General features: G+C 37.0%; 1 pseudogene; it reads right to left on the reverse strand.

The window, feature by feature from the left end:
• Positions 1-31,813: 31,813 nt before the first annotated feature.
• LOC149158365 (arginine decarboxylase-like) lies at positions 31,814-33,681 on the reverse strand (annotated as a pseudogene).
• Positions 33,682-72,089: the final 38,408 nt, after the last annotated feature.

The following is a 72,089-nucleotide window of genomic DNA, read 5'->3' on the forward strand; positions in this document are numbered from 1 at the left end:
GAGAACGAGAAAATAAAGGCAGAATCATGTAATTGTATTATCATTGGCATGTAAAGGCGCATGGAATAAAAAAAGAAGAAAAAAAGTTAGTGGACTATGTGGGCCTTCGCATGAGAGCCACATGCCTTGCCACTCTATCCTCTATCACGATTACATAGCATGCAATCTGTAACAGCGCCACTTAAATGTTGCGTCAAGCTAACATATGTAACTCAGTTCAGAAAGCCAGCGTTTAATTCTACAATGAATGTTCATTGAGCTTTACCTTGAGTGGCTTGAAAATGAAAAAACTGTGTCTGTTTTCCTCACTGCCACCGTTTTCTGAACAGGCAAAAACGTTGGACATACCAAAGAAAAGGAGAGACAGATTCTGGCCTATATCTGGTGCGAAAGTGGTCAAAAATAGACAATGGGAATAACGAAAAGGCTTCTCTTATGGAGAAAGGCGGTGAAAAAGGGTGAAGGGAAGGAATGAGAATGGTAACGCCTTTCAGGCTTAAATATTTTAAACATAAGCCATGTGAGAACGAGAAAATAAAGGCAGAATCATGTAATTGTATTATCATTGGCATGTAAAGGCGCATGGAATAAAAAAAAAGAAAAAAAGTTAGTGGACTATGTGGGCCTTCGCATGAGAGCCACATGCCTTGCCACTCTATCCTCTATCACCATTACATAGCATGCAATCCGTAACAGCGCCACTTAAATGTTGCATCAAGCTAACATATGTAACTCAGTTCAGAGAGCCAGCGTTTAATTCTGCAATGAATGTTCATTGAGCTTTACCTTGAGTGGCTTGAAAATGAAAAAACTGTGTCTGTTTTCCTCACTGCCACCGTTTTCTGAATTTGTCAGCGCGATTCCATTGTTTATCTCATTTTCTGAAACTGTTTGTGCGATGCAGAGTCTAGAAAGTTCATAAAAAACATGGGGGCACGAGATATAAGAAGCCTGCAATACCTGAAACGTAATGTTTCAGGCGATGAAGTAAGGCGAATTGACTGCAACAGTAGCGCTGTTATATGTACCCAACGGTTTGCCGTCGGGTCCGGGAGTCTCAGCCGTGTCGGACCATTGTATAATGGTGGAGTCTGCGCCGTCTCCTTGCAGCGTTAAGGTACGTTCACTTTTTCGCTGAACGTTTTCACGATTCACACAGCGATATATACCTATGAGCTCAAGAAATCCCGCTAATCCCCATAAGACCATAAAAACATATGCCAGACCTTGCTAGGGTGGAATTAACCCAACAAGAAAAATTGAAAAGACACCCTGTTCTGGGTTATGACACGCTTAAGTTAAATTTGTAAGTAACGTACTTTGGGGTCACCATGTGAAGTATGAGAGAAGGGTAGGGAACCTCACCTATAAACCAAGATGCTAGAATCAGGTGTGAAAACCATCGTTGTGTAATTACAAAAACTATCGATGTAGTCTATCCTTGAAGACATACCTGTAAACGTGAGGAATAACAAAAAATATCCGTGTAGGGTTGCATAGTAAACTGAATTAATTGATAAAAGAAAAATTTTAAGGAAGCGTTTTAAAAGACAGAAAATTATCTAGAAAATAACGTGGCCATTTCATTACTCGATTGCAACAAAGAAAAGGACATGGGATTGTTAGTCTCGGTATGAATAGAAAGCAAAAAAGAGTAAATCTAAATGCTAAAGGAAATTATGAGCCTATCGAAAGGATACCCTTCAGGGAAAATAAAATTTTAGAATAACTTACCCAGTTGGGTTCCCAATTCACAATGCCAGAAGAGGGAAATGCGTTCCTATTCTTGCACAACCATAGTGGAAAGGTAAAATAATTACTATGAGTATTAACAAATTCTAATTCATGGAAAAAGGATGAAATTAAAAATCTTAAAATTCCTAATCACCTGGTAGGATGGGGTTTCAAAAACAAAAAGAAAAGAAAAACGCCGAGAAAAATCCTGTTCATAGACCCTGTTAAGGAAAAACAATAGCCAGTGAGAGTATAAAACAAAAGTAGGCCCAATATGTTAAAAAATAAAACTAATTAGTGCATAACTCTATTACAAAGGACTTGTCTGTTTTCCTCACTGCCACCGTTTTCTGAATTTGTCAGCGCGATTCCATTGTTTATCTCATTTTCTAAAACTGTTTGTGCGGTGCAAAGTCTAGAAAGTTCATAAAAAGCATGGGGGCACGAGATATAAGAAGCCTGCAATACCTGAAACGTAATCTTTCAGGCGATTAAGTAAGGCGAATTGACTGCAACAGTAACGATGTTATATGTTCACCATGAGTTCACTGCTCCAATGGGTTTTGCTGCTCCATATGCACATTGGTCAGAGGCGTTGATATAGATTGAGATCGAGCAGTTCCACCGCCTTACCCCGAACCACCTTATACTAACAGTTGTTGAACCACCGCATGCACCAGCTGCCAATGCACAACCTTGTTATAACCTTACGAAACCTTCGCATACCCGGGCAGATAATAGGAATCGAAGTAATGTTAACATTAAAACCAGACCGGTGACGGTTAGCGGCGAAAATGCACCGGGCTTATTGCTTTTAAGCTATGGTCGAGCCTCTTCCGCCTCGGGAAGAGGCCAAATAAGATGGCCAAGCTGAGGTGCGAATGAAACTTAGGCATATCCCCGCACAGAGCATTTCGAAACTTTAGGATAACAACCGAATAACACATAGAACTAATGCTATCTCCGTCCGGAACGATTACTATAGTCCCTGCCGGATGCCAGATGGCAGGGACTAAAAAGAACAACTAACTGCGTTACACATTGTTTCCCAACAATGTGTAAATATCTATAGGCTCGGACTCGAAGTCTACAGAATCTTTGTACGACTTCCCTGCATATTCATTGTGGTTTTCATTGTCAGATTATTTTAATCTGAGACTAACATATTTTAAACTTAATCAAAATATATTCTAAATAAATAAGAAATAGCTTTTTAATATTGAATATTTAGAATATAGCTTTTTTGCATTTCAATCTATTCAAATTAAGACAAATAATTGTAGAACTTATAGAAGTCTAATTTCATTATAAAACTTAAAAAAATAAAAATAAAAATTAATAATATTGATTTTTATTTCCTTTGGAAATAGTACTTTTTATTAATATAAAAAGTTACTTTTGCAAATGCATTAAGATGATTCTAGATCAAAAAATAAAAATAGTGATAAAATATTTGTCATCATTTTCATATTAACTTGTAATGTTGTTCATCACATAATTAAATATCTAGTAGATCCTATTAATTTATTTTATCTTTTATTATTATTCATGTTTAACATATCGATAATAATAAAAAAAATATGCATGACATTAAAGAAAGACCATATCTTCTTCCTCTTCCTCTTGATGATTGTTGGAAATGTGGATGAGCTTAAACACACATTCACACACAAAACGCACCAGCTGTGGCTATTCTATTGATCACACAAAACTTGATTATTACAATAAACCTGGTGAACAGTGAAGGGTATTTAAACTTTTTTGGACTAACTACTCACCCAAAATAATTCAACATGAACACAAATTTAACTCAGTTAACTCACACTCTAAATATGGATTGCACTTAGCTCTTCATCCATCACTCACTTGACTCAACACTCAATTAACTAACTCTCTAATTTTAGCCAACTCTGGCATGCGGGAGTAATTACAATTTCTAACACTCCCCCTTAATTACTACCGTATGACTCAACATAATTCAAACATGACTTAACTTAACTCAATCATCATTCAAACATGTCTATTGGTCTATATCTCAGCTAGGCTCACAATGACTCAAGACTTTCACAATTTTGCATTTTTTTTCTCTTCTTCCAAATCTTAAATCTTCGAAATTGCTTCATTCTCTACTGAGCTTTCTTATTGTGGGCTCCATATTTCGTTACTTGTTGTTGCTACAATTTTTCTTTCACTTTTCTTGAATTTGTGCTAAAAAATAATCTGATCTTATCTTCTACACCTTCCTCTTCAAATATTCGTTCAACCATGGATTGTTGCCACATCATTGCATCTTCAAATTGTCTTCTTTGCTCTTCATCTTGCGCTTAATATTCCTGACTTTCTTTCTCCCATATTTCTTGATAGCAGAATCATATCTCTTCTTGACTCCATTGCTGAAAAATGGTTTTAATGCATTCATATTTGTATTCAAAAACATCCATATCATTATTTTCACTTTCATCATCAGGTATTTCTATTTTTTTCCTGTAATGTGCACACTGAAGATGATAATTCACCATTTCATTCAATTTTTTGAAACCAACTATTGTTCTATTGGTTTCTGAATCCATTTTTCAATGAGCTTCAAATCTGCAGCAAACTTTTTAACAACCTTGTTTTCAACTTTTAAAACCATGTTATTATGAACACCTGCATGTTCAAAAACAATTTTAGCAACATCTTTATTATGCTCTTCAGTGAGAGCTTCCTGCTCTACGTCTTCCTTCTTTGTCGTCTTTTTCAACTTTGCTCAAACTATCTGCCATTATTTTGTGTTCAGTCGATATTCTCATCAAAAACTCTTCAATCACTTTATCCCATTCTTGATCATCAACTTCTGCTAGATGACATACTACTTCATGACTAGTTCCAGCTGCTTCATATCTTGTTGCTACAATGGCAACTTCAACCTTCAGTTCTTCATCAAACATTGCGATTACCATATTTCCACAATCAACCTTTGTTTCAAAAAAGAAACCACACATATCATCAACATAATGTTCATCTACACTATGGTAGGATATCTGAGCATGCATGTGCTCATTGTCAATTTCATTGACAATTTCAACTTCACCAAATCAATTAGTTGCGGTTGGTTGCACCAATTCACATCTCACTTTGCAGTCATCATCCACATGCGTCTCATCACAGTGGGATTCACCATCATCTACATCATCAATGTTACAGTGGAGTCCTTGAGCATTTATATGCTCTTGCTTTGCTTCACACATAGAGGCTTCAACTTCTCTATTTGCAATATTTGTTGCATATTATTCATCCATATGCATGCTTGCATAATGGGTTTCAATTTTATGGTCTTGACAACCATCATCCACTTTAGAGTTAAATTCTCAAAACTCTATTTTCCTCCTGGAGTCTTACTCATCTACTCTCATATTTGTGGCTAACTTCTTTGTTTGTGACATAACCTATTGATACATGTCACTCCCCCTTACACCAAATTATTCTTTCAAGATTTTCCACGCTTTCTTGCAAGTTGTAGCTTCTTATATCTTGCACATAAAATTCTCATCCAATTCTTGTTTTACAAAATTCAATGCTAAAACATAACATACTGCGTCATATGGGTTATTAGATTTGTACTCAATTAACTCTCTAGCTCTAAGAAAAGTTATCATCTTAACCCAATGATCAAAATATTCTCCTGTAAACATTGGAGGTGGTAGAAGATCAAAGCCATACCAATCACCCTCAATTTCTTCTTTCTCTTCTACTAGACTCCTCAGTTCCACGGCTACGGCATGAAATTCTCTAACCATGACAATGATATTTTTCTCTTCTTTACGATTTCTTTTATTAATATGCTCCAGACAAGCTTTGTGACCCATGACTGCAATCTTTCCTCTATTTAACAATTTTTTTCTTGATTACAAGAAGCTATCTTCCCTATCAACCCGAAAGAAAATATAATTTTCAATATACGTTTCGTAAGGCACAATATTCACCAAAAAACTTGTCATGTTTAACAAAATGGCATATAATTTTACTGACCAACAAACCTCTTCAAAACCTTAAACTTATCATACACATAAAACCCTTTTCATACCATGCATTTTTGTATTTTCTTTTTAATAAAAAAATACCTTTAAAAAAACTTATGTGGGAGCCTTCAAGCAAAAACCTATTTATAATATTCAAAGATAAAACGAGCCTTAAATAAAAGCTCTTTTCAAAACTCCTTCATAAAAATACGTACTTCCACAAGCTCATAAAAAAACATTATGTCGTGACCTTTTAATATTTGCTCCTTTGAAAAACTTAGGAGACTCCTTTGAAACGTTAACACATTGTTCACACTAACCCGCTGGAATGTTTAATACGTATGCGTGCTAACGCCGGTCACGAAGGTGAAGTCCCTCGTTAGTCCTCTAACGCTACCGAAACCAAAGTGAATACAATGAACCCGAAAGATGTTAAGGTGCAGACCCATAATGTAGCCCTATGCTAAGCCCACGAGCGATATAACGCACTTAATACCACTGTACGGTGTGTTATAGTTCAAACAAGAAGAAAAGTTTTTCTCACGGATGACTATGGATATCTTCTCTTTGGTTTTTTTGTAATTTGGAAGAGCATAGGAGGTTAAACACAAATTCAAAACAAAACATAGGCATTGTGACTCTTTCGATGATCACACAAAACTTGATTATTACAAGGAACCCACTAGAAGGTATTTAAATCTTTTTGGACTAACTATTTACCTAAAATAACTCAACATGCAGAGATACTTAACTCAATTAACTCACACTCTAAATATGGACTACACTTAACTTTTAATCCATCTCTCGATTTGACTCAACACTCAATTAACTGACTCTCTAATTTTAGCTTTAACTCACACTCTAAACATGGAATACACTTAACTCTTCATCCATCGCTGGATTTGATTCAACCTTCCAACTCTAACTACAGTAATTACAATTTCTAACAACAATAGCTTTTCCAAGTTGTAAGTTATAACAATATAAGAAAATATGATATCTCATGTCACACTATATGTACTGCACATTAAATATATAGTTAGCTTATTTGTTTATTATTAATTTGATATAATTATTTAAGAAAAATTAGTTAATAAACATAAAAATATTAAACACTTTACTAGTGTAATTATATAAAGTAAATATTTTATAAATGTTAATATGCACCAATCCATAATAAATATCTAAATTTATGGAAAAATTATGTGTCGAGAATGCAATGTTTGATGTTCAACCATCTTCAGGTATCATAAGGTTGCAAAATTTTCAAGATTATGGTCCCTAAAGATGGGTGAAGTGTTCACCCAAATCATTGAACTTTGTCAGAGAATTTTCTAAATTTTTTGCCTACAACATGAATTCGACCTATGAAAATCTACATTCTAAGAAGCATCAAAACACTTAATACTTGATACATTTCACATTGCTAAAATTAAAAAAGTCATAAAACTAACTAATAACTTTATTTTAAATTATTATTATTAATCATAAATAATTAATAAATAATATACAATGAAAAATCTAGTCTAATTAATAAACAAAATGGAATATTTTCCTAGCAATTTTTTTTGGGCAATTTTGTCAAAATCCCCTCAAGATCTTTAAGAATCATAAGTTTAAATTGTTTAATTTGCAAAATTAAAATATCCTCCTTTTTTAAGTTGTTGAATTAATTTATGCATTCAAAAAATTATTCTGATAAATATATGTAAATTTAAAAAGACATACGTACATTTAAAGAAACATAAGTTAAATTTCTCCTTTGAGAAACATATGTACATTTAAAAAAATATGGAACGAAATTCTTAATCATGGAGATTTAGTCTCACTTTACCATAGAGATTTAGCTCGAGTTTACCACGGAGATTCTTAATTTGTAAATATATTTGTTACAATGCCATGGGCCAATAACATGGCTTACCATACACATATCCTAAAAATCATAATTCCATATCACACTTACTCATATCACATTTTTTAATTAATTGATTTAATTAGAAATACAAACATGACATAGCAGGATTTACGTGGGCATCTCTGAAAGTCGGTGATTTATTTTTATCTGGAGCAGGATTTGATTCTCGATACTAAAAGGAGGACTTTTCCTACTATGGTTTCTTGCAGATTAAAAACTTACTGAGACTCTGCTGCTGGGTTCTAGATCTAATCTTCTGTGGCTAGATCTAGATCTACATCTATTCTTTCCGGCTCGGTTCTAGATCTAATCTTCTACGGCTAGATCTAGATCTAATCTTCTGCCTTATTTCTCTGTGGCTGGGTCTCGGCTTTCTATTGGAAAATATGGCTCCCAGCTTCGCGAAAATAGTTGTTGGCTCAGTTCCATCCGCTTCTGGAGGGCAAGATCCTGCCCATATCGTAAGTGAAGCCCCAGCTCCCACTGTCTAGGTGGTCCAGGACTCACTCGATGAGGCTTTGAAGTTTTCTGAAAGTGCCCTAATCTGCGGGTTCAATTGTTTTTGGGTACGGTTGACAGCTCTCCACAATTGGATCTTGGAGGTATGGAAGACTGTCATTTCTGATGAAATTAATATTTACCCCTGTGTTAGGGGTTTCATTATAGTAGATTTTGAAAATCCTGAAAGCATACAATGTATTCTAGATTCCGGCCCTTAGTTTTGAGAAAGCCCAGGCCTATTCATGAAGCCATGGAACCCATCATTCGATCCCTCAACAACAGTCATAACCTCAGCACCAGTTTGGGTGAGATTGCCAAGCCTATCCTTGCATCTCTGGAATCTCTCCTCGCTAAAAGCCATTGGAAATGCAATTGGGAAATTTTACTACAGGTGCCCAGAAACGGAGGAATATGCCAGAACCACCTATGCACGCATCTTTGTGGAAATGGAATTCAGCATCGGATTCCCAGCTGAAATAAACCTAACAAGTAAAGACTATGTGTGGAACCAGAAACTTGATTATGAAGGTGTCATCTTCAGATGTTGATCATGCTTTGAGACGGGCCATCTAGCCAAAAATTTCCCAAAAGCCTCTTAGAAAAATTATGCTAGAAAAAACCACCACAAATCTACATGGTCGGCAGGAGCACAAAAAGAACACCACATTGTCATCAAAGAAGAATACTTTAGAGAAAACTCTAAATCACAAGAAAGAAACAACTATCAAGACAAGCAAGGAGAAAGTTTCGCCCAGCAACAAAAAAGTGAACTCGACAACCCCTCAAGCATCAACAATTATGAGGATTCGAATATCGCACAAAATAAATCTTCATTTAACAATAAATCAGATCTCCTAGACCAAACTTCTTCTCCATCTATCTTCAAGAGGACAAACACAATAGATCGTGAAGCTAAGACACCAATGTCCCAAGAACTAGAAGAGATGAAGGAGATGCAAGATACAGGAAGTTGAAAGACCATAGAGAAAAAAAAGAAAGCTACAGCATCAATCTCGCCAAGAAAGACAAGGAGCTAGACAATTAAAAACTAAGAAAATTATAGGTCCGATAGGCCACTTTGGTCTTAGTGGACATTAACCACTATCATCATAATCATCAGCTTTTTTGGAAATGAATATGAAACTTTGATTTATGTATGCTTCTATGAATATTCTACATAATCAACTTAAATTCTTTATAAATACTATATTAATATAATTGAAATAACTATTGATAAAAAATTCACAAATATTTTTAATTATAAATTTAGTATTAAAAATTGATTACAATTTATATTAAAATAAATTTATTACTTTTCACACTAAAATAGTAAATTTCAAAAAATTAAAAAATGAAATTTTAATTTGGTTTTTCAAACATCTTAATCAATTATATATATAACTATATAACATTAAAAACAATATTTAATTTTTCAAATATTTTAATTAATTTAAAAGTAGTTAACTATTTTAACAATAAATTGTAAACAATATCACTGTACATTTAGATCTCGTGTGGTTATTGTTGATATCAACTTTCTTTTGTATTTTTCTTAACATAATTAAAATAATAATATTGCGGAAATAATGGTTATTTTTTTTTATTATTAAATATATATGCAATTGTTTAGTATCTTCCTCTTACACAAAAAATAATTGATAGCATAGTTTATTGTATTTAATATAAAAAAATTCTTTCATGTCTTTGCATAAAGATTATAACAAATTTTGTCGTAACGATGAACCATACAGGTTTGAAACCACAAATGACTTTGATGTGATTATCCTCGAAAGCTTTTGTGATTTTTAAGGTTCTATTTGAGGTGAAGTTCTAACACTTGAGATATTCTTCAACTTTTGAATTTAGGTTTCTACTTCAAAATATTAAAACAATTTTTTAGAATATTAAAACAAATATTGTTAAAGTTTTTAAGGTGGGACATTTTTATAGTTAAATTCACAAAGTTAAGGTTCAATAAGTGTTTAGTTAAAACATTGAAATTTTTGTTTTGAATTAAAAACGTTTATAAGAAAAACAACAAATCATATCAATTGGTTTTTTTTTGTTGTCTATATTCTTAAATAACTAATGCATCTACAAATGCTTATAATTCTTTACCTTGCATTGTTTGACTACTTATAAGCCTTTACCATGCATTATTTGACAACTTCATATTTCAAGGTCATATATGACTCATACAGAAGTTGCCTATAAAATCAAACTAGCTATTAAATGTAGGTAAAAATGCTTGAAAGAAAAATATTATATAATATTAAAGGAACCAATAATTATTTTTGAAAATATATCTTGATTTAGGGGCATACCAAAGAGGTATAAAAATTTATAATGGAGAGGACATTGTTTTTTCTTATCAATATGTTGTAAGTAAATGATCAATTAAGTTTTAGGCATTTTATATTTTTATGAAAAAAAGAAATAAAAAAATATGTATAAGTACTAGGAGACTTTAAGTTATTAATAGATTAGATACTCATTAAATGTAAAATTGAGACTATAATATCAATTCCAATTATAATTTAATTTATGAAAGTAAAAAGCACTTTCTATATATATATATATATATATATATATATATATCAACTCAAATATTGATTATTTATAAGTTGTATTAAAGTTAGAAGGAACTCAAATGCAACAAGAGTTTAGAGGAAGACCTTAGATTGCATTTTAAAAAATATCTCTATATTGATATAGGAAGTGATAGAATATGGCAAATGTGTTTGTCGAATCATTTCTGTAATTGTTGCAATAGTATTGGAGTCCTAGGCTTAAAAGAGAATTTGTTAAAATAAATTCATTATAACTTAGTAATAATTTTAATATTTTTTTTTTATTTTTTATATTAAGTAGATTGTATATGTTAATATTATATATAAAATTGCATCTATATATAGAGTATTTTCATAGTTATAATCACATCATTTTTATTGTAAGATGTTTTATTGGTGGTTATATATATATGTATATATTAATTAAACCACCAATAAAACATCGTACAATAAAAAAGATGTGGTTGTAAAAATTTTCAAAAATTTGAGCAAACTTTGTAAATTATTTTCAAAAATTAAGTATTAATTATCAAATATGAGTTGGACGCACTTATTTAGAAATGATTTTTATTTTTATTTTTTATTATATATATATATATATAATGAAATTTCTATAAATATTGAGATTTGATGTGTACCATTATGACACTGGGTGGCAAATAAATATATATATATATATATATATATATATATATATATATATATATTTAATTTTTATAAATAATGAAATTTTTATAAATATTGAGAATGACTTGTGTACTCTTTTACATAGATATTGAGATTTCTAGTGTGTATAACACTTAGTAACACATTGAATTTTTTTTTTTTGATTTTTAAACTAATTTAATTTTTTATTTTTAACTAATTTTTATTTCTAATGAATGAAATTCAAATTTCAATAATTATTTTTAATTTCCAAAATAAAATCAATTTAGTAGTTACTTTTTCAAAACTTTAATAAACTTTATAAAAAAATTCAAAATAAAATCAATTTAATAGTTATTTTTTCAAAATTAGCTTTAATAAACTTTAAAAAAAAATTCAAAATAAAATCAATTTAATAGGTATTTTTTCAAAATTTTAATAAAATTTATAAAAAAGGTACACTTAATTGAAGTTCATAACATTTTAAGTATAAATGATTGCAACATAATTTCTCTACACAAATATAATAAGGTAAAATAATGTTCACTTTTCTTATATTTCAAAATGGATTAATAACAATTCCCAAGTTGTTAAATATAGACCTAACAGATTCTGAAGCAATTAGAACCTCACTACCGAAGCTGGAATAGTTATACTTATGGCCCACAAGATGCCAAATCGGAATTGGTATACTGTTCATTTTCCTAAACAAATCAAATCGATTATGTAAAAAAGTCACTTTTCTTATTTTTCAATGTGGATTAATAACAATTTCCAAGTTGTTAAATATAGACCTAACAGGTTTTTGAAGCAATTAGAATCTCACGACCCAATGCTGGAATGCTTATTCTTATGGCCCACAAGATGCCAAATCGGAATTGGTATACTGTACATTTTCCTAAACAAATCAATTATACATAAGCATAAACAACAAATCAAGTATACATAAGCATAAACGGAGTTCCTCAACATAGTAAGGCCATAGTAAGGCCATCAATAAGATCAATCAAATCTGTAAAAGGCTTATAACTGTATTATGAGTTCTTAAAATAAATTATTGTGACAGACAGGACAATGGCCCCTAAGCAATACCGACAAAAAGGTTGCATGCAGTACAACACACAGGATGCATGGGCATCAATATTTTGGAGTTATCTATCTATTAATGTCGAATGGGGTGGTATAGCGCATTTATTATATTTAAACAATATTTGCAGGGAGCGGTAGTCCCTGCCCATATAATTACCAAAAAATTAGCAAGTTAGCCGAAAAGAAATTCTCCTGGGTTGACACAGTGTGTATCACAAACTGTTGCAAGTGTGTGACCATTGTTGTTGTTGAAAAATAGATGGTATCGGCAGAGTCCATGCTAAGCACTAATGGCAACGAATTGTCTAATACTAGTTGTTTATTAGTTGATGCAATTCTGCAACTATGGTAAAGGATGTTTTAGTAAAGATTGAGTTATTTCACCAAACAATGACAATTATGCTAAGAACAATTATAACAAGAAAAAACGTAAATGACATCCTTCATCTCAAGAATCTAACTCTTTAGTGCTTAACTCAGGAATTGAGAAACCACCCGATTTTCTACTCTCTTCAGAAAAAGTTAACAACAATGCCAATTATTTTTGGAAACAAAGAAATGATTTTACCATTCTTTCAACACAAAATCGCCATAGCAAATCATCATAGCTACTAAATCATTCAGAAACAAAGAAATAATTTTACTTTTAAGTCTACCCAAAATCGCCATAGCAAATAATCATAGCTACTAAAACATCACAATTTTGTATCCGGAAGAAATGAAGAGTAAATTGGAAAAAACACCTTTTAAATTACAATATTGGAGTTAACAAAAGTCCTAACTAATACTATGGTCGAACCAAGTTTGCAAAAAACTATCACTCCCATTGAATCTTTGAATAGTTACAGGGATTTGGAGTCTTGGAATACATAATCATACGTTCTGTCAATATATTCAGTTTGCCACCATGTTGTCAATAAATCAGAGTCACTGTGCCTAACTAGTATGTTATAATCAAATTACTCAATTAAGTCAGCTATGTCATTGTTAGATGATCTGATTAAGGCTTTGTCAGCTTCATTGGAGGCATAAGTTGGCGTATACACAAAACAAAGCTTAATTATGAGGAAATAGGAAAACATTGGAATCACCATCTTATTCATCTTTGAGGAGAACGCTCATATCAAACCACAACTACAAATGTGGGCCTTCGTCGAGACTGGACCTTTGTCATTTTCCAATGGGCAGATCAAGAAGAAAATATTTTATTGATCTTAGTGCAAATTTTTGCAACATTCTGTCATAGATTTTTCGTTCTTCTTTGAGAGACCTCATGAGGTTTGTAAAGTACTTGCAGGCTGATTAGAATTTGCCAAAAAAATATTGATAAACTTGCCATTCACATGAAAAAGCCTATAAGGATGACGAGAAAATTTCAGTGCGAACATATTGAACAAGTACATGGTAACTAACCTACTGATCAATGTTTGAAAATTGCTAGCTTGACAATTAGACCGAACAAGCTTCCAGCGTTGATGGCATATGCCTACACCTTCCTAATCTGATGTGAAAACAACCGAACGCTTATCTTAAAAACAAATATTCAACAAAACAACGAATTGAACTATGGTCTACTTTGAAAATATAGATAAGGTGGCAAGGTATAACGACTGAGCCAACCTTTGGATTATGCCTGTCATTGGATAGTCCACGCTTCTTCTTATCTGTATTCACTTCAGTCATTGGATAGTCCACTGGTCATGTGGGACTGTTGTATTGTGATTAAGTCAACGAGAAAACAAGTATATTGTTTGGTGCTTGTCACCATTGTTTATGTGAACTGAGCTCGTCGGAGAAGCTGTGTTTCTTTGGATCGCTCTTCATAAACAAATATTACTAAAAGGATTTTCGAGTTTGTAGTGGCTCATGCAGTGGAAAAGGAGGATTGAGGAGCGGTTGCACGACTGTGGCAAGAGCTGTTCAGAGAAGTCATCAAGTTGTTGTTCGTGACCGTGGTAGCGAAGTTGCTGAAGACTGTTGCATTTAGTGAGTGCTGCATGTGAAGTTTGGGGTGCCAGTGTGAGATCTGGTATTCAATGTCCTGCAACCAGACATTGCTGCAAGTGCTACAGTGAGCGTGGAGCCGACCACCCAGTGAAAATCATTTTAAATGACTCTTGTATTAATGTCGTGAATGTCTCGACTACTGGAGCATGCCGCGGAGGTTGAAATTTTGGTGTAGCTTAACCGCTAGGAGCTTGCATTGCGATGGGTCGACAAAAGAAATTCAAAGAGTTCCGAAGAGAACTCAAAAATAAAAAAGCAGAGGTAAAATAAGAAATAGCAGATAGAAATCTAAACCACCTCGAAGAATTTGAAGAGACGATGCAATAGTGAAACGATTAATCCCAGTTTTGCCTATTTTCTCACGTAAAATATTTAAGCTTTGGGAAGGATTGTTTGGTTGAGTAGATTTATGGAAATTTGTGCAAGAAATTTCTATGAATTCTGATGATAAGTGTAAAAGTGGAGTAGCATACACTGATGTGTGATTTGATGGTAAGTCTATTTGGGCAAAGCTTAGGAGACCATGGTTCAAATCTCATTGAGTACACTAGCCTGTTGTGGGGATAGCTAAGTGTTATAGAGGCAACTACGACGATTGATCCTAGGTCTCCCATAGTTGAGTACAATGGCCTGCTCTGGTGATAGCTGTTATAGAGGCAACTACAACGATTGATCCTGAGTCTCTCATAGATTACGACTCGCAGTTACCGATTCACCATGTGGTAAAAAAAAAAGTGTAGAAGTGGAGTAGCACTACTCATTATATCAACTCTAGATGAAAACATTTTTTCTAGTATTTTGAATGGATTTGGTGAAATACATAATAGTATTTTGAATGGATTTGGTGAAATACATAATACAAAAATATTTTGGATAGTCTCGAAATGAAGTACAGTATGGAGGGGAGTGAAAAAGTTGAAGATGATGAAAGTGGTTTTGTTAAAAATGGTGATTGTGTTGAAAGCATCATAAGATAGTGAGGAAACTCCATGTTCTAAGACGTATGAAGTGAAATTTGATGAGAATTGAATATCTCATGAAGAATGGTTCAATCTCATGCAAGAAAATCATCTTATTGATGAGTTGTTGTTTGATGAGAAGACCTGGCTACCTCCATACACAAATCAAATATAGGACAACATGTTTGCAGCAACAAAGTTGATTAAGGAGGTTGAAGACATGAATCAACCAACTATGTCAACAAATAAAGATGAAAGAAGTAAATCTCTCTGGAAAGAGCGGGACAACAAGAATTAGTATAGTTCCTTTTATGAATCTAACATTGTTTTTGAGTGTGCAAATATTGAAAATCAAGAAGAGGCAACATAACTTGAAGAAATTGCAAGAATTAAGGACAAGTATAAGTCTCAAGAACCTCGCTGCAGCAATGTTGAATACAAAGAATTTTAACTTGCAATCAAGAAAGGAGAAGCAAGAAAAGTGAAGATGAAACTGTGCTAGCAAATGAACAAACATGGACCCTTTAGCAAGAAAGCAAAAATGAAATGTGTCCTTGTAAGCCTGGCTGAGACTTACCAATAGGCAAGTTAAAGTTTAGGTCGTGGTGATTAAGGAGAGGTGTTAGAACATTAATCACGAGGTGATTAAAGAGAGGTGTTAGAACATTAATCACGATAGCATGGACGATGCAGACCATTGTTCCCACGTTGGTGAGTTTAGTGTAAGTTGGGAAGAGTCCGTAAGACATCAGTTTCAGTCGGCAAAGATCATTATCATTATTGATTCTCCTACTTATGCATGTATAAATAATCATGTTTAATAAAAAAAATAAGCAATCTGTTTGTGAGTTTCATTTTACTTTAGCAGTCCTCTCATATATAATGATGATTTTTAGGAGAAGCTCTGACATCATTGGTTCAACGTACGCTCTAAAGCTGATGGAGAAACTGATGAATATTACTGATGAACTCATAAAAGAATATGAGACATTCACAGCGAATACGAAGACGTTGTCGAAGCCATTGCTGACTAGGGGTGAGCCATACCACGTGTGAAGGAAAGAATTTAGCAAATCTATCGCATAGGGGAAGCCTGAGAAATCCTTAGTCGATCCTCTCTTAGTCACTCTACTCAACGTAATGCTGCATATAAATATTTAGTTAGAATTATAGTTCAATTTACACAACCACGTTAGTTGATTTCAGCTGAAAATTTTCTTAAAAAGATACTTATAAAAATGGAATCCATACAGTACTAAGGAAGCTGCGTTTCTTGATAGATAAAACAAAGCGCTAGTGCGTTCAGATATTGTTCATGAATGCTTTAACAAGTTAGGTTCAAACCTATGGAAGTGAAGGGCACAATAAACGGACTGAAACTAAAATGCAGCGAATGAGAGTATTTTCAATGGTAAAACTTAAAAAGAATGAAAGAGAATAACAAGTACCTAGAATGCCGACCGAAAACTGTACATAGTTTGTCATGTTTCCTCTGTAAAAGAATCTAAGAATATCAAAAGCTCAAGTAACTAGATGGTGGAATGGAGGAAGCTAAGACAGGGAGAGGCAAGGGAATGATAACATTTCCTTCCTCAATGCTCAATGCTGGAATTCACAAAGGGTTTAAGGGCACTTTCTAGTCAACAGGCACACATCCTCTCGGTTTCATCACCGTGCACATGGGGTAATCAGATGCTGAAGCGTCGTGTAAATCAACATAACCTGCCCTAGCCTGCTCAGATATGTGTATCTCCTTTTTATCGTGTCCAGTAATTATGGTGTGACTAGTGTCATATCTATTCAAAACAATGGAAAAAAACAACCTGACTACAAGGCCCAAACCTAAAATCTCCAAATCTGATTCTTTGGCAACTGGGTGGAATAATTTTCTGACGGGAAATGATGAACGCTGCCTGGGAACATTTGAATAATATAAACGGCATTGTATGGGTTGGTTGACACATTTTCCTGACGGACAAAGGCCAAATGAAGAGTCCCGGAAGCTGTGAATGGCTGCTGTGTGGTGTGCAGCTGTAAGTGAAGTAAGAAAGGTGATAGTGGACTAGAGGTTGTGCACCATATAAAAGGAGGAGATACAGTGGGCCTGCGCACATTCATAAAAATAGAAACCTACTCACTCACCACGAAAAGACTGTGTACATGCGAGATTCCAACGGCGCTCACGACATCGAAAATGACTACTTTAACGAGGCAACTTGCGTTACACATAGTAAGCGGATTTGTAAGATTTTGATGAAAATTTTGTAAATATTTAGGAAAAAAACGGTGTGTACAGGCGAGATTCCAACGGCGCTCACGACGTTGAAAATGGCTATTTTAACGAGGCAACTTGCCTTAAAAAATAGTAAAAGGATTTGTAAGATTTTGATGAAAATTTTGTAAATATTTCGGTAAATCTGAGTTACAGCCATAAAGATTAAGAATTTTAGATGTTCTACGAGTTTTTAATAAAATTAATTTATTTCCAACCTCAAAAACTATTTAAACACCTATAAATAAAATTTTAACCAAAAAAATAACCACCTTCAAACCAAACAATAACTTTCCCAATAAAATTATAAAATTGTAATCTCATAGACAACTTCCGTCGAAAATATCTTTGACGAATTCTAAAACATTGTTGCACCTGAGTTTATGACGTGGTAAATGTCTTTTAAGCATACCAATGCATTAGAATGCGAATCACTGGTCCTTTCGCTTTCCAATTTTTTCTTATTCAATTCACCTGAACTTTCGTCCAAAATATTTTTGGCCAATTCTCTTAAAATAAAATAATTACTCTAGCATGAGGAGCTAGTTAAATATAGGGTCAATGAACTGAGTGATTGAGTATTCGAGTGTTAGTCAAGTCGAGTTAAGTGATAGATGTTTGGTTGCATGGGCATGCATGTCAACGCGAGTTGTTAGACGAAAAAGATAGAGATTCATTGTAAGCATCATGTACTCTTCAACGGGTTCATTGTAAGCATCATGTTTTGTGTGATCAATAGAAGAGTAGCAGCAGCTTGTATTTTGTGTGAATTCATGCTTTGTCTCCTCGGCCTTTCCAACAGATTGGTATGAGAGGGAAGTTACACCAAAACGAAGAAGTACAGATTTGCAGTGGTCCGTGTGAGAGAAAAAATCTATTTTTTCTTGTGGTTCTCGCATTCACGCATCCTACAGGTTATACACATGGCACTATAATGGGGTCAAGCTCCAGAGAAAACTCCATTAATTGTCAAAAACTTAACACAGTTTGCATGCACGTGAGTTCCGTGATTTTTTTAAGTGTTAAAGCATTAATGCCATGCTCCGGATCGTGCACGGTGTTTATCGCGCACCATTCTCACGAGAGGCGCGTTAATCAACAAAAATAAAACTGGTGAGATTCATATGCGTTGACTTCATATTGGTTGAGTTGGAAGCTTTATTAAACAGAAGCCACTTATTTTTTTTAAATTCGTTGGATTGACTAAAGGTGTGAGTGTTAGTATTTTTTTTAAGGTTTTATATTAAAGGTTTTGAGCTTGTTGGACACCTAATCCTCTAAGGGTTGGTGTGGAAGCTGAATAGCCAAAAGGATTCGAAAGGACCGCTTGGAATATGAAACCAAGGGTCACTCCTTTGTATTATAAATATGTATCATTGTGAATAAAAAAAGAAATCTAAGGTTTATCTTTCATATTGCCTCCGCCATGTATGTGTTTAACATGGTATCAGAGCAGACGATCTCCTGCCCTGCTCAATTGTGAGGCACTTGTTTTCTGTGGCATTTTTATACATGTCAGTCCTGTACCTCTGTTCTAGACTGCCATCTCTGTCAAATCTCTGTTGTTGAATGAGTTGGTCAAGAGTTAAACGTTATAACATACCTTGAATTTCGTGAACCGCCTTAATACGCTACTCTTTGTACCTGTCAGTTTTTCCTATTCGCTACCTCTCAAAGATCTGCATGTCCATTATTCTTCATATGTTCATTCTTGCCTGAACTTGAGCATTTTCAATGTGCGCCTGAGCTAACGCTCCATTAATTTGGCCTTTGTTAGAAATCTATTTTCTTATTGTTGTCAGAGACGATTTCTATTATATATTTTTCCTTGAACAACAATTCATCTGACCTTGTGCTCATTGGCCTTCTCTTAGCACTATCGATGTTATTCTCTATCTGCCCTCTGCTCATCAAACATGCTACCATACCCTGTCTGCTTGTCAGAACTGCTGCCCTCCATCGTTTCTTTGTTTGAGAGCCAATACCTAATTCTTCCTTGAAGAACGCTCTTCCTAACATCTGTGCACTTGATTGTTTCTTTGTGCATATACTGTATGAGGTCGATTGGGGGTCCATCTACATGTCGTTCTAACCTATCATTCCAGAATTCTCTGTCCTCCTGCTACAAATCATTTGTGTGGTTTTTTGTCAGCGCTGCAGACTTTTGGCATTACATTGAATCATAGTCTGATCACTGCGTTCCATGCGTAGAGTTGAAAGGATGCATTGCATGGTATGTACATTTTATGTTGGGCAATGTGCATTAAGGCTGGTTTGAATGGTTTGTGGTATACCTTACCATTGTAAAATCTATTCCGGTTACCATATTTTTACTGTTGCAGCATCCGGCTTAGCACCATACCACATCGCATATCATCATCCCACCAAACCACCGTTGCTCTCTGTCTCATGTGTTTTTTAATATATCTAACGTTGTATTACACCGCCTCCTCCTCACTCTAGTTTTACAGTCTATCCAAGGCGGTATCGTTGCAGTTACACCATACCATCAGTCATAATCTATTCATTTAACATTGTCACGACATTAAGTTGAATGTTGTCGTTGTCCCAGCATTAAGTTGAATGTTGTCTGATACGTTGTGCCTCCCCGCGGCTCTCATTCAGCTGTATTCATTTAACATTATGTATAAACATTGTGTATGCATAGTTTCATGCCACCATTGGTAAATCTGCCTCCCATTGTGGTATGATGAACTAAATTCTCTTACAAAAACGGTTGCCTGAGTCTGGAGAATCAGAAGCACCGCAGAACAGCTTCGCAGCGACGTGGAGAGCAGAGAGACTCTACATTACGTCCGAAGTGGAATCGATTGAATTGAGTTGGAACGCATAGTTACAAAGATACTCTATGGAAGCTGAAGTGATTGAGTTGAGTTGGAACGCATAACTGCAAACATACTCTTTGTATTCCACAAAGCCCAACCTATTGATTCCCATTTCGGAACAATTCTTGGACCTGCATATAACATCTATGGTGGTGGAAGGCATATTCGTGTTTTGGGCAAGAATTGATTCTTTTGCGCAGGAAATGGTTGTATTCATATGATATTCATGTCATTGTACGTGGAGCAAAAGAATTGTTGGGGACCTCCTCCATGTGTTGGGCTGAGTGATTTACTGAATGGGCACATTGGTTACTGTCCTTTGACATCAATCGTAGAACTTCTTCACACTTGTTGATGGTCTTTGTGATTTGTTGATGACACATTTATGATGGTCTTTGTGATTTGTTGATGACACATTTATGATTTTTTGTATTTGCCTCCAAATCTAATAAGCAATTACTACATGCGTTGCTTTCGGCTATCTATACAGGGAGCCGACCATCCGTCTGTTGATTGAAATTCTTGAGTGGTAATGTACTCTAGTCAGGTTTCGAAATCTCGAAAAATGGTAGGGATCATACAATGTCGAGCTCCGAAAGGGGAGTGAATAGGTGTTGGCATTTGGGAATGAAAATGTGATTGAACGACTCTAGCACTCTATTGTTTCACAGGGGACGGTCACTTTCTTTTCCCTGGTAACTCATCTGCCCCTCGCAAGAAGATGGACTAGCTGTGTTTTCTCAATGGTCGTAAGAGCTATGTCTTTTATTTTCGATATGTTCCAGATGGGGTACACATGTAATAACTCGCTCTAATGGTCACACTGTCCATACATACATTATCTATTCTCTTAGCGCAGTGAAGGCTCACATATTACTGTCATCTTTTATCTTTGAGACCTGGGCCTTTTATTTGCACCGGAAATGCATATGGCCCATGCATATCCATCTGGCTAGTACCTTCATTCCTACGAGTATTGTTGTTGCATTTGGAGTTTACCCTGTTGCAGTTGTATTCGTGCATGATATGTGCATTGATAACTCCTGTCTCATTTCAATCGTAACGGTGAGTTGGTTAAAATGATGACTTTCTACATTGAATATGTGTTGGAATGTGGTGGTGTGCTGTGTGTTTGAAGGTGAAGAAGGTGTGTTGGTGTGTTTACAATTCCGTGAGCACTGGTGTCATCCAAACTTTATATGCTACATTATTTTTATGCGTTGGTGAATGGAGCATTTGTTCTGAAGGTCGTGGTATGTATATGTTGGACAGTGTGTAATTCATGGTATTCTTTGCAAGTAGTATGTGGTATGGCGGCTCTTCTCTTTGTATTGACAAATTGAATCGTTTGACAAATGACAAATTATATTTGCATTGAGTTATTTTTTAAGGTTATGTCGTATATATATGTTGATGTTTTCTCTACTTTGAATTATATATCTTGAACTGTAAGTTGCGATCTTTCCAAAGCTGAAATTTTCTTGGTCAATGGTAATGGTGACTAGCTCAAGGTTCCAAATTTCCAGTGATAAAGAAAAGATTCTTGACATAGTATTGTGAGTGGGTGCTGCTTCTTCATAGTTATGATTAGTTTTTAAAAAGTGTAATTTTGAAAATGGAGAATATGGCTCAAATTATTGAAGTATTAGAATTCTTGAAAACTTTGATGCATTCTATTGATCATGACACAATGAAAATCAACAAATCCTCTCTAACTGACATTAGAATTTGTTTGCGAAATGCACAAGAGAAGATAGAATTTTTGGAGCTTGAATCACAACTTTAACAAAAGGAATTAAAATAGAGGAGTCATCATTATGAACCTGTTTCTGTTCAGAACAATGAAACAGACTCCCATAAGCAGCAAGTTGATTTAGATCTAGTGCCAACAGCGCAGAAATGTTACATGCAGATGCAGAAATTCAGTCTGCATTTCCCAAGTCAATCAGTAGACCTTGGGAAGAGCTTGTCCATAATAAGCACAAAACTGGTCTCGGATATGACAAGGATGTGTCCTTTCATATTCCAGATTACTCAATTCCCATCTAGTTTTAGAGTGTTGGATTCCTTCATGACAGTTCACCTTCAGTTGTTCCAGATTCCGCTCCTCTTCCACAACAACAAATTGTGAAATGGCAACACTGTGACCAAGTTGGCCATCTGAAAGATCACTGTTTTGATCTTCATCCATGTAAGCATTGTCATAAAACCAGTCATTCTTTGAACAGATGCTTCAAAAACAAGCCTACTACAACAACAAAGATTCATCTTGGATGGATCGCTTCTTAGCAATGGGCCTCAACAACCCTTGTTCTAGAGTATTGAATAGTCTTGTAGTTGGTTTTTCTCCATCATATCACCTTGTATTTGACAGGGGGGAAATGATGGTCATCTACAGCTTCAAAGTCACATCAAACAAGCTTGAGCCACAACTTGACACATCAGATTCAAAGTTGTAGCCAGAGACAAAGATGCCCCTGAGCATGCCTTCAGTCAATGATACCTCTTCAAAGAATTGGGGACAATTCCTCTAGCAGAAGACTTCAGCTTCTTACAAGTTTTGAAAGAGTTCCAGGAATTGCATTAAGCATTCTAGAGTTGTTTGTTATCCTTAAACCATCACTTGTTAAGACTTCCCTTTAAAGGTTGAAGTTCTTTCTTTTATGTGGGGTGAAACCTCCCTTTCATGGTTGAATGTTTCCCTCTTCAAAACATCAGAAGCACTTCCTCTAGTAGAAGACCTCAGCTTCATGCCAAAATTGGAAGAGTTCCGAGAACTGCACTAAGCGTTCCAGTGTTGGTGGTCATCCTTAAACCATCGCTCTTTATACCAACATTTTAGAGAGCACATTCAGCCTAGTGATGCCATGCAATTTTTGCACATTTTGTATTACAACTCTCTTCTTGGACTCATACATAACCGTTTGAATTAAGGGGGGGAATGTTGGACACCTAATCCTCTAAGCATTGGTGTGGAAGCTGAACAACCAAAAGGAGTCCAAGGGAACACTTGGAATATGAAACCAAGGGTCACTCCTCTGTATTATAAATATGTATCATTGTGAATAAGAAAAGCAATCTAATGTTTATCTTTTATAATGCCTCCACCATGTATGTGTTTAACAAGGCATTACGATATTGAAAGCTTTTTGAAAAAGGTTTTTTTTTAAGTTTTTTATCAAATAAAATAAAATAAAAAATTAGGGTCTTTTTCATTACTAGGGTATTTTTTGGAAAAAAAAAAAACTAAAGTTTTTTCTTTAAATAACAATAAAAAAAAACTTTGGGTTTTATTGAAAGGGGTAATTTTTAAAAAATATTACAAAAGAGAATTTTAGGATTTTTTCAAAGAGAAACGTTTGGAGAAATAAGGCTTTTTCAAATTTCCAACCCCAGTTCCCACCGTTTAGAGGGAAGGATTATGATGTGTGGGCCATTGAGATGGCGACCACGTTGTAGGCACATGATGTTTGGGATTATGTCAAGTTTGGGTTTTCAGAACCTAAGAACGAAGAAGAAGAACAAGCAATGAGTAATACAGAGAGGGAACGAGGAAAGAAAGACAAGAAGAATAATGCACATGCGTTGCAGCTTATTCAGCAGGGAGTGGACCAAGCAGTCTTCTGGAAGATTATGATCATGTCTTCAGCAAAAGTAGCATGGGATACTTTGGCCACAAACTATAAAGGTATGGCCAAAGTCAATATTGTTAAGTTGCAGAATACTAGGAGAGATTTTAAAAGTTTGCAAATGAAAGAAACAAAGGACATCGATTCTTTTATGAATCAGGTGATAACTGCCATAAATTAGTTAAAGATTTATTGTGAAGAAATTAAAGATCAAACAATGGTTGAGAAGGTCCTTAGATCTTTGTCTACCAAATTTGATGTTGTGGTAGCAGTCATAGAAGAAGCCAAATATTTGACATCATTGACAGTTGATGAGTTGATGGGATCACTTCTATTGCATGAGGTAAGGATAGACGGAAATAAGGATTCCACTTTAGAGACCACTTTCAAGAGTCAGGTTTCTATTTCAAGAGATAGAGGTCGAGGCAGAAGTAGATTGAGAGGCGGAGGACGAAGTGGAAGATATGGTGGTTAGAAAGATGGCTAAAAAGAGCATGAACATGAAAGTGGAAGTAGGTATAGAAGCTTCAACAATAATCAAAGAGCTGACAAATCAAAAGTGAGATGTTATTACTGCAATAAAATTGGTCATTATGCTCATGATTGCAGGAAGAAAATAGCTGATCAAGGGAACCAGAGAACTAATTTCACTACAGAGAGTACTAACTCCATGTTCCTAGCTTGCCATACCATGCATGAACTGTCTGCTAGTGTGTGGCTGTTAGACAGTGGTTGCGGTAACCACATGATAGGCAAAAAGGATTTGGTTGCAAATTTCAATCAATCTGTGAAAACAAAGGTAAAGTTGGGGACTGACAAGACTATGGAAGTAGATGAAAAAGGAGTGGTCAACATTCAATCTCAGAGGTATATTATGTTCCTAGTCTCAAACATAATTTGTTAAGTGTTGGTCAATTGACACAGAAAGGATACAAAGTTATCTTTCAAGGTCAAGAAGTTGTTATATATGACAAGCCCCCAAGAAAGAAATTGATAACAAAGGTGCAGATGATGAGGAATAGACTCTTTCCTCGTATTTTGAATTACAGTGGTCAAGTGAGTTCTTTTATAGTTGCATGTTCTAGTGATTATTGGTTATGGCACTTTCGATTTGGACGCTTACACTTTTCTGGTTTAAGATTTTTGCAATAGAAACAGATGGTTAGAGGATTAACTCCCATCAAAGAGCCTACTAGTACTTGTGAGTGTTGCACCTTGGGAAAACAACACCATGAAATTTTTCCAAAGGGAGTTGCATAAAGAGCAAGGCAACCTCTTGAGCTAGTGCATACAGACTTGTGTGGCCCTATGAGGACATAGTCGATTGGTGGAAGTTGCTACTTCCTCACTTTCATTGATGACTACAGCAAAAAGACTTGGGTTTACTACTTGAAGCACAACTCTGAAACTTTTTCAAAATTCAAAGAATTCAAAGCCTTAGTAGAGAACCAAAGTGATCAACAAATCATGGTATTGAGGTCAGATCGTGGTGGAGAACATGACTCAAAGGCATTCCATGATTCCTGAAAACAACTTGGGATCAGAAAATAGTTTACAACCAGGTACACACTACAGCAGAATGATGTAGCAGAGAGAAAGAACAAGAAAATTATGAACATGGTAAGAAGCATGTTGAAAGGAAGAAACTTGTCAAATGATTATTGGGCAAAAGTAGTTGCATGTGCTATTTATGTCATCAACAGATCTCCTACAAAGAGTGTGATGAATAGAGTACTAGAACAAGCATGGTTAGGTATGTATTGCAACATATCTCATCTCAGAGTATTTGGATGTGTAGCTTATGCACACGTGCCTAAGGGGAGAAGAGGCAAATTAGATGATAAAAGTGATAAATGCATATTCGCTAGTTATAGTGAGCAATCAAAAGCTTACAAATTGTATAACCCTGTCACAAAGAAGACCATAATTAGCAGAGATGTTGTGTTGAAGGAGCAAGAGTCATGGAATGGAACTGTAGACAAAATAGTTGATGCACAAGTGCTATTGATGGAAGAAGATGGTGTAGCAGAAAAAGAGTAGAAAGAATCATAGGTGAAGGCACCAAACAAAGACACACCAACAAGGACTCCAAGATTTTCAGAGCAGCATGGATCTTCAAGCATATCAACAGATCAAGATTCTCCCAGCAGTCAATCAGGTGATGAATCAAGCAATGGTAAGATAAAGATGAGAAGCTTGAAAGATATTTATGATGATTTGGATGTTAGTTCAAATTTTGCATTGTTGGCATTCCAAAATTCTTCATTTGAAGAAGCAATCAAAGACGAAAATTGGCTAGAATCCATGGATGAAGAAATTGAAGCTATTGAAAAGAATGATACACAGGATTTGGTTGAATTGCCAAAGGACAAAAATCTCATTGGTGTGAAGTGGCTGTATAAGACAAAGTCTAATGAGAAAGGTGAAATTGACAGATTCAAAGCTAAACTTGTAGCAAAAGGATTCTCGCAGCAACCGGGAATATATTTTGGAGAAACATTTGCTTTGGTAGCTAGATTGGATACTGTAGGAGTAGTTCTAGCCACAATAGCTCATAACAAGTGGAGAGTATATTAGATGGATGTGAAATCAGACTTCTTGAATGGAATTCTAGAAGAATAAATTTATGTGCAAGATCCTCCAGGATATGAATTTGAATGTAACGAAGACAAAGTTTACAGGTTGAAGAAAGCGCTCTATGGACTGAAGCAATCACCTAGAGCTTGTTATAGTAGAATCAACAGCTACATGATTAAGAATGGATTTTGCAGAAGCAACATTGAGCCTACTTTTACACAAAGGTAAATGAGCATGGAAAAATTTTGATTGTTTTCTTATATGTTGATAACATGATTTTTACAGGTGATTTTGACATACATGAATTTAAAGCAGCCACGATGATAGAATTTGAGATGACAAATCATGGTCTCATGAAATATTTCTTGGCATAGAAGCTGAGCAATCTGAAAAGGAACTTTTATTTGTGAAAATAAATATTCCAATGATTTGTTGAAAAGATTCACGATGGAAAATTGCAAACCTGTCCCTACACCAGTTGCAACAGGTACAAAGTTAAGCAAGGATGACGAAACATCATATGTCAATCCAACTCTATTCAAAAGACTGGTTGGCAGCCTCATGTATCTCATAGCTACAAGACCGGATATCATGCAAGAAGTGAGTTCGATTTACAGATTTATGGAGACTCCAAAAGACACATATTGGGTTGCGGGAAAAATAATTTTGAGATGCATAGCAGGAACTAGAGATTGTGGCATAATGTATTCAAGCACAGAAAATAAAGATTTGATTGGATACACAGATAGTGATTTTGTAGGCAGTTTGGATGATAGGAAGAGAACTTCTAGTTTTGTGTTCCACCTTGGTTTAGGGGTGATTTCATGGGCATCTAAGAAGCAACCCATTGTAACACTTTCATTAGCAGAAGCAGAATATGTAGCAGCAACATCAACAGCATGTCAAGCAGTGTGGTTAAGAAGAGTACGTGATGGACTCAAGTAGAAACAACAAGGATCAACAACAATATATTTTGACAACACCTCAGTGATTACACTATCCAAGAATAGTGTGTTTCATCAGAAGAGCAAGCATATTGATACTAGATATCACTTTATTAGAGAACTTGTGAGAAACGGAGAAGTTCACTTGAAGCCTTGTAAATCTGGTGATCAATTGGCTGATATATTTACTAAGTCATTAGCATAAGATGTTTTTGAGTTTCAGAGAAGAAACTTGGGTGTTGTAAGCCTAGCTGAGACATAGACCAATAGGAATGTTTGAGTTTTCATGAGTCATGTTTTAGTTTAGCAGTCGTAATTAAGGGGGTGTGTTAAAATAAGATAATTACTCCTGCATGAGTAGTTAGCTAAACATAAAGAGTCACTTAATTGAGTGATTGAGTATTGTAGTTTTAGTCAAGTCGAGTTAAGTGATAGATGTGTGGTTGCATGTGCATGCATGTCAAGGTGAGTCGTTAGACGAAAAGGATAAATACCCTTCACCGGGTTCATTGTAAGCATCATGTTTCGTGTGATTAATAGAAGAGAAACAACTCGTGTTTTGTTTGAATTTATGCTTTGTCTCCTATGCCTTTCCAACAAATTCTAAAACATTGTTGCACTTGAGTTTATGACATGGTAAATATATTTTACGGATACCAATGCATTAGAATACGAATCGCTGGTCCTTTTTCTTTCCAATTCTTTTCCTATTCAATTCGCCCGCTCTGTACTAGGAAGTTTGATTATCAACCTAACATATGAATAACATAGGCAAGGGTTCTGGTTTCATGTAGCAAGGGATTTGTTTCGTTAGTATGTGGAATAACATTATAAAATGAATGTGGCAGTTAATTAAAAACATCTTTTATTCAGAAGAAAAAATACTTTTATATAAAAAGATGCAATGGTGATGAAGTTACAACCTCTATCTTCAGAAATATAGCCAACCAAGGGTGAGCAAGGATAGTTCCCTAGAAATAGACATCTCGAAACCAAACATAATGTTCAAAAAACAAGAAGCCCCCACTACAACCCCCCACTATAGGAAAACTAATTAAAAACATCTACAATCCATTATTTATATGTATCTGACACGATTGGCTCATCTACCTGAATTGTGCTCCATGTCATTGATTTTGGATTGCGTGCCATATTTTTCTTGCTGAGATGAACGAATCGCTGATATTTCCACACTATTTATATGTATGTGACATGATTGGCTCATTTACATGAATTGTCCTCTATGTCATTGATTTGGGATTGTGTGCCAGATTTTTCTTGCTGAGATGAACGACTACCTGATAGCTCCATTTATGTCAAAGGTGACAATGGGGAGATCGCCACGAACTTGGTGCCAAAATGTTATCACCAACTCCACCACGAAGTTGGTGCCAAAATGTTATCAAAAACTCCTCACGTGGAATAAAAAAAGAGAAGAAGCCAAAAATGGTAAGCCCAATGTTTAGCAGTATTCTAATGAGTTAGCAAATTTGCTTTAAAAATCATGGAATTTTGGAAAGATTTTGATAAAATCTGGCATAGATTTTTGTAAATCCAGGTTATAGTTGTTAAAATTCAAGATTTTGGGTGCTTTAAATGCTTTTGATGGTGTCAAATCCATTTCCACCATAAAAAAAATGATTCAAACACTACTACTATGAGATTTGTTGAATTGTTTTGGCCGGATTCTGCCTCTTTTGACCATAAGAGCAATTCTGATGCTTGGTTAGACGACAAACTTTGTTTGACCTATTATATTACCACGTTGTTTGAATCTACCACAAGCCATTGCCCACATGTTGGGAAGGAAAATCCATAAGACTATAACATATGGAATAATAGAATAGATTAAAAAAATGTGATATGTTATGTGATATAGATGTTGCCTAGTTTGGACTTGTTTCCATTGCAAAATGAATTACTTACTAAGAATAGGTAATAAATGAATTTAACTTTACAACATGTTTCCACACATGCCTCATAAATGGAGACCCCAATTCCATTTAACAATTATTATGTTTTAATTTATAAAATATTTTCAATCAAGTAAATAAATTAAATTAATGAAATTTAAAATGTGAAGTTTGAACTTTGAAATTGATAATTGAATCTTTACAAATATGAAATTTACAACAAATTGTTTATCTGAAATTGCAATTCTCCTTCAACTACTATATCATATGCATCTAATCTTACAACTCTCTTATACATCTTTAAAATTTGTATGGCCACATGTACCCTTGGATTTGGCATGATCCTTCACATACAAGTAAATCATGAAGAAAATCCCATGATACATGAGATTTTCCTCCTTATCGGGCTAGATTCATTGTGACTTTATTCATGCCCTCATATAGGTAGGTTGTGATGGGCTTGTCACTATTAACCAATAGATATTCATTAATGTTTAACTAAGAGAAAAACCCTCCCTTCCTAAAACCCATAAGGATTCTCTAGAAAAAAGTGAAGGTACAACCTATCCCCTAGGTTTTTTGTTGAAGATATTAGCATACCATTCTATGAAAACAAACATTTTCCTCCACTCTAATTGACAATGGGTTGATGTTGGCAGGGTTATGGTACAACACAACGAGTTTCTATTATTTGTGATGCCATCATCAGGGCATGATCATAAATGGATTTGGTGATGATCATATTGTCCTCATTTCCTCCTCAACATCTCCAATATTAAATCATTGCAACATATAAAGAAAAAAATAATATTGGTCATCTCTTAATTATAAATTTGTTAAATGCCACATAATCAACACCTTAGTAGTTATGTCTTGAAGAACATGCTCCACACCTATCTTTGTTTTGAATTTATCCAACAAATTACACAAAATGGAGCATCCTCAAATTTTTTTATTAACAAATCAACACTTAAAAAGAAAAAGTCAACAGCTAAGGTAAATGTGAGTGATTATACAAACACTGCCCCTAAAATACATTTATGTTGGACAATTAAGTTTCATATTTCAAATGTCATGGAATATAATATTTCGAGTGTCTTGGACATGTAAAGACAGGTCAAGTTGCACATCTTGTGTATTAAAAATGGTCTTGTCTCAGTCAATCACTGGTTGTAGATTGGTGCAATTATCATGACAACAAATCAATCCAAATCAATCTCTTGATGTTGCATGGTCTTCAAACCTCTTGGCTTTTAAATCAAAGTACACAATAAGGTAGTTTCCTACAAGCTGAATGATTAGGTCTATTACAGTACCCATCTTTCATAGTTCCTAGTGATCTAAGCTCATTATGACCTAAGTTCTTGCAATAAGATTATCAACCCGCAAGAAGAATTTCATTTGGAATGTATTTTACATATAAGGTGATTCGAAAATTCATGTTGATTCTTTCATAAATAAGATAAAAGGCAAACAAAATATACAACTTGTAAATTGATACAATATATAAAGAAAGATACCAATGAATAAGCCGACGATAATACCAAAGGAGGGAGAAGGAGGAGATGTTCTACTCTAACCACGTTCAATCTACTAGTGTGCCCAATAATGGTTCAATCTGGAGTTGATTGGCTACAATGACTCATATTGGGCAAGTTGCATTGATGATAGGTGAGCTTCCTCTGACCCCTCCAATGAGCCATGTAATGCCCAGGAGCCATATAATGCCTTTGAGCATGGACTAGTCCTAGAAGGTAAATCGCCCACCATGGGTCGTTACTATTTTTCCTATTTTGGCAAATCCAACGTCCATTTCAGTTAGAAATTCACATTTTAAAATGGGAGATTGAAAATAAAGATTGTATTTTTATCAAAACAGTCAAGAGAGGTACCTCTAACCTTCTAAATATGGGTTAAAACCAAATAAAATGAACTCACCATTCAGAAACTACAGAATCACATGTACAATTAACACTAAGAAATGACTTTACATCTCAATTTTTTTTTTTTCTCATTCCATAATGAAGTTCAAAACATGGTTGTTGTTGATGCTGCTATAAATTACCCTCTACATATGAAGAAATAACTTACATATATAACTATACCTAATCCAACTAAAAATTTAGGGGAAATGAATGGTTGATTTTTATCAACAAACCTAGAGTAGGGTTATCAGGTATCATGGTCATGGTCATGGTCCTAGTCATGGGATTATTCATGATCATCACTGAAGAAAGAAGAGGCGTATGATAAGGAGGAGAGGTATAACAGAGAGTTGAATGTGGAAGGAATGGTGATAAGGATAGAGATGGCAAAGTCCAAGTTACAATCTTCATCCAAGTGCAGGGGGACCTCAATGTGATGCTTGAGACAACCGAACATCATTATGGGTTCATGCATCATTAAATTAAGAAAATTGGTTGAGGTTCCACCACTGTCATCATCAGATATGAAAGTGTCCATGTTTCCATCACGGTCACATGTGAGCTCCAATAGAATGCCACACACAGTGGGTCGCTTGTTCAGCCTTTGGATAGGCATCACTGGAAACAACTGGCCAATTTCCCAGAAGGAAGGAATTGACTTGAATATTGATAGATTTATGTGAAACATGGCGGGCCCTTCGACAACAGGAGAAGATACAAGATCACACCTCCCGCCTACAGTGGCCAAGGTTAAAGGCCTCGGGCGCGCTTATTTGAATAAATATAGGCACCTTACTTTCATATGTTCTATGTGGATTTTACTGTTGTGGCAATCCCCCATGGTAATATAAGCCATCACTGCCTTATACTCACCCATTAATTCCTTATGCAAATTTTCCACTAGAGGCTTCAAAACTATTCTACCCACCACTGCAAATACAAAGTCCTTTTTTTCATCCACAGACACAACATCAAACACCACAAGAGAATGGTGTGAAACCAGAGCTCTCCCACATTCACTGCATGTGATGAGATGGTTTACCCCTTTCTGGTTACAGGCCACAGGGACTTCCTTGACCATAGTCGCTGCATATTCTTCCAAACTGTAAGCAACAAACATATCAGATCAAGAAGACTTGGTACCTTCATAATCAATACCAAGCCCTCCTCCAATGTCAATGATCTTCATATTAGTGCCCAACTTAACAAAATCACAGTATATATACATCACTTCGCTCACACCATCATTAAGAACTTCAATGCATGGGATCTAAGACATAATATGGAAATGAAGAAGCTCGATACAATCCAACATCCCCAATTTCTATAATTTCCAAATGATGTCGACAATTTCCAAACTCCTGAGCCCAAATATTCCTTTCTCACCAGATGTAGCATCGAAATGGCCACCATGTTTGTCCTGAAATTGGATTGAACCCTAATAATAGGCCTCACAGTTAACTTGCAGCTCACACTAAGCATCGAATAAAATTCTTCTTCTTTCTCCAACACAATAATGCAATTAAAATTCAAGGGTATGGTAGTAAGCACCAGTGAAATATATTCTTCATCTTTGTATCCATTATAGACAAGAGAAGCCTTAGGGATTTATTTACACATGCAAGCCATGGCTAGCAACATATCTTGTTTTGTCCTAACTTCTAGCCCAAACTCCATAACGTTCTCCACAACATATCAATGTTGATTGCATTTAATAGGATAAAACCCTTGAAAACAAGACTCATGCGACTTAATTGACATTGCAGAATCAAATGTCAATTGTAGAGATTCCAGCCTGTGCTTCAGCACATTAAGAACCCTAATAATAAGTGGTGCCGACATTCCCAACCCTCCTAAATATTTGGATCCAACCACCTTCTTGATGAGCTTCATCAAATTGATTTCTTCATAAAGAAGACTATGATAACCATGATGTTGAAGAACCTCGTTCCTATTATAATTCACCACACAATATGGAGCTACCCACCACTCCAATCTATACAACACAAAAGAATGAGAAACAGACGAGGAGATAGGTGCAACAACAATGCCTACATTGCTGCCATTAGAAAACAAGGGGCTGGGAAAAATCAGAACCAAAAGAATAGGAAGAGAGCCCTCCCTACTAAATCCATAGCAAACCAGGGGAAGCATCCCTTCCCACCTTTTTACTATCTCTCGGGATTTAAAGTGGCATGGGTCATTACTATAATGAATTTCTAGTGCAGCATTTACTGTAATTGCTTATGATGATCCAACAACGAAATTTATTTTAATCATCTAACACATAAGGTCAATGACGCAAGACGATATACAACGGAACATGGGGGAGTTCTTCTCAAAGGGAAACACCCTAAGCACATAGGGGAGTTCTTCTTGAACGAAACACCTTACGACAGAATTATTAGTTTGAAGCATTTGTTATTTTTTGACATTGAGGTTAATCAATACAAAACAACGCAGAGGCATGTGCCTATTTTGGAATAGGGATTCCATAATTTAATTTAATTATCAATAATTATTAGGTGAATTTAACATCCAAAAAATATTTTAAAATATTCTTAGTTGTATACAAAAATAAAATGTTAAGATTTATATCCAAATTAGTTATGCCCTTTTTTCATTTTTAATTAAACTAATTAATTTAAAAAATGTCATAATAACGAGTGCCATATGAAATGACTCATGGTTTATTGGACATTTAGTATTGATAAGCCTTGATATTTATCCATGTTATTGTAACAAGGCCTATAAAGTGAGGGTGAATCAATGGTTCATGATTTATTGGACATATAGTATTGATAAGCCATGATATTTATCCATGGTATTGTACAAAACCTATAAAGTGAGAGTAAATCTCCATAGTTAAGAGTATTGTCACGTGATTTTTGTAAATGTATAAATATTTAATAATAATCATAATAATTAATAATTTAGTTAATTTTTATGATTTTTTATAATTTAATAATGTAAAATGTATCAAATAAATGTTTTGATGTTTATCAATTTATGTTTATATTTTATTAGTATTTACTAACTATTTAATTTATAGTTAATTTATATAGCTAAATTAATTGTTATTAAAAAATCATAATGAGTTAACGAAAAAACAAAAAAAATCAAAATAATTTAACAAAAATTATAACTAAGATTTTTTTTTGAGTTATATTGAGTTATTTGAATGAAAATGCAGACAATATAACCCATTAAAAATGTAATATGGAACAAAGAACAATGACAAATATGAAACACCATATTGCATGAAGAGTGAAATTAATGAAGCTTCCGATGCCATGAAATTACAGGAAGAGTAAAATTAGTTTTCTTGAAAAGGTTTGAACCATGTAACCCATTTCACCATGAATAAACCATTGAAAAAAAGCATAAACCATAGTTAATTATAATTATCAAAATAATTATTTTATCTAATTATTTTCACAAAATATTCACTATGTTTATAGATTTTTTAAATATGCTTAGAATCCCATGTCGAAAATCTTATCTAATTAGCCGCTTCCCCTTGAACGTAATTTACGGAACAAAACACGGTAGCACAATACACACAGATTCCGTTAAAACTATATTTTAAGCAAATTATTGGAAGGTATAAAAAAATTAATTTCTAATTTATCCAGGTTGAATACCTTTACTTATTTAATGGTTTGCTGACTAGCGATTCATCATACCAGACTCATCCTTGCACCTTTAAATTATAATGTCGTAAATTTTCTTACGATATGTCAGACAGAAAGACAATTTTGAGACACTGCTACTTTTGATAGTAATTAGCATCTCATTTCAACTAACTTATATTATTTATCTGTACACACAAAACATATTTAGTAGTCATGGTTGGTTGGGTACATGAAATGAATTCCGCATCTTATTCTTGAAAAGAGAATAACAATCGTTACGTTAACGAACTTACTATAACCACCTATGATAATCCAACGGTGGGAATTTTTTAATCATCTAACACATCAAATTTAACAACGCAAAACAGTACACGGGATACATAATTAAATATATTAATTTTAATTTAACGATTTAGATAATATCATTTGCTTTCTTATGATGATATTTTCTTTAAATTCCTTTAATTTTATAATGGTTTGATTTAATTGATTGAGATAATTTAATTAATGTTTAAATGCATGAGTGAATTGATTGGAAAATAGAGAGGGTGTTATATGATGTACCAAATAAATGAGAAAATCTAAAAGTCGATCTCATATTTTAGTTCAAATAATGTTTGATTAAAAACACTAGTCACATGGCTCATCAAAGGTGCACAAATTCTACATTGCTAATGACCAACATAATGAAATAACGAAGACACCCACATGGTAATTAAGTACGCAAATAAACCAAACAAATTTGATAGTCAAACAATTGTGATAGTTTTGACGCACACATAATAGTTTTGACGCACACATATTGCCGTAGACAACACAGAAATGCATCATATGCCTTTGACTACAATGTAGATTCCTGTTCCCCAACATGCCTTTTACCATAGTTACCGAGTTCGTCCGTATTGGCGAAAAAAATACGTTAATTCGTCGGTTCGATTCGGTACGGCGATTAATTCGGTTAATTCCAATTCGGTTCGGTGAATATTTTTGTCAAATCCCCTGCGCGAGATCGCTATTTCCTGCTTTGTCCCTTGACTTGAATGTGTTTCGTACCCGAACATGAATACTTCACGTGTTTCGTTGCACCAAAGAATGATCTGTGTTTCGTTACACGGACACCTGACTATGGCTATACCCAATGAGTATGGTAAATTGATTTGGAAGTTTGATATATATCTATCCACATGGTTGATTAAATGAATATGAATTTTTTAAATTAAGGGATTTTCTAACTTTGTTTAAATATATTTTATAAATTCATAAGATCTTGTTGTATGTATGTAAATTTAAAAGTATTGATTTACTCATTTTTTACTTATTTTGTTAAAAAATAAAATTTACATTTATTTTATTAAATTAAAAATTTATTTTTTAATGGCTAAATTAGTAGAAATAGATCATTGAACTTACTTTTTAATTGTTGAATAGGAATCGGCAAGGTAAACTTTTAATTCCAGCTTTGCTTTGTTGATCTATTGGAAAAATACAAGTTCTCATCTGCACAATGTTGGTGAAAACAATACAAGGTCAAAACAAGTTTGGAACTAGGCAACCTTAGTGGAAAATTGAAATAATGTAGAGAAAGGCAAAGCTAATGCTCAGATCAATTACCTTTTATAAATTTTCTTATAAGAATATATATATATATTTTCCTATAAAAATAATTTTTTTTCCAATAAAAAATATCAACTTGCTTAATTCATTATGTGATTACAGAAGCTTGAAAACAGAAAATACCAATTTTTTCTATTTTAACAAATTGATAATTCTTATTGGAAAAAAATAAAAAAATATATATAATTTTTATAAAAAAATAAAAAATAGTAATTTCTATATTAGAAAATTTTTATAAAATGACAAATTGCAATTAAGAAAAAGATAATTCTTATCTTACAAGAAATTATAAAATAGCAAATTGGTTGCAAATCAATAACTTTTATATAGAACATAAAAAAATAGTAACTTCTATTTTGGAAAAAAATCAATTTATACAACTTTTATATTTTGTTAAAATTTTGAATATAATGATTGTTTATTTAAATATATATATATATATATATATATATATATATATATATATATATATATATATATAAATAAGTACTTGTAATATGTATAGTGTCGAATTTTTTTCGTATTGAATTTTCTAGAGTCGAATTTTTTCCGTATCGTATCGAATTCGAATCCGATTTCGAATTTGGTAACTATGCCTTTTACTCCACGGTAGTTAACGCGACAAAACACTCAAATCTACTACGTGTCCATGAGACGGGAAATTTAGTACATAAAGCGTTTGCCTAATTATTAACTTTCGGTGATTTTGGGTGGAATTTGGAAAAATAATTTATAGTGACAGTTTGTTTCAGTTTTATTATTTAAAATAAGTTATTTTTTAGTATGCGAATCCTAACAAAACTTTCACATATTCTAAATAAATATATATATATAGATATATATAATTCCAATTTTATTGTTGATTTTATTTGTTTTAATATATATATATATATATATATATACAATTCCAATTTTACTGTTGATTTTATTTGTTTTAAGTGAATTCTTTACCAGAATGGTAAGCTGGAGAAACAAATGTGAAATAACACAACGCTGACGTTTATTTGTTTGAATGAAACAAAAGATTGCAATGTAGGAAATTCAAAAACCTGTGGATAGGAATGGCTTAGGACACATGACCTCTCAGTATTAGCCAATACATTTCAAAATTTTGCTCCACCTTTCTTTTTTTTGCGTCTCTTTCTTTGACCCGAAAAAATGGAATCCAACACTGATGTTGCTCAAATGAAGATCGATGAGGATAGTTGGGTTATTCAAATTAACGCAACTCTCGATGCACTACAAGAAGAAGAGGAGGAGAATGTGAAAGTATTTTGGGTCTTGGTGTTTAATGTGCCAAAAGAGTTATTGGCAGACAAGCCAGAAGCCTACATTCCTCAAATGGTTTGCATCGGCCCCTGTCACCACTGGAGATCTGAGCTCCATGATATGGACCACTACAAGTTAGCAAAGGGTCTAGAAAAGTTTTAGTCTGTCATTGTGGAGGAATTTAAAGAATACGATTGGGACGACCGGAGCTACTATCACAACTTCATCGACTATAAGGAAGAAAACTTTGCGTGGATCGTGGCTCTAGATGTTTTAATGGTCCAAGAACTATCGCCTTTCAGTTTCAAGTTGCCAGAGAGTGGAAATCTCCGTATCAACGAAAGGCGGCACATGTTGGAGGTGTTGTACTACTGTATTGTGCCTTCTTCCGACAATCAAATTCCAATTCGATTTGATGAAGGAAAGGATGCTCCTTATCCAGCGGACATGTCAGCCGTTACTCCAACTCTAATTGAGGAAAAAGATGATTCGCCTGATCTAGCAGACAGTTCAACCGTTAAAGAAGCCTTCAGTATGCTCTGTCAAACTCTCTCTTCTATGAACGTTGGCGTCGCTCAATTTCTCACGATGTTACTTCGGCGAGCGTTGAACTGGAAGCCTTCGCAATTTGTGATGAAGTTTCCCTTTCTTCTTATACTGAGTATGTTTAAAAGGTTCAAAAAAGATGCAGTCAGAACTGGGGAAGAATCGTCTGTTAAGATCATACAACCCTCTCCACACGAACTGAATATTCCTTCTGTGGCTGATTTACATTTCATGGGAGTGAAATTCTCTCCTACTGATGGCGATATCAACACAATATGAAGAGAAAACGGCCATGCTTTACCTCCCCAGAGTAAAGTTAAACAGTAACACATAGGTAATCAGGAGAAAACTGGTGGCATTCAAGCTTCTGCTGCACCTACTGCCTTGACTTGTTGTAGAAAGTTGTTACGGTAATGAATTCACTATAACATCTGAAAATATTTTTAATCAATCTAACACATCAAATCAACAACGCAAGACAGTACACCATGGCATAGAGCTAGCCGGTTCTCCACGAAATGCGTTCAGGCGCAGCAGTTGACTGGACCATCAACAACTGAAGACAGTACACCATTGTACATAGCGGAGTTAATTTCAAAGAGAAACACTTTATGATGTAATTATTGTTCACATATTTTTTACCATTATTTATTTTGGATTTTTTTGGGTATGTTTTAATGTTAATGACCATGTTGTTTGTATATATTGTTATTGTTCACATATTTTTCTACCATTATTTATTTTGGTTTTAATTTTTTTTTATTTTTTGCGGTTTATCTTATTCTCTAAATCTTTAGAACCAACATAGATCCATATTAAGTATGGATTTAAGATGAGTCTAGAGCGATCAATTTTTTCACATGAAGATCTTTTTAGAGTGCAAAACACAATGTGTTATTTTTCATTATTTAAATTGTACTTTTGAATGCTATATATAAGACCAAATAAAAATTTTAACCATAGAAAGTTAACTTTTTTATTTCTATATATAGATATATATGAAGTTGATATTGACATAAATTAGTTAACAGATCTTCAAATAGTTTATTTAAATCTTGACATATAATTCACACATTGTTTTTACTTATAATCACTTTATAACATATTCATTTTTGTTTAATTATAGATGACATTATTTTCTATTTAGAGCATAATTTTTAATTTTTAATTTTATTTTAAAGAGGAACGGATGAACAAAATTACACATCGCCTCATATTGGATTGTAGAATGAACCTTTCATCTCAATCACTAATTTAACTTACTCATTGCACAAGATCCTAATGTCTTATTTACCATGAGAATTAAATAATTTTTATTAAAAATTTAAACTAACTATAATAAAGTATACATCAACATGTTCCATAATTGTTAATGGACATAAGTAAAGCATAGTTTATAATAAAGTATACATCATTATGTTGCATAATTGTTAATGGAGATATGCGAGTTTATAATTTTATAAAAGTTTAGTTTAATTATTAGTAGACAGGAGGAATTTCAATATTTACACAATATTTACACAATATTTTTTAAATATTAATTATATATATATAAATAATTGTGTTTTTTTTCAGATTTAGATTTAATTAAAGGAGAAGAAAAAGGAAAACCATATGATAGATATAATAAGTGTTCTAAATTATGTTTTTCCTTTTAGATGTTTTTTTAAATGTATATATATTTAGTTTATATATTAATTTCTTTATTATTATAATAATAATAATTTAAAATAAAATTATAATTTAGTTAATTTTTATATTTCTTTGTATTTTTAATCATGACACTGTGAGCCATATGATATGACAAGTATATGGGTACTTATAATGGATTGCTATGTATTGATGTTTATCATCTATTTAATTGATTTGGTTGCACTAATAAGTTATCTTGATTACATCAATATGTCACAAAATTGTAAAGTATGTAACAAAAATATAATTTATAATTTTTTTTGTAAGTTGGTACAAAAATTTCCCTTTAATAAATAAGATTTACACCGAAGACATGTTGATAACAAAAGACTAATATAGGAGTGAAAAAAATCTAACTAGATATCTTGAGAGAGCATTAGAGCTTCCAAAAAGCAGAGAAGACTAATTAGACCACCATTTATCACCATTTTACAAAACATTACCGAAGTGGTAACAAATATGTTCCCGAAACATGAAGTGGCAAGACTCTGGGCGTGAAATTTCAAAAATAAAAAGGAAATATCATCCACTGAACAAAATCCCAATGAATTCTGACCATCAATTTGTCAGGTTGTTGTCATGTTATCCATTGAAGCCACTAGTGCGCAGTCAATGCTGAGGAGGAAAGCCAAAAGTAAACTTTGCAGACAAAATAATATCCTTAGTTTGAGATGACCACCAGAGAAAGGGGAGCCTCGTTAGCTGATGGAGAAATGTTGTGAGGTGGATCTATGTTGATTAGTTGGACATCAATTACTGTAGGAGTTTCGACATGGTCTTTAGAGTCAAAATCCTAATCTTACTATACATACTTTTCTACTCATTACATATTTTTCCAGTCGTTATAATTAGGGTTACTGAGATACCGAAGGCCTCACAGAAGAGTTCCTTTTCTTGTGTCAAGCTCTTTAAAAAATGAAACAAGGTCCTCGAGAAAATTTCCTTTTCATGTGTCAAGCTCATTAAAAAATGAAACAAAGTCCCAGAGAAGAGTTCCTTTTCTTGTGTCAAGCTCGTTAAAAATTGAAACAAGGTATCATGAGCATATTTATTTTCCTATTCCAAGCTCATTAAAAGATGAAATAGATCTTCCTCTAATTCAAGTCTTTGATTAGATCTCATAGATTTCAAGTCGATTCTTTCACTTGGTCTTGTAAATGAACCTTCATTCCATCCACCTATTAGTAATTAGCATTCTACTTAGGTGAATGAAATGATCTTGGGGGCATGAGTCTAGAATCACATTTTTATTACAGGGGGCATGATAACCAATCTCAAACGTACTCTTCCTTTGTTTCAAACATGTGTAAAAATGAAACTAATCTCGAGCATTGTTTTTCCTCGTTTCAAGCTTGTGTAATAATGAAACTACATTCAAGTACTCTTAAGCATGTGTTTTCCTTATTTCAAACATGTGTAAAAATGAAACCAATTTCAAGCATAGATAACCATGTTTCAAGTTTGTGTAAAAATGAAACCATTCTCATCATGTCCCTTGTTATTGCCATTTTTATCAACATGTTTCTACTAGATGATCCTTGCTTTTCTCATTCCATCATCACCATCTTCTTAGTCTATCATACGCTTTCACTTGGTTGTTTTACCCTTTCATGATGAATCACTACAAAGAGTGGTATTATTAGCTTGTCTCTTGACCTTTACATGTTTTGAGAAAGTTCCATAAGACCAGAACCAATTTCTACCCTTTATACCATTCGTTCCTCTAGGAGGAGTTTTATTTCAGCACTTTTCAAACTTCCAAAACATGCAAAAGATTATCAAGAAGTTATATTTTCAAGCTTGTTAAATTAAATTATAAGACTTCTACACAATATAAGTTTACGGTTTTTTGGAATGCATTAGACTATTTATTAAAAAAAATTACTTTAAAGTAAAAAATGACTAACATGTTCTCCTTAGTATTATTTTTTTCCTTTTTGGTCTCAAGAGACTAAATTTAGAAAAAGGGACAGTTGGATTTTTATTTTTAGCCTCTTTTTAAAACTCTCTAAACATGAAAAAGAAGCAGTGTTACACCTTCGACTGAATCACAAAATCATGAAATAGTGTTGGACTTGTCCAACATGATTCATCAGAAGGGTACATTCAAAATGCTTAGAAGGATTCATTTGGAGGATGAACATATAGATAAAGTACATGTTATCCTCTTCAAGTTTGTCAAAAATAAGTAGGTACTGACTAGAGATGGTTCAGGAAATTGGAAAATAGGGTACTTAAACTATTAATGGTAGTGAATCACTCTTGAACATGGAACTCTTTCACTTCATCTCCATGACTCTTGGGTTGGGTAATATGCTTGCCTCTTTGGTTAATCACACCATGTCAAAATCCTTCATAATAAGTTTTAGGTCAATGCTACTAACTCCATAAAGTGTCACGGATATGTTTAAGAGAATTCCTTATGTTGACATTTGCTACAATACCCTTAAGAATTCATTCATGTCTGCCCTTCCTAAAACAACTCTACATCGATACTTGTTTTGTGTTGTTGATCAGGGATACATCAAGGTCCTCCTCCAATTGGACGCTTCCTGTCAACATGAACTCATTATCCAAGAAGTTAATTTAGAAACTCCTTTTGATACCTTGGAACTTGCATACCTCAGTGGAAAGTTTCCTCGCTCTTAGTGAAAGGTCTTCATCATTGGCATTCAACCAGAAGATTCTATGTCATTTTCAACTTCAACTCTTTCATTCACACTACATAAATTGTATTATGGTACCTTGAGAGAAATTATCATTATCAGTGGTTTCTCTCGCATATATTAATGATTTACATCATTGGTAGCTAATCATATGGTGTCTACCATGTTCGTCTCCAACTCATTTATTCACATGGTTATAATCATACTATCGAGTGACAAGGTAGAAGTCCATGAATCTAGTTCCATCCATCTGGGTTGTGATTTCATGATTGATGCAATATTACAAAGTATGTTGGTTATGATCATTCAAGACAATCATCCAAGTAGGGGTCCACACACTTTCATCAGTGGAGGAGACTCTTTTATTATTGTACATGTAATATTAGCTTGTATTATCAGTATGGGTATGCCTCCCTTAGCAATGATATCATGATGATAATATATAATGTAACAGATGATGATCTTGACTTAATTTATTATTGATCTGTACTTGTCACAAGGTAAAGTACTTCATTCCTCAACCAATGCTTATAACTTTTACTTTAGGGGGCAATCTGTTACAAATCATTTTGTCACATCCGGTCAACAGGCCTGAAAATTGGATCAATCAACATCCTTGAAAAACTTGTCATAATCCCTTTGCAAAGGAAGGCCCTAAGCATCCCATCTCCAAAAAGTATGAGTTTCTAGGTTAATTAGCGCAAAAACCATGTTTTTAACCCCAACACACCCTGTATGTTTGTCCAATTGCAATGGTTGCAAGATTCATAACTAATCATCTACATTGATTGACGAAGGTTTCTCTACTCTGTAGGTGTGCTAATTCTAGAATTTCGGGAAAATTAAAAAATATGTTCAATTTTTCTCCTTCGGGAAGATTCTAAGGTGATTTTAACCATTTATCATGGATAGATATCTCAAATTACTATTTGATCCTTGTCTAATGGTCTTATCTCTCATCCCTAGAGCTTATCCTCCTTCATATGTGGATCTCAAGCCTAGACTGGTAAATCCTAAACTACCACTTTCACCTTATAAATTTATTGCCTCCCATAGAGTCTGGGTTGGCTTGATATTACTAGTTACTTCATGATGCTACATCGAGCTTAAGTAATCCATCCAGTTATGCACTAGGGTTAAGTGTGAAGGTTTTCTTTATGGCAAGGAAGGAGAAGACAATTGAGGAGACATCTACAATTTTATCTTTTATATATTGTTGTAACTCTCTCCTTTATTTATTAATACAAGACGCACTTTATTTTCCTATACTTATGTCATGTTGATGCTTATGTATTTAAATTTCATGTTAACTCATCAATTATAAATATTGGGTTATTTTATGTGGATATCGTAGTTCTCTTCCTTATTTTATCCTTTGTTGCAGGTTCCATTTATAGCATGAGGAGCTACAGTTGGAGCTTACAAGCAAGGAAAAGAGGACGACTTACTACAAATTGTAGGTAGGTCTCTTTTCCATGTTTTAGTCTATCTAAGGAAAAGATATATATTGTTTCTCTATATTGTTCTAGATCAGAAATTTAGATATAGGAAGTTCATTTTACATATAAAAGTTTCCAATTGCTTGTGAGAGGAAAGCAGTTTGAGAAATAACCGTGGAATTTAAAGTGTACAACCTGGGAATCTTGGAGATAAAATATTCTTTAACCCCATAGAAAAAATTTGAAACAACAAGAGCACATACCAATACACTAACTGAGCATCCTTACCAACATACCAAATTTTGTTACCAGACTGAACAAAAGAAAATTAGTGGCAACAATTTGGCACACACGAATGACCCACATGATACAAAGGTAGAAAATTATCCGCTACAGACCAAACTTTGCTACTATGCACCAACATTAAATAATGTAGCCCAAAATTAAGCACATAAAGCCATGAAATTCCCCATTGCAACATAAAACAATCCATGGTAGAGGATAATATTAAAACGCGATAAAAAAATTCCCCATATACCAAACCCTACTTACAAAAATTGGGTAGTTGAAAGAGATACCTGGAAAGTCCAAGCCTTGGAGTGTTCACGAAGGAAGAACAAAAACCAACTCAGAGACTGGCCCTGAGGCTGCACAGTGCAAGAAAAAGATGAAAAAATTTTACCTCCTTCAAAAATTTGAAAGCCTTTGAAACATGAAAATATTAAAACCCCAATTCCCTCCTTCGAGTAAGTGTATTTTAGTTTACCAAGAGATGGCTTCTAGAGCACCCAACACATCCAGTACATAGTGTCGAACATCACATGTTAAACTAAAGAAAAAAACCCATAAAAATTTTTGACATCTCTAGAGAATCCAATATACGCTCGCCAATTGATGAATAATCTATTTCATTTATAATGACTAAGGGAGGAGAAAGGCCATGATATCATGATATCATTAATCATCCAATAAAGGACAAAGATAAGAAAAATGTTAAATACTACACACTTGACATTCTTTTTTGTGCTGCACCAAGCCATACATGAGATGAGAGTGTGCATCCTTCTCTCCTATAGTGGAGCACGTCCAAGCCATTATGGCAACCCCACCTAACACTATATGAAACACACTTGAGATGATGGAAAAATGCAACAACTTGTAATGTTACTCTCTTATTTCCCTCCCATATTGATGAGAAAATGTCGTCGATTGTTGATATTCCATGCTCATAAAATTGTGCTTCCACATATATCTCTTATGCAAACACTTGTGAGTACCATCACACTTTCCAACAAGGATATGATTATGGGCTCATTCCCACCCCCCTAAGGGAATACGATTTATAATTTCATTAGTTGCATTGAAACATATTTTTACAATATAGAAGGGAGACATTGTATTCCATTTAATATGGAGTTGAAATTTTCATTTAAAGAAAAAAATAACTAAAAAATATTTTAATTTTTAGCAAAAATAAAATATTTCATTATTCATTTTAAGTAAAATAACTTCCCCAGATCTAGTAGAAGTATAATATTTGCTATACTTAATATAGAATTTATTATCTTCTAAAAATGTTCATAACACTGTGCAAGTATTTGCTAAAATTATCACCAATAAATTATCTATTGAAAATTAATCCTAAACACCTTTGGCTCAATAATCAAAACATTAAAAAATAATATTTTATGCTTTCTAGGAATTCATCAATGCTAGTTTTAAGGGATTTTTGTGGTTCCTCAAGTGTTATATGCATTAAATGAAAATTCTCATTATAAAGTACGTCAAGTAAGGCAAGTTCCATGGTCATTATTAGGACATTTTCAAGATATCTAAATGTTCTCATATATATGTGGTGGGCTCCAGTATTGTAGCAATAATGCTACAACTCCTGGAGCTTCCTTCTCTAATTTTATCAACCCGGTAGTTCGTAACAAACTTGGAAGCGACGGTGCTGTATGCAAAAGTACTAGCTCTTGTCGCAGCTGTCACTTGGTCAGCTGGCACAAGTCCGCTAGGGCTCAAGCCAACTTATATATGTTCTCAGAAGAAGCTTTTTAAGTGATGAACGAAAGCTATCTCAAAGGAAATTAACCTACTTTGCAAGAATGAACTGAAAGCCAACAAAACATGGAAACCCTAGTAAACCCTAATTCTACCAGCTTAATCCTTATGATGCAATGGTGGGAATGCAACTTCTAAAAGTGATGCCATTACTTCTATTGAGATGAGATGCATGTGTCTAAACTACTTTGATCTGAAGAGAACAAGTTTTTGTATTTTTGCTCAAGTTGTTGGAGTTATTATGACTGTGCTTCTTACCGGGTCTTGACTGTGTAGGGGTAGATCAAGGTGAGGAAGGCTTGGAAAAGGTCAAGAGGACTCTGAGAGGGTCCAAGGGATCCCTAACATCATTCCATAGAAGTTCACAAAGTTCAGATGCCTGGAAACCGTGTTTGCAAGCTTCTACAGGATGTCTGCAGGGGGTTCTACAGGAAGTTCAGGATTTCTACAGGAAGTCCCGTAATTTCTACAGGATGTTCTGCAATCGGAGTTTTGGGTGATGGATGAGTGAATGAGCTGTATGGGTGGATAGGGAGGTAGGAGGGGAGCTTGTGATGGCTTATGGATAGAGAGATGAGATGGAGAGGGGGTGTGTAAAGCTGGTTGGTCTAGAGGAGGGTAGAGGCAATGGAAGGCCGAAAAGATAAAACAACGTGGATGATAGAAGAGTTGGGAGGCAAATGATCTAACTGGGAGATAAGTAGATGGCCTAGGCACGGCTTAGAAGGATAAGGAAACGATGGAGTGGTGCTGCGCAGTGTAAATGAAACAAATCACCCCTGTCTTGCGTATAATCGAAATGTCATCATCCTACTCTAACTGTTTTATTAGAAACCAAAGAACAACGATGTCGTTTTTAAGGGAAAATCGTGCATGGTGCTAAAACAAAGAGCTATTGCTCAAGATCTAAATGCATGGACACTTATACAAACAGAAATATTACGTTAAAGCTTGCATGAACATGTAAAACTGTGTTTTTGGTAGTTGGCACGGTCTGCACTCCCAGTCCCCAAACAGAGGTGAAAGTGAGTGTGCATTCAACCCTTTTTGGAACTCAGATTAACTTCAATCTCCCTACTCTAATCTAAACTACTGAAGAAACTTTGTTCATAACACTAACCTATGTAACCACACCAAGAAATTCGAATCAGCAAACTGTGTTTCCAAGTGCATGTAAAGGAAAAGAAATATAATGCTGAAAGAAAGAAAGGTAACAATACAAAGGAAGGAAGCCTTAGGCTCTCAGGTTGGGCCCAACACTGAGAGCTTAAGCTCCTTTAAGAACTCAGAGCTGCCTCAAATCTGCCTGCTTATTCATTAAAGGATAATAGTCAAAAGTCTGATAACACGCCAAAAATGGCTTACAAAGAGCAAAACAGGGCTATAGCTCGTAATTCAGAATCTGGAACAAAGTTTCCAAAGTCTTTTTTCAAAGGCTACAGCCTCAAAATTTATACATTATGACGGCCAAGCTGGCCTCCTAAATTAGTGGGGCTTGGCTGACCAACTAAAAGTAAACTAATGTCCCCTTAGAATCCGTTGGCTGCCTTCTAGCTCGGTGGTGATAGCTGTTGGAGCTCGGAGTTGTGGGTGGAGATCACGAGGAAGGCCATTCAATGTCGTGGAGAACCTTCCTACAAAACCTCGATGCCACCTTGGTTGTCTCCTAGCCTTCATCTGCATGGTTTTGCTCCATTTAATGTCAAAAAACCTGAAATAAACATGTATTAGCCACCTAGGAATAGTGACTGCCCTTCATTCGTACAAATAACATAAATATACTAAAAAATGATGCATAAGTCATGAAAAATGAAGGGTTGAGCAAGGGTAGTGAGGCCACATGAGCCCAAAATGTTACCAAATTTGGGGCTCATCATCACCCCCTAGCTAAAATATTTGCTCATCCTTGAGCAACTAATCCAGCTCCTCATCCTTCATTGCCTTTACTGCCACCCTTACATCCCAAGCCTCTGTAGTAGTGTCCTCCTTGCTGATATGGAACCCAGCCTTTCTGTTCACCTCTTCCCACTGTTCATTATCATCTTTCTCTGTGCTGCCTTCCTAGCAGCAGTGGTGGGCTTAGCTTGAGGCCAATCCAGCTGGCTTGGAACTTTTGCATGGATTTCTTATAGAGGGCCACCCGTACTAGAGCTTCCCTCATCCGAGTTGGGGTATGATACTCTCTGATTTTCAGACTGTGGGCCAATGTATTCCATCGGTAGGTGCAAGCTTGGACAGAGTTGTCTCCTAACAGTCTCTCCATGTCCTCAAAATGCGCTATGGCCTAGGCCTACTGATCCATATATCTCAATGAAGCTTGAGGGTCGGTGGACAAGTGTTGGTGTGCCGAGATTAGTGCAACTGGATCCCCTGGTTCTACTCTAATTAGCAATGGCTCATTCAGCTCTCGGTTCATGACCGGTTTGGCTTCTGCTGCTCTTTTGTCCTCATGGCTCAACCATGAGGCAAACGCCATTAATTGCATATCTCCTAAGGTCGTATTGGGATCCCATGAAATTACATTAGGCAGGGCCAAATTATGGAGGTAAACTCCACTAATCTGGCCTTATCCTCTGATGAGCTGGTACTGCATAATTCAGTGAATTGCTGCGGGTCTTGGAGCTGAGAGATACCCCTTTGCGCCAAGGTATTGATTTGAAATTGCAGCCATTGGTCTTTCAGGTACAGGCTATAGGATTTGGCCGGCTGTCTGCATTGTATAGCATCCATGGCCCAACGAGCCATGTAGGCCAATTGTACCTCTTTCTGCTGCAGCTGTTGTGTGAGAGCTTGCACCTCAATTTGTGCTTGTTGTTCTGCTTCCTGTAGATGCAAGGTTGGCTCCCCAAGACCGGTTTGCAGTTCCTTTTTGCCTTGCTGTTCTGCTGTGTTGTCCCCTGAGGGTGTTCCTGTTCCTCTCCTCAGCTCTTGTAGCTGCAGTCTAAGTTTTTCATTTTCATCCTGTAGGAACACCCGCTGGCAATTTGCCACGTGTGTAGCCATAGCCAATTCCTTTGTAGCCTCCTTGAGTTGTTCCTCCAAGGGGCCTATGTCGGCCACACCTTTTGATTTGGCTATTTTCATCCACGTGTGGGTTCGTACTCGCTCTTCCTCCAATGCAAAGAACAGTGGCACAGTGAATTTCTGAGGTATAATTTTGCCAGCCTCTAAGAACTTGTAATATGAACTCAGACTTGGATGAGGGCTAGGATCTGGAATATGCTCTTTCTCTACTTCTTTTGGTGGCTCTACTTCGCCCTCCCTCGGTGGTGATGAGGGTGCTTCTCCTTCCATCCTCTCGGTCTCCTTAAGCTGGGCTAAGGTTTCCTGTAGAGCATCCTCAGCATCTTGTAGCTGGGCTTTTGAGGCCAACTGGGGCAACCTATCCTTCCAAGTAGTTTTCTTCGGGCTCCCCCTCTCATAGGTGACTGATATCTTTGAGGGGGACCTCTCCTTAGGCGAAGTAGGGGCATCCTCTATAGTGATTGGGCTGCTGGATGGAGGCTGTGGCTTGCTCGTTTTTATTCTCACACTTCTCCTAGCTTTGAAATATAGAGGGGTCTCCCTCTTTCTCTTCTCCTTTGGCTTAGGAGGTGTACTGAGGGCGGCCAACACGGCTGCTGCCTCCCTTGCAAGAATGTCAGCTTTCTTCTCCTTGGGTTTCGCTTTCTCAGGGCTTCCTGTAGAAGACCCTTTTTCAGTTGATTTCTAGCTTCTTGTAGAAGCCGGTTTTGGTGTTCCTGTAGAAACAGGTGGCACCGCTTTAGTTTGTTTTGCTGAATGTGTTTTACTTTTTGACTTGGTTGCGGCTGCTGTCGAGGTGCCTTTGCTGACGTGGACCTGCTCAGCCTTGTCCACTATGCTTTGTAATCTTTTCTCTCTGGCCGTCAACATGGGTGTGTCATCATTCTCTTTGGCACCCTTTTTCTCTTGTTTCTTCTTTTGCTCTTTCTTCTGCTCCGTGGTCGTGGTCTTCTGGCCTTTTTCTTTCTTCCTTGCGGGCACTGACTCCGTCTCCTCACTGCTGGATGAACCGAGCTCTTCGGTCAACATCTTTATATCACCATCCTTGATCGAATTTCTGAAGGCTTCCCATGAGAGAGGAACCTTGTATGTGTGGAGCGCATCCTCCACGAGGAGTTTAATGAGTCCATGGTGGGATACCTGGTCTGGTGTGCCTTCTTTCAACTTGGTGGCACATTCAATCATAGACTGTAGTAGAAAGTAGGGGATACTTAGTTTGTTTTCTACAAGTAGGTCCATCTGATGCCTTAATTCCGTGAGTAACCGAAAATGGTACCCATATACAATGCTAAACCGACCTTCGCAGGTGATGTACTTCATAATCTGGAGGCTAACTTCACTCCAAAGTGGCAGTAAGCTGGTTCTACGAACCCCGTTTTTATCTTCTGAGAATTCCTCCTCTGGGGGGAAGAATTCCTTCTTAGCCTTCTGGCCCAATTTCCTCTCTTCTTTATCCCATGGTAATCCCATTGGGAGCTCAGTAACACGGCTGATGAATTATGGGGTGAGTCTGAGACTCAAACCCCTGAAGTTGATGGTGGCCAATGTTTTGGATTTCGGCTTCAGAGCTTGCAAGAACTCCTCTGCCACCTCATCGTCATAACCCTGCAATTTGTCGCAGAACGACATCCATTGCGCTTGCGTGAACAGCTCCACCACCTCAGGATTCTCTCTTAGCTTTGTTGAGTCGGTTGGTTCCCTTCTGATGAACCCACCCGGCATGGTGAAAAACTGCTGCATTAGCTGGAGGTGGCGAGTGCGGAAGAAAATTGGCCTACTGGGACAGAGCGTAGAATTACGCCTCTGCCATGCATACAATTCACGAAAACTTATCACCTGATGAGCCTTAACACGGCTTAATTATAACTCACATCCTGTAGGACGACAATTCATGCAAACGGCAGACAATACTTGCAATTTTTTTACGACCAGACTGTAGAACGTCGACTCTGCCACCCTCGAAACCAATTGCATGGAAGGTTCAGGCTTACCTTTTTAATCCGCCACCTTTTGACGTGAGGAGCCCAATTTCCTGTAGAAGCAACTTTCCTGTAGAAGCAGCGCACGAATTCTGGAGGATACTGCAGTGGGTCTGCGCCTTCTGTGCTGCTATCAGACATTCGAACGGCCGAAGGCTTGGAGTGTCGAGTCTTCAGAGGAATGCGGATGCTCACTCGACTTCCAAACGGCTCATGATAAATGCGTGGGGTGGCGATCTAGCCGATAGATTTGAATCCAGCGGAATTCGTGGTGCGGGGGTGAGCTGTCCCTGCCGGACCGTTGGATGACGTCGTCTACTCATTCCCCTACAAATTCCCTGACTGCTGCATCATTCTCCACAGATTCTCCACCGCCATTTCCGTTAAAACGCGCTTCTCCCCGACTGGACGGTTCTCACGTGTCCACTACTCGTTCTTTTTCCACGGCCACCATTCTACACATCCGACTAGACCAACTGACTGGTCGACGTGGCCAGTTGAATGGCCATGCAACTGCTCAACCCGTTCATTTCATGCTTGCAAACATTTCAGAGTAATATTCATGTAATTCGACGAAAGAAAGGGAAAGGCACTTACCTGTGCGGCCGCGACATGCTTTTCCAGGCTTCAGGACGACGATGACTAGATTTGCTTGCTGCTGTTATTTGCACAGGTTCGGATTTGCTTGCTGCTGCTGATGATGAAGTGTATGACTCCGCTGCATGCGCCCAATTTGTTATTGCATGTTGCAGGCGATCGAATGGTGCACACTCTAGTTGGCTAAACTGCTACGGGATTCCTGTAGGATGTCTTGTAGCAGTTTGTCCTCCTTGGGTGCATGCTGAATGATGAAGACAGTGGCATCACGATCACGCTCGCAGGGCCCTTGGATAGCTGGGTTGAGTATTGCATGGCATCTCAGCATCTTCTTTCATTTCAGAATTGCTTCCTCTTGATAATTCACTGATCTGCTTTGATTGTGCAGGTATCTTCATTGCATGTCGACAGGGGTGGTAGAAGGAGGTGACAACAGTGTGTGAGGGAGAAAATAGTAGCTTGCATGCATCCATACCGGACCTTGGTCGTTAGATCTCCTCATACAATTAGTTCTGGGCCGTCCAAAACTTCTATAGGAAGTTTCCTGTAGAAATACAGAACTTCCCGTAGAAAGTCTGTAACTTCCTGTAGAAAGTCTGTAACTTCCTGTAGAAGACTAAGCTGTGATGAAATCGTGCCCATAAATTGGAGAAGATGAGTGTTCTCGGAGGAGGTGCTGGTAGGGTCTCCTGGCAGCATGATATGGACCCTTGTCTTTAAGTTGAGGGACCTCTTCTTCCTTCATAAACCTGCAATCTGCATGCATTACCACATTGTGAACTTGCTGTCCCTGTTTTTTTTTTTTTTTTTTTTTTTTTTGTTTTTTTTTTTTTTTTTTTTTTTTTTTTTCTGAAAAACAGCAAGGGTGCCTAAATGAGGTTTTCACCCTTGCCATCTGCCTCAAGCACCTCAGAAAGGTTTTCACTCAAGGGTCTTTTTCATACTTTTTTTCTCTTTTTTTTTGAAAGACAACAGGGGCGCCTCAATGAGGTTTTCACCCCTACCATCTGCCTTGGGAGCCTCAGAGAGTTTTCACCCAAGGATCTTTATTTTTTCTCTCTTTTTTTTTTTTTTTTTTTAAGATCTTTAGGGTATGCCCAAAACAGAGGTAGAACCCTTCTCTATGACCAGCACTGATTTCTCCACAGTTTTAATGAATTCTTGTCTTGAGAGAGGTTTCCTGTAGATTTTCAGTCGATGCCCATTGACAATCATGGGGATGGCCTCCTCGTCAATGGTCCGAATGAGGACAGATCCATTGTCATGACATTTCTCTACTGCATATGGTCCCAGCCATCTGGTTCTCAGCTTCCCCTTGAAATCTTTATACCTGGAATCATACAACAGTGCCCAATCTCCTGGCTGAAATTGCTTTTCATTGAGGTGTTGGTCATGCCACACCTTCCTCTGAAGTTGAACCACTTCTGTGTGAATAAGGGCCTGCACTCGGTGCTCATCCAATCCATTCAGCTGCAATAACCTTTCTTGTTGGGCATGGCTAAGGTCTAGGTCCAGCTGAGCTGCCATCCTCAAAGTGTTGTATTCAAATTCGATAGACAACAAGGCTCTCTTCCCATAGACCAGCTCATAAGGTGTGAAGCCGGTTGTGGTCTTCCAAGTGGTGTTGTAAGCCCATGTGGCCTCAACCAGGCGATCTGCCCAATCCTTCCTGCTGCTGCTCACCACCTTAGTCAAGATCCCTTCCAATGCTCTATTGGTGACTTCCACCTGCCCATTTGCTTGAGGGTGATAGGGGGTGGAAGTCCTATGCTTGATTTTGTGATGAGCTAGTAGGTCTTCAATTAAGTTGGATGTGAACTGGCTTCCTTGATCGGTGACTAGCTCTCTTGGGTAGCCAAATTTGTAGAAGATGTTTTCTCTTAAGAACTCAGCCACCTTTTCTTCTGTTGCTGCTTTGATTGCCTTAGTTTCTGCCCACTTTGTCAGGTAGTCAGTGCACACAATGATGTAAGACCTTTGCCTCGAAGGAGGGTTGATTGGACCCACAAAGTCCATACCCCACTTCTCAAATGGCTCAAGAGTCACTTGAGGTTGGAGAGGCATCTCATCCCTTTGAGTCGGTTTCCCCATTCTTTGGCATCGGTCACATTGGATGATATATCTTCTGACATCTTGATGAAGTGTGGGCCAATAGTAGCCTGCCTGCAGGATTTTGAAGGCAGTCCTCTTTGCTGCAAAATGTCCTCCACAAGGCCCATCATGACAGGTGAGGAGAATATCAAAGACTTCCTCCTCCCTTACACAACGCCTTAAGATCTGATCAGGGCCAAGCTTGAACAGGTTGCCCCCGATCCATGTGAACGAGGCACTTTTTCTGACGATTCTGCTCTTCTCTCTTGAGGACAGGTGCGGAGGGAACTGTGCGGAAACAAGGTAGTTCGCTATATCAGCAAACAATGGAGAGAGTACTGAAATAGCAAACAGATGTTCATCGGGCATCTGGTCATCCACTGTTCCATCCTCATCTACAGACAAGTCCAATCTAGATAAAACGTTAGCAACAACATTTTCTTTACCTGGTTTGTCAACAATGGCCAAATCAAACTGCTGTAACAAAAGTAACCATCTAATAATACGAGCATTCACATCTGGTTTATTCATTAAATATCTAATTTCAGCATGATCAGTATGTACAAATGTTTGATAGCCAGTGATATAATGTCGGAACTTGTTCAGTGCATGGACCACGGCCAAATTTTTTTTCTCGGTTACAGTGTATTTCAGTTCAGCTTTGGATAAGTTTTTGCTAACAAAGTAAATGGCATATGGAAGTTTTTGTTCAACTTGTCCTAAGGCTGCCCCTATGGCTTTGTTCGAGGCATCAGTGTGGATGTGGAAAGGTAGGGCCCAGTTTGGACCTCTCAAGATTGGGGCAGACACCAACTTGTCCTTTAATTCATTCAGAGCCCTTTGACAATCGTCAGTCCATTTAAACTCCACATCCTTTGCCAAGAGGCCAAACAATGGCGAGGCTAACTTGTTGAAGTCTTTAATGAATCTCCTGTAATACCCTGCTAATCCTAAGAAACTCTGAACATCCCTTACCTTTTGAGGAGGTGGAACCTTCTTGATGAGAGCAATTTTGTTAGGATCCACCTGTAACCCTTGGCAAGAAATGGTATGGCCTAGCACGGTCCCTTCAGTCATCAAGAATTCACATTTTTCAGGACTAAGGGACAGGTTCATCTCAATGCATTTGGTTAGGACTTTTCCCAGATTGGACAATGATTCCTGGAAGTTGGACCCATAAGGAGTGAAGTCATCCATATAGATTTCCACCGCATCATGGACCAGCTCAGAAAAGATGCTCAGGACGGCTCTCTGGAAGATAGCAGGAGCATTGCATAGCCCAAAGGGAAGGACTCGGTAGGCAAAGGTACCCCAAGGACAAGTGAAGGTGGTCTTATCTTGGTCTTTCGGGTTGATTTGGATTTGGTTGTACCCGCTAAACCCATCGAGGAAAGAGAAGAGCGTCTTTCCTGCCAATCCATCCAACACTTGATCTATGAAAGGTAGAAGAAAATGGTCTTTCTTGGTAGCTTTGTTCAGTTCTCGGTATTCCACACAGATTCTCCACTTCCCATTTTTCTTGGGAACCAACACCAGAGGGGACACCCATTCGCTATCCGAGATGGGGTAGATGAATCCGGCATCCAACAGTTTTTGCAATTCTTCCTTGACAATGTCGTTAAGGGCTGGATTCATTCTCCTCTGGGGTTGCCTAACCAGTTTACAGTCCTCTTTGATGTATATGTGATGGGTACAGACCGAAGGATGGACTCCTTTCATCTCCTTATAGCTCCAAGCAAAAGAATCTAGATGACTGGCCAACAGGCTACACAGCTCCTTTTCCTGGGAAGGAGATAGGGAGGAGCTGATCTTTAACATTCTCTCAGGGCTGAACTCCACATTCTTGACTCTGGGAGTGATAGGGTTGGTCGCACAAAGATCCACTAGGGCGCTGGCTTGGGCATCCTCCACCAATTTCTCTAAGGATAGTGCACTGGGAGGTGGATTCTGGATCAAGGTCTCAATCAAGTCATCCTCGGTTGGGGGGTCTCTTCTAGTGGTGTCTAGGGTGCACAAAGGTGCGGAGTACACCTCATCCTCTTCTCCTTCCTCCAACCAAAGTGGTAAGTCATGCTCTAAGGAGGGTTGGGCAGGAGGGTGTAGGACTAGCTGCTTGGACATAGGACCATTTTTGATGGTCATGTTTCCTGCACGACAGCTTATGTAAGCATCTGCAGTGGCTAACCAAGGCCTTCCCAAAATGAGAGGGTATCCCGTAAGCTTTGCCTTTGGTTGCAGAACCAAGAAATCTGCAGGGTATTCCCAAGAGTCAACAGAGACCAAGACATCCTCCACAATCCCTTCGGGAGTCACGGTGGAGCGATCTGCTAGTTGCAGGACTGTCAAGGTCTTCCTCAAGGAACCCTGAAGATTGAGTTTGAGCATGGTATCCCTGGTCATCACATTAATGGCAGCCCCCAGATCAATCAAGGTGTGAGGTATGATGGTGCCATTGATGTGGACATCTACTACAGGACTCCCAGGATCTAGATACTTTGGGCAGATGACTTGTCCCAACATGAGGTCAAACAGTTGTCCTAAGACATTGATGGTTGAAGCATCTCTCTTTCGCCTGCCTGGGTGTTTGAAACACTTTTCCTTAACCATTTTGTTGTATATCGGTACATCTTTGATGGCTTGGAGAAGTCGAATTTTCACACACAACTGTTTGAGTTCTCCCAGAAGCTCATCCTCCTCTGGGTTGGGTTGTGTGGTGGCCGTTAGTCTCTCAGGAAAGGGTGGAATAGCCTTTGGTTCACTTTCCTGTTTATCTTCCTCATCCTCTGGGGGAGGAGGTTGGCGATCCGGAAGAGTCTTTCCAAATCGAAGATTGATCTCCTGGATCTCAACAACATAGGTAGGGCATGATGTTTCCCCAGTATATACTTGCTGGGCCTGTCTGTTGTTGAGGTTAGGGTTCAGTTGAGCAGGCATTTGAGGTTGCCTTGGGGGAGCAGGAGGTAATGGTTGTGGTTGAGCTGGTGGTGGAGGCAAAATGGCGGGAGGAGTATTGTATTGGGGCCTCCACCCCGATTGAGGTGCATTCCGCTGAGGTTGTGGCTGGGCATGTGAGTGATACGAATGAGTAGTGGGTTGAGTATGATACTGAGGTGGGTAAGACCATGGAGGAGGCACAGAACAGGAAGGATGAGCAGGGGGACCCCAGGAAGGCATAGGAGTAGATTGGTTGGGGCTGTAATAAGCTTGGGGTGCCCCTTGCATCCCCTACTGGTAAGGCCTAGGTCCTTGTGGCCTCCTTTGGTTGAGGAAATAGAGAGGTTCAGTGGGGGCTTCTATCCCTTGATACATGGCTTTAAGCCCAGGTAAGGTTGGACATTGATTTGTGGGATGGTCCTCCTCACAAACAAAACATACTTCAACCGAATGTAATGGGCATTCGTTCCTAGGGTGTTTCCTTGTGCACCTAGGGCAGAAGATAGCCAAGGCCCTCTCAGCTTCTTCTTTCTTCTGCTGGATCCTGAATGTGTCAAGTTGCATGGCAATGGTCTGTCTCACCTCACTCTTGAGATCTTCTAATTGATTTGCAAACTCATGTTTGGAGAAAGGAATACCAGCTGAGAGGAGGTTTCCTCTACCTCGTTTCCGGGCTGCCCTAGAGTGGTTTCTAAACACAGTCTTTATGTCCTCATAAGGCAGTTGGTAAATATCTCCTCCAGCTAACATGTGAAGGGTATCTAAAAGGTCTTCAGGGACTCCTCGGAGTAGGACCAACTTGAGGGATTCAGGGTCAAGTGTGCACCTAGCCCGTTTATAGCTAAGTTGGAACCTTTCCTCATAATCCTCTAAGGACTCATCATTTCCCATGGTCATCCGAAAGATTTCTCCCTTGGTTTCCTTGGACCTACAGTAGTCCCGGTATTTAGTGTTGAAAGCTTGCTGCATCTGAGCCCAAGTGGTGATACTGTTCCCAGGTAAGCCCATGAACCAACGTAATGTTGCATCCTTATGGGTTGAGGGGAAGAGTTTCAGCTTCTGCTCATCTTCAGTATAGTCATAGGTTCGACAAAGGACAACAAACTCAAACAGGAAGGTATCAGGATCTTCAGTAGTCAGTCCATGGAAGTGAGGTAAAGCGGAGGGGCTAATGTTCTTCATTTTCATGTCCCCATTGGTCTCTCGGATGGGGAAGGCACCTTCTATTCTCTCATCTTCTCCTCTATTTTCAGCCATAGCTTCAGGTGGAATGGTCTCTAATTCTTCTTCTGCTATAGGATCTTCGTATATCTCAGGAGGTTCACCTATAGGTTCTTCTAGATCACTGTCACCGAAGAAGAGAGAAGGGTGACTCAGTGATGCGGTGGGGGTGTTGGGTAAGAATTTGCCTGTTTTATCTCGATTCCTACGAGGCATGAAATGGAAAGACTTTTGATTGCTTTTGTTTTTTTTCTCTGGTACCTGCAAAAACTGAAACAGATTGATCTACAACTAACTATCTTGCTGAAATGAAAATGCATAATTGAAATAAAGAAGGAAAGAACTAATCTACTTTGCTCAAATGAAATTGCAGGAATGGAAATGCTAATCTACACTTGCAGAATTGAAATGCTAATCTATGCTTGCAAAAATGAAATTGCGGAATTGAAATGTTAATCTATGAAAGCAGGAAATGTCTATGCTACTTTTGCAGAATGGAAATGAAATAAACTACTTGGCAGAAGGCGAGAGTAGTAAAATAGAAGAAAAGCAACAATTACTAATACTCTGACGCTTCCCGGCAACGGAGCCAAAAATATGGTGGGCTCCAGTATTGTAGCAATAATGCTACAACTCCTGGAGCTTCCTTCTCTAATTTTATCAACCTCGTAGTTCGTAACAAACTTGGAAGCGACGGTGCTGTATGCACAAGTACTAGCTCTTGTCGCAGCTGTCACTTGGTCAACTGGCACAAGTCCGCTAGGGCTCAAGCCAACTTCTATATGTTCTCAGAAGAAGCTTTTTAAGTGATGAACGAAAGCTATCTCAAAGGAAATTAACCTACTTTGCAAGAATAAACTGAAAGCCAACAAAACATGGAAACCCTAGTAAACCCTAATTCTACCAGCTTAATCCTTATGATGCAATGGTGGGAATGCAACTTCTAAAAGTGATGCCATTACTTTTATTGAGATGAGATGCATGTGTCTAAACTACTTTCATCTGAAGAGAACATGTTTTTGTATTTTTGCTCAAGATGTTGGAGTTATTATGATTGTGATTCTTACTGGGTCTTGACTGTGCAGGGGTAGATCAAGGGGAGGAAGGCTTGTAAAAGGTCACGAGGACTCTGAGAGAGTCCAAGGGATCCCTAACATCATTCCACAGAAGTTCACAAAGTTAAGATGCCTGGAAACCGTGTTTGCAAGCTTCTACAGGATGTCTGCAAGGGGTTCTACAGGAAGTTCAGGATTTCTATAGGAAGTACCGTAATTTCTACAGGATGTTCTGCAATCGGAGTTTTGGGTGATGGATGAGTGAATGAGCTGTATGGGTGGATAGGGAGGTAGGAGGGGAGCTTGTGATGGCTTATGGACAGAGAGATGAGATGGAGAGGGGGTGTGTAAAGCTGGTTGTTCTAGAGGAGGGTAGAGGCAATGGAAGGCTGAAAAGATAAAACGACATGGATGATAGAAGAGTTGGGAGGCAAATGATCTAACTGGGAGATAAGTAGATGGCCTAGGCACGGCTTAGAAGGATAAGGAAACGATGGAGTGGTGCTGCGCAGTGTAAATGAAACAAATCACCCCTGTCTTGCGTATAACCGAAATGTCATCATCCTACTCTAACTGTTTTATTAGAAACCAAAGAACAACAATGTCGTTTTTAAGGGAAAATCGTGCATGGTGCTGAAACAAAGAGTTATTGCTCAAGATCTAAATGCATGGACACTTCTACAAACGGAAATATTACGTTAAAGCTTGCATGAACATGTAAAACTGTGTTTTTGGTAGTTGGCACGGTCTACACTCCCAGTCCCCAAACAGAGGTGAAAGTGAGTGTGCATTCAACCCTTTTTGGAACTCAGATTAACTTCAATCTCCCTACTCTAATCTAAACTACTGAAGCAACTTTGTTCATAACACTAACCTATGTAACCACACCAAGAAATTCGAATCAACAAACTGTGTTTCCAAGTGCATGTAAAGGAAAAGAAATATAATGTTGAAAGAAAGAAAGGTAACAATACAAAGGAAGGAAACCTTAGGCTCTCAGGTTGGGCCCAACCCTGAGAGCTTAAGCTCCTTTAAGAACTCAGAGCTGCCTCAAATCTGCCTGCTTATTCATTAAAAGATAATAGTCAAAAGTCTGACAACACGCCAAAAATGGCTTACAAAGAGCAAAAAAGGGCTATAGCTCATAATTCAGAATCTGGAACAAAGTTTCCAAAGTATTTTTTCGAAGGCTACAGCCTCAACATTTATACATTATGAGGGCCAAGCTGGCCTCCTAAATTAGTGGGGCTTGGCTGACCAACTAAAAGTAAACTGCTGTCCCCTTAGAATCCGTTGGCTGCCTTCTAGCTCGGTGGTGATAGCTGTTGGAGCTCGGAGTTGTGGGTGGAGATCACGAGGAAGGCCATTCAATGCCGTGGACAACCTTCCTACAAAACCTCAATGCCACCTTGGCTGTCTCCTAGCCTTCATCTGCGTGGTTTTGCTCCATTTAATGTCAAAAAACATGAAATAAACATGTATTATCCACCTAGGAATAGTGACTGCCCTTCATTCGTACAAATAACATAAATATACTAAAAAATGATGCATAAGTCATGAAAAATGAAGGGTTGAGCAAGGGTAGTGAGGTCACATGAGCCCAAAATGTTACCAAATTTGGGGCTCATCAATATGGAACCAAGGTTAAAATTGTATTCATTTGAATTATTGAGGATGAACTCTTCCTATAAGAAGAGGCCATGGAGCAACATTGAAAGCAAGAGAAGAGTAGTAATAAGAAGAGGCCATGGAAAAATATTCAAAGCAAGAGAAAAATAGTAGTAAGAAGAGGTCATGGGGAAACATTCTAAGCAAGATAAGAATAGTAGACTTATATTGTCCAAGTGTTCTTAGAGCTCTATATGCTTTGAGATTTTAGTTTATGGGAATAACTTCCATTTTTTAGTTTAGTTTCTTCAAATGAATAAAGTTTACTCTTTTTTTTTTTAGAGACAAGAATATTACAAGGACATAAATAGAAAACCCTAATGAGGATTAGAGAAGATCCATTATCTCTATTTCATTACCTTTGTTTCATAACTTAAGGCCACAAACATATCCATTGTGAATCAGGGTAAGTATATGATAACTTCTTTCCCCCATTATTTCTTGTCTACTTATATTTCATTTTTTGTTATTTTCCTTTTATGATGTAGTATTATATTTATATTGAAGTAACTCTAACATATCTTATTTGGTAGTATTGTAGACATAAGATACAACAATTTAGTATATTTCACTCACATTAGAAAATACCCTCCAACAAATTGGTGACTCAACTAGTCTTTTCACCCTCAAATTCTCCTTCCTTGGCTACTTGGTTCCTCCTCCATTACATTGTCTTGAAAGTGATTGAATTTGCCTATTTATGGTGTTAAAACCATATTCCTAGCCTTTTGTTTAAGTTTTTTTTTTTTTTTCTCGTCCCGCATAGGATTCATGCAACCATCAAAGAATCATTCATGCAAGTCATGCGGAAAACCACTTTTTCACCTTTGATATTTTTGTGTCTTCTAATCGTAGAGCCACATGAATTCTTTTGTTGTATATTTTTTCTTTTGGTAGATTTTTTCAGTTTTATAGCTAAGCCAAGTGGTAGATAATATTTATTTGCATTAACTGACTTATAGAACCCATCCTCTAAATTCTTTCATATAGCTTAAATAGGTCAACCTAGACTAGTAGAAGAATGGAAATGACCATCCTTATATTCCTTTTCACATCGATGGCTAACAAAATGCATTTTAATTTCATGGCTATGAGTGAAACTATTATTCCTATTAGGCTCTCTACCTTACATGTTGGTGATATTGGTATATCAAAAAAGTGCAAATTCTCCTACATCTTCCTGGTTTAAATTGGAAAAACACTCTTAGGATTAACTAATAGGAAAACATCATTCCCATGCATATTTAAATTGTTTTCTTTTCTTAAAGTTACGATTCATATAGAGAGTTTAATTAGAATAGAAGAAAGGATCAAGGATAACATGATATTCGCATGAGACAATTTCACCCATATATGTGATTTTCACAAAACACTTACACCCACTATCACCTAAACATTAAAAGCTCTTAGGTGCATTCACTGTTTACAATTCTCTTCTCTTTGCACTCATAAGTGATCTTGAATAATTTGAAAAACCAAGGTCGTCTAATAACTTTTGAAAGAATTCCCTTATTCAAACGAATTTGTCCATGAACCTTATTCAAAACTCTTAAAATGAACTTTACTTAGCGAATCCTCCAGATCACGGTTTTCTTTTTTTTTTAATTTCACGCTAGGATCTTGGTGGTGGACAACTAAGCAACACACTTTTATCATTCTTCATAGGAGACTAAGAAATTTAACTAGCAATTGGCTTTTAGAAATTACTAGTTACTTCATGTTGCTACATCTAATCATAAATATATATGTTTATGATATTTGATTAGAAATTTACATAAAATATACATAATAGAAAGGAGAGGAAAATATGAAAGATTAAAATATATTGTAAATTTTAAGAATATTAATTTCTAAAGAAAATTATTTAAATTATATAAAAATGAATTTTTAAATGTAATTAAAAGAAATTATAAGTGAAAAATAAATAAAAACACGTTTTTTAAATAAAAAAATATATATATTTAATAAAAATATACAATAAGTTAGTCTAATTTAAATCGGAATATCCAATATAAATGATAGAAGTGAGAAAAACCACAAATCATGATGAAACAAGTTTCAAACCGTCTCCATTGCATGGAAAGCATATTTGGTTTTTTTTTTTTTACACTGTAACATTTTTATAATCTTTATTAAATTCCCCATAGCATGAAGAGCTTATTATACTAAATTTAATTTGGATTGAAACAAAGGGTGGAACTTTAAAATAATAAAAGCCACAACTGACCCAAACCATAATGAAGCTTTTATAGGACCATCTTGATGGCATGAAAATTTGACTAGTAAGATGTCTTTCCTAGTGCTGGTTTAATTCTAGAGAGTATGAAAAACTTGTTAGACCAAAATTAAAGACATAGATGGGAAAAGGACAATATGAAATGTGTATGGGACTTTTCTTAGGATATAAAATATTTCAAAACTGAGTAAATTTAAAGCTATATTATCAAAATTTAAATTATAAATAGAAATTACGTTGAATAAATGAACAACTATTAAGAGGAACTAAGTTGCATGTTTTCTCAGATCTACATTCACATTGTTTTATATACAATTGAAATCGTTTTACCTAGGATAAAAAATGTACAATATGTTCATAGGTTTATTCAACATAATATTAATTGTTTTTTCATCCAATTTTTACTCATAAAAGATAAAATATATTTATATATTTTTTTCGTAAGTTAAAATTTTATTACCTTCACATTTCAAAATTACATCTCCATTGTTACAAAATTTTGTCTATGCCCTCAAAATTGGGATAATGGCCTCAAGCGAGTACACAAAAAACCCAAATAAAATATGGTTATTGCAACCATAAAAATGATCAAAATGGACTATTATTCACCTCAAGTGAGTACAAAAAAAACCCAAATACAATATTATCAGCACTACAACCTGTTACAGGGAAAAGTGTCTATGCAGAACTGCTAATCCCACTAAGGCGGGTAGCTACTTTAGAAACAAACAAAGTAAAACTACTTTCATTTTCCTTTATGAAAGATAGGTGAGAGAAGAATAAAAGAGACCAACCTTTGTCTTGCGCTTGGTTCCTTACTTGATTCCTCTCTCTTCTGATAGTCCTTTGCTACTTTCTTTCTTGTATAGCCAGCTTCACAGAGTACCTGTAGAATCAAAGCAGCATAACACTATACGAGAACATGGATCTATTATCATAAACAATCTAGGATCAGATGTAAATTGACCATACAAATGCACAAAACATAAATTACACAAGGGTATGGAGGAAAACTTGAATAGCTTTATTGATAATCAAGAAAGAACCAACAGAGTTACAACCAGTTGTTCTGACCCAGCATCATTCTCTCAGCAAGTAAGCCCTTATTCACCTCATGAAAAGCTTAGATCACCCAACACTATGATGTTGCCTCAAGAAACCAACAACAATTCCTTACAAGATGCAAAATTCCAGCATCTGGATCTCTGGGATGAGGGATCCATATATAGATGCTTGCAAGGGAGATGAGTCAGCTTGTGATTTGATTAGTGTCTTCCCTCTGATAGTTCTTGCTTCCACTTGGAGATTGATGATCTCTTACTCATCCTTGGTCGAATTCAGAGAGGCAAGTGTCACAGGAGAAGTTTCTGGAAGATTCCATGCTTCTCCATCTCGCGGATTGACACTGCCATTTGTCTCTTCTCGCCCATCGCACTCCTGTTGTGGTCACCAACAACCCCCCTTCTTCACTTGACATTAGCAATAACGTCAAGCAAAGAGCGGACCCTGAACGAAAATGCCAAAAAATATTTTTTCTAAAGTTTTTGTTTTCTCTCCCTAAGGCTCAAATCACATCGCAAAGAAAGGCCGAAGCATAACTCGAGTGCGAAAAACAAATACTGCGAAATTGCGATGCGAAGTTCATCGCATCGCATGCCTCACACGCGCCCCTTAAAAGAAAAACCTTCGAGCAATGCGATCGCCGATATGCGATATCGCAAATCGCAAGCATCACGCTATACGACGTAACCATTAAACGAGAACTTGCGATATTTGTGATTTGCGATTTGCGATCTGCGATGGCAGCGATCTGCGACCTGCGATCTGAAAAGACTTATCACACGATAGACCCATGCATTAAGCGCGCGCCTTGAAAGAATTTAATGACCGCATGCTTAAGTATCTACGAATGATTGCGTTACATTTATCGAAGAGTCAAGTGATGATGAATGTCAGAATTATGCATTCATTAGAGATTAATGCTTTCACGTCAAGTCTTTTCATTTCACTTCCCCTTTGCGTAGACTGCAAGACACGCAACTGATATAAGTTTATATGCAGGAAACATCTGAGGGAAAGAGGAAAGCGCCAATCAGCAAAGAGAAAATGCTTCCGCAAATGGATGCCGCATGCAGCAGAACCGCAGATTCCAGGCTATCAGCCAACCGGCACTGATGAAATTAGACTATCCAGGACTCAGAGTCAAAGGCGCACAAAAGCAGCATGTTCAGAAAAGATCCTAAAGCTCAGACCGGGTAAAGCAAAAAGAGAAACGCAAGTGAAGAAGGACGCTTCAGGAAAACCTGGAACAAAGAACGGAAGAAATTCTCGACACAGGGAGTTGCCCATACAGCACGACTCCTAACCCACTCAGTCATTCGCACGACCAGAAACCGAAAACGGCAACAGCAAAATCAGTTCGAGAAGAAACTGGGACACGCTAAGTATACACGCGGCGAATACACCCAGCTAGAGAAAGGTTTTCGAAAATATCTTCTGGTCTGCCGGAAGGAAGTGCCAGCTCCTGTTATTTCCACTTTTATCTCCCGAGCGAAACAAGAAGGTGGCCAGCCGACTCTTCCCAGGAAAGCATTACACTGTTGACAGCACTAAAGAGAATATACAGAAATGGTCAGAAATTAGATTTTAAGTTTAGAAATAAAGTTGCTTTTAGTAAAAGGGCGGTCATTTGAGGCCGATTCCCTAATTTCATGTAATTAAGATTGATTAGTTAGTAGTATTTAACCCTTCTCATGGTTTTTGGAGAAGGGTCCGGAAATCTGTCAAAAAACTTATCCTCAGAACATGCACTTCTGCACCCTCAGAGGAGGTTTTTGATGAATGGATGGATCGAGATTTATTTATGTTTGCATTTTAATATCTGTTACTGATGTTGCACTTCTGTACTCTTAGCAGATGTTAGAACAAGTAGAAATAAATCATTGTTACTTGAAGTTTATTAGTGAAGTTAGTCATAAATGGTACTTTTATCTCTTGGCTAGATTCTGCTAGTATTCCTAAAGTGATATGTGGCTGAGTTCTTTGTATGTTATTGCATGAATGTCTGCATTACCATTTGGCACTTCTGTACGGTGGGGTCATTTATTTATGTTTAACATATATAAAACTGATTATGCGATATGGTGTTCACAACTACTCTGCCTAACTTCTTATGCAGAATGGTTTATCTTTATTGATTTATATTCTGATATCAGTTGAATGATCTTTATTACCGGCTGCTGTTAGAAATATTTCTAGATCGCATAACAAAAGAAAAACACCCCGGGTTAGCGTAGATTAGATGTATTTTTCTTCATTAGATTACATTAGCATAGAGTTAATTTAGCAGTTAGAATTAAGACTAGTTTAGAAGAACCCCCCTAGATTAATACCATCAGACTCTACGCACACACACACACCCATCACATTGGGAAACTGGTCCCATTACCCCCAGTCGGACCCGCTACTCCAAACGGGCAAGGAGCCGCCAACCAGGTTCCGGACCGGGTGGGTATCCCCCTTGTTGTTGACCCGACCTCGGGGCCCTCAACATTTCTGGCGCTAGAAGGAGGGCCACGGCTATGAATGGCACATAATTCAAAATCCAAATACCATTCTAAGAGCAAATCACCCTCACCAACTTCCCCGACTTCCCCAATACGACTAAACTCGGAACTGGAAGTCGCTTGGACATCCACTGCTGCTATACATCCCGATACATCAGAACAACTTATTGTCGATCCCCCTGAAGTTCAAACCTTGATCCGTAAACTCCAGGGATTCTCTATTTTTAACCAGAAATCTGATAAATCTAAAGGCAGCTTGACTTCGCAATACAACCCTGCTCATCCCCTGACCCGATTGAAGAGTGAAAAGTTTGGCATTCAGCCAACTGAAATCCCTCTCCCCACTAGGAAAAGAGCAAGGAAAGAATTTCAAGAGTCTGACAGAGAGACTCTTTCATCCACCTCATCCATTTCAACTCCCTCTCCGCGAAGTCAACCACCCACATCTCCACCTCAAATCACTCATCCATCTTCCGCAACCCTTCCTCCACAATCGTCAAAGATCATAACATCTCTATCTTCTCAACCTCAAAAATCATCTTCTACACTTTTATTAACCAGCAACTCAGCGATGGCACAATCTCCATGGAACAACCCTGGGGCGGTTTTAATGCCTCCACCCTTGAGTCCAATACCTGCCCATCCCGAGAAGTGGTTACCAAAGTTCAATCCAGAAACTGGAATGCTAGCTGAAGAACATATCAATAATTTCATGCTTTCTGTTAATCTCAACGGAGTTACCAACGAAGACGCCGTGGTCCGACTCTTCCTCTATACGATGCAAGGGACGGCCGGGTCATGGTACTTTTCGCTACCCTCCGGATCTATCACCAGCTGGGATATTTTTCAAAATCAATTTCTCACCAAATTCGGCTATGATAGATCGACAGCGACACTGATCAACGATCTGTCCAATCTTAAAGCTGAGGCTCGGGAACCCATTAAAGATTTTAACTTACGGTTCAACAAGATCCTCAATAAAATCCCCGCTGCTTCCCAACCCAGCGAGGAAGTAAGATGCGAATGGTACATCACGACCTTACCTTCAAACTTGGCTATCTTCGTAGATAGGGCAAGCAAGACAACCTTAGTCGAAAACTTGGCTGAGGCATTGGCAGTCGAAAGACGCGTAGTAGCCCTAGAAAAGAGATCTACAATCGAAGAGCATAAATCTAAGAAAATCTCTTTCAAAGAAGAAACCAAGAAGAAGCAAACGAAGGATCCTTTCGACATGGAAGGATTACAAAAGGTATTAAAGGCCATGTCAAATGAGATGATTGATATCAGGAAACAAGTAGCAGAATCGTCCCCAAGAAAGCCTTTTAGGAGTTTTAAGAGAAATCCTCCTATGGAGACGAAGCCACCCAGCGTGGTCTCTAACGTGGAATCTGAAGAAGAAGAAGAAGAGAACACCATTGAAACGCATACCGACGATGAAGAAGTGGTGGAACTGCAAGGAATGTGGGATTTCATCCTCCCACAAGAGGAAGATCAAGAAGCACTTCCGGTTAGCACAAGAAGCAGAAATCAACTTGATCCTCCCCAGACTACCCCAAAACAGAAGGGCGCAAGCCCTCCAGCAAAAGAAAAGGTCGCAACAAAGAAGACAACCCCTAAAGCAACCTCATTTAGCCCAGTCCAATCAGAGCAATCGCCTCCATCAAAGACACTAATAGTGTCGAATGAAATGGAGTATAACATCATCGACGACATGAAGAAGACTAGGGCTAATATCACCCTGTATGAGCTGAGCAAATTGAAACACCAACAGAAGATCATGATGAAAGAGTTACATGCCGTACCTACTGCACCTCTACCTACAGCTATAGCTTCCCATAATATAGGAAGACCCCCAATCAACGCGATCAATAAAATCGATCCAAATGACATCGCTTTGATTGGAGGGAGGTCTAGATCTCACACTCCCCCTTTCCTCCTCACTTACGAGATCTTTAACAGAAACGTGCATAACTGCTTCGTTGATTCTGGTGCTTCAACCAATATTCTACCCAAGTCAATATGTGCCAAACTTAATGTTCAACCGCAAAAATCCGCAGTGCGCATAGTTCAACTTGATCGATCACAAGTCGAAGTGATAGGCGAACTTAATCAAGTGAACATAAGACTATCGTCCAACCCCAAGGTATGCCAGGTCATCGATATTCTAGTTGCTGACATCCCTGAATTTTATGGTCTAATTCTTAGCAGGGATTGGTCTGAGAAGCTCCACGGATATTTTTCGACTGACTGGTCGCACATGTGGTTACCCTTCAACGGGAAGCCAAATCAAATAAAGTTTGAACGAGAACTGCACCAAAAGTACATAGTGATGGATCTGGAGGGAGAGAACGAAGCCATAGCATACAACAGCAGCATCATAGGCAACTATTCGGTAGACTCTTTCCTTGGAAATTTCAATGCTCACGTATCACCATATTTAGAAAATTCAGTCATGTCCCAAGTAGAAAACTTTTCCCAGACTGATGATTCAAAATGTGTTAGTTTCTTAGATAACCCTGTAAATACTTCTTTATTTTGGAAATTATATTTTGATGGCTCTAAGTCCAACGAGGGAGCGGGAGCAGGATGCGTCTTGATTAGCCCAGACGGAAATAAGACCATGCTCACATGCAGACTGGAGTTCGATTGCACGAACAACACAGTGAAATACGAAGCCTTGGTGCAAGGCCTATACAAAGCAATCGGCTCCAACGTCAAATATCTTCAAGTCTTTAGAGATTCTGAGATCGTCGTCAAACAGGTACGTAACACCATACACTGCCTGTCTAGTCATTTAAAGCACTACCAATCTTTAGTGCAAGATCTCACTGCGCATTTCACAGCATTCAATATTTCATCAATCCCAAGACTTCACAATGCAAGCGCAGACCTGCTAGCAAACGTAGCCTCCAGACTCATTCCCTCCGAAGACTTTAGTCCAGATAGGTTTTCGATAGAATTAATTTTTAAGCCGTCTATCCCTGACAACATCACCAACTGGAGAGTATTCAATGACGACCCAGACATCGTAAGTTTCCTTACCTCTGAAGGATCCTACTCAAACCAGATAATCGACGAGGACTGTCATGACCACCAAATACAAAAAAATGGCACTGATAACGCTATACCCAAATCAGTGGTCAAATTAGAAGATTTGTATGACTTAAAAAGTCGGTTCAAAAGGTCAGCTAACGCCAAACTTTACACTTCAACTCTGAACTACGAATCAGTGAACTTAGGAACCGATGAGAAACCCCAAAATGTCAATCTAGGCCAAGGCCTAGCTCCTGAAGAAAAATCAGTATACATCTGTCTTCTACGACAGTACAAGAACGTCTTTGCCTGGAACTACGATGAGCTGAAAACTTATAACACTTCTATCATTCAGCACACTATCCCTATGATCGACAACGAGAAACCCGTCCAACAGAAGCTCAGAAAAATCCACCCCAACCTGGAAAATCAGATAAAAACTGAGCTGAATAAGTTGTTGAGAGCCAGAATAATTTTCCCGGTCAGACATTCCAAATGGGTATCCAATATGGTACATGTTAGGAAGAAAAACGGAGATATTAGAATCTGCATCGACTTCCGGAATCTCAACAAAGCCTGTCAGAAGGACAATTTTCCCCTCCCACCTATGGAGCAAATATTACAGGCTATAGCAGGCTCAGAATTGATGTCTTTCCTGGATGGATTTTCCGGATATAATCAAGTACTGGTACACCCAGACGATCAGCTAAAAACCACCTTCCGAACTAAATGGGGTACCTACACGTATCGAAAGATGCCATTCGGTCTGATCAACGCCGGCGCTACTTTTCAAAGAGCTATGGATATTGCGTTCAAAGGGTTAGTCAATAAATCAGTAGTGATTTACCTGGATGATATAACTGTGTACTCCAAAAAACGAAGCGACCATCTCAAAGATTTGAAGCAAATCTTTCAAAGATGTTTAAGGTATGGAATCTCGCTTAACCCGAAGAAATCTTTTTTCGCGTTGAGTGAAGGAAAATTGCTAGGGTTCATAGTGTCCAAATCGGGCATTCACATCGAACCTGCCAGAATCAAAGAAATTTCCGAGATATCCATGCCCCATAACAAAAAGACCATGCAATCTTTCCTAGGACAGATCAATTTTGTGAAAAGATTTGTCCCATATTTTTCACGTATTATTTCTCCTTTACAAAAAATGATAAAAAAGAATTCAAACTTTAAATGGGGTCTAGACGAGCACGAAGCGTTTAACTTAATCAAACAAGCCATCATCGACGCTCCATCCCTAACAACCCCAAATTTTTCAGAACCATTTGTCTTATACACATTCACCTCAGAACATTCTTATGCTGCGATCTTGACCCAGGCAAACAAAGAAAAGGCAGAAGCCCCAATCGCATTCTTTAGCTCAAACTTACAAGGTGCTGAGCTGAAATATTCAGACGTAGAGAAACAGGCATATGCCGTCTTTAAAGCAGTCAAATATTTCAGACCCTTCTTGCTAAAGGCCCATACCAAGGTCATAGTACCATTCCCGGCGGTAAGAAACCTCCTGATTCAGAAAGACGTGGGCGAAAAGAGAGCGAATTGGATCACCGCCTTGCAAGAATACGACCTAGAAATCAAGCCGGCACACATCGTAAGAGGCCAAGGCTTCTGCAAGAGTTTAGCTGGAGCATCGCAAATCCCCGAAGAATCGCCTGAAGAGGTACACGCATATGAGGTAAGCCTAAACGACGCAGAATCATTTTATGCCGACATCATTTATTTCCTATAGAACGGATATGCTCCATTTCACCTGGATCACATCAAAAAGAGAGCCCTGAGGTTAAAAGCTAAACAATACCAGCTCGTAAATGATGTCTTATTTAAAAGAAACTATGATTCTGTGCTTCTTAGATGTCTTGAGAAAACTGAAGCCGAAAAGGTTTTGCAGGAACTCCACGATGGACCAGCAGGTGGACACTATGCTGGAGAAGCCACCGCACACAAAATCTTACGTGCAGGATACTACTGGCCCACGCTGTTCAAAGACTTGTACAATCACGTGAGAAAATGCCAAGTCTGCCAAACTGCTGCAGGAAAACAAAAGAAGTCATCCATGCCACTGCAGCCGGTTAACATCGAACAGCCGTTCAGCCAATGGGGCCTGGACATAATAGGTGAGATTGTTCCTCACTCCTCTAAACAGCATAGGTATATCCTCACTGCAACCGACTATTTTACTAAATGGGTAGAGGCGGTTCCTCTCAAGACAGCTAATTCTGAA

The sequence above is a fragment of the Pinus tabuliformis genome, chromosome 5_2 (genome assembly GCF_031772625.1).
Source record: "Pinus tabuliformis cultivar Carrire ecotype Pingquan chromosome 5_2, CPIR1, whole genome shotgun sequence".
In the NCBI taxonomy this organism is placed as follows: Eukaryota; Viridiplantae; Streptophyta; class Pinopsida; order Pinales; family Pinaceae; genus Pinus; species Pinus tabuliformis.